General features: G+C 51.9%; 1 protein-coding gene across 1 annotated transcript; it reads left to right on the top strand.

Moving 5' to 3' along the window:
- The first annotated feature begins 19,859 nt into the window (after window positions 1–19,859).
- CD99 (CD99 molecule (Xg blood group)) lies at window positions 19,860–50,642 on the top strand. Its single transcript, XM_068962496.1, has 10 exons — window positions 19,860–19,982; window positions 31,440–31,469; window positions 33,325–33,366; window positions 35,089–35,136; window positions 35,989–36,057; window positions 37,737–37,784; window positions 38,762–38,830; window positions 43,881–43,994; window positions 49,408–49,461; window positions 49,656–50,642. The coding sequence occupies exons 1-10, from the start codon at window positions 19,916–19,918 to the stop codon at window positions 49,679–49,681; spliced, it is 567 nt and encodes a 188-aa protein (XP_068818597.1). The 5' UTR covers window positions 19,860–19,915; the 3' UTR covers window positions 49,682–50,642.
- The last annotated feature ends 1,475 nt before the right edge of the window (window positions 50,643–52,117 follow it).

The following is a 52,117-nucleotide window of genomic DNA, read 5'->3' as shown; positions in this document are numbered from 1 at the left end:
ATTCCCTTCTCCAGGGGATCTTCCCCACCCAGGGACTGAACCCAGGTCTCCTGCAGACTCTTTACCACTGAAGCACTCTTAATTTATCTCTGCTTCATTTTCCTCTTTTCCATGTCTGTGAGTCTATGTTAGATTTTGTTTATTCTTGAAATGCGCTGTGACCTTGTGGGACGCCCGCCTCCCCGGGTTTGACTGGGGCTTGCTTGTGACAACCCTGCTGGGTTGCCTCTGGGGACAGCAGGTGGTCCTGGTTGGGGAAAAGACTCTTGAGAGTCCCTTGGACTGCAAGGAGATCCAACCAGTCCGTCCTAAAGGAGATCAGGCCTGAAGATTCAGTTGAACGACTGATGCTGAAGCGCCAACACTTTGACCACTTGATGCAAACAACTTGACTACATTGGGAAACTCCTTGATGCTGGGAAAGATGGAAGGCAGGAGGAGAAGGGGACGACAGAGGATGAGCTGGTTGGATGGCATCACCGACTCGATGGACATGAGTTTGAGCAAGCTCTGGGAGTTAGTGATGGACAGGGAGGCCTGGCGTGCTGCGGTCCAGGAGGTCGCAGGCGTCGGGCACGACCTAGGGCTGAACCCCAACAGTGACACAGGGTTATGGCACCACGTAGGGGTCAGGTGCGGCATTGCACTGCCCTCCTGGTCAATTTCCACCCAGTTTCCCAAAGCCTGGTCCAGCCCTGGGTCCACAGGACGGCCTGGCCCGGGGATGCTGGGCACCTGCTTTCTTGGGAGCCCTGGGAACCTGAAGTACAGGGTGTGCCCATTCTGTTGGGGGTTTTGAGACTGCTTGTCTCATTTGGTGGTTGTTTAGTTGCTCAGCTGTGTCCGACTCTTTGCGACCTCATGGACTGGAGCCCTCTAGGCTCCTCTCTCCATGGGGATTCTCCAGGCAAGGATACTGGAGTGGGTAGCCGTTCCCTTCTCCAGGGGATCTTCCCGACCCAGGGATCGAACCTGCGTCGCTGATGTCTCCTGCACTGGGAAGCGTGTTCTTCACCGATAGCAACACCTGGGAAGACCCCTAGTACCCACGTCCCAGCATGGCTTCTGGGTTTCCCTGGTTCCCGGTCTTGGCTCAGATTCCCAGCATCCCACGCTCGTCACCAGGGATGCTGGCGGGATGTGGAGCATCTAGTGTGCATTTTCCAGAGCAAGCTCCCCCACCCTAAACAGAGGCTTCCCTGGTGGCTCAGTGGCAACAAATCCCCCTGCAATGCAGGAGGCCTGGGTTTGATCCCTGGGTCCGGAAGATCCCCTGGAGAAGGAAACAGCAACCCACTCCAGTATTCTTGCCTGGAGAATCCCATGGACAGAGGAGCCTGGTGGGCTACAGTCCCTGGGGTCACAAAGAGTCAGACACGACTGAGCGACTAACCCTTTCACTTTTCACCCCCAACCGCAGCGTCGTCCAAGTTGTGTGTGCCCATCAACTAGGAAAATCGGGCTCGCTGTCAATCACAGCAAAATGGTAGAAAGTCATCAAAACGGCTTCCCACACGTCCAAACTGGCTCTAGCCCAGCCTGGGTGAGGGGGGCGGGGAGCAGGAGGGGGCGAGAAAGGACATTCGATTCGAAGGGTGGCCGCTCTCTTGATGAGTTTCAAAGAACCGCTCATTTATTTTTCAAGAAGCGTTTTCACGGGAGAGAACAGACACAGTAAGTGGTGATGTTGCAAAGATCATGATTGTGGGTGAGACTTGGCGGTCAGGAATGAAAAGTGGCATTTAGTGTGTGGTCGTGGTAGATGAGACTAATTAATTGATACCAAAAGTTATGACTGTGGAGGCGGTGACTTTATGGGCGTTAGGGGCTCAAGTGGTAAAGAATCTGCCTGCAGTGCGGGAGACCCGGGTTCGATCCCTGGGTCCGGAAGATTCCCCTGGAGGAGGAAATGGCACCCCACTGCAGTATTCCTGCCTGGAGAATCCCATGGACAGAGGAGCCTGGCGGGCTACAGTTCACGGGGTTGCAGAGAGTTGGACAGGACCGAGCGACTAACTTTTCTCTAAGATGCTTTGAAGAGGTGGGCTTCGGAGAGCCACGTAAATCAGTGACTTGGCCCCCGGAAGAAGTTGGTGGACTTTCAAAACGTTTATGTTCGTGTGCTTTTAAATATGTACCTGTTCATTTCGCTGCACCAGGTGTGAGTTGCGGTCCATGCAAACGGGTTCCCTGACCGGAGACGGAACCCATGCATTTGGAGCTCAGAGTCTTAGCCCCTGGACCACCAGGAAAGTCCTTATTGTCTGAATACGTGCCCAGGAGCAGCCTTCCTCCTCCATTTATCCTTTAGCTTTTTCAAATTTTTTTTTTCCCCAGGAAGGTGAATCTCTCCATGACCAAGGCTTTAAATATTTTAATCAGTCAGTGCTGCACACAAACAGGAGAATCCCAAGGAAAATGGAAAGGAAACGTGAGTCTTTAATTTGCCCAGGTTCCTGCTAATTATGTTCCCAGGGGAGGCAGGGCAAAGCTCTCTTTTACATTAAATGTATAAAGAACCTCTTGACTTCTCATTCAGTTCAGTTCATTCAGTCGCTCAGTCGTGTCCAACTCTTTGCGACCCCGTGAATCGCAGCACGCCAGGCCTCCCTGTCCGTCACCAACTCCCGGAATTCACTCAGACTCACGTCCATCAAGTAGGTGATGCCATCCAACCATCTCATCTTCTGTCGTCCCCTTCTCCTCCTGCCCCCAATCCCTCCCAGCATCGGGCTCTTTTCCAATGAGTCAACTCTTCGCGTGAGGTGGCCAAAGTATTGGAGTTTCAGCCTCAGCATCAGTCCTTCCAATGAACACCCAGGACTGGTCTCCTTCAGAATGGACTGGTTGGATCTCCTTGCAGTCCAAGGGACTCTCAAGAGTCTTCTCCAACACCACAGTTCAAAAGCATCAATTCTTCGGCGCTCAGCTTTCTTCACAGGCCAACTCTCACATCCATATGTAATGTCATACATACATAAAGTTATACATAAGGACTTCTCATTAGCCCCTTGAAAATATCGCAGTGATTTCTGTGATATTAAAACTGCAAGCTTGGAAGACACACTGATTGTCGGGGAGCAGAGAGAGACGGAGAAGAAGGCTTAGCTTACCTGCAGTCAGGATGGCTGGCTATTGATCTCATGGTATTAATCCTCCACATCATACTTTTAACTAAGTGCTAAGGCTCAGATTCAGACGTGGCTTCAGGGGCTTGAAGTGTTTCAGAAAAGTTTTCTCTTATCAGTGAAATATGCGATTGAAACAGGACACGTCTCTACCAAGGGGTAGCTGAAAATTCAGAGAGACTTCAGAGAGCTTCCTTGTGCCCTTAACATAGAATTACATTTTGACCTGGACGCTTCAATGCTCTGTAATAACCTTATGGTCACCAGGGGGAAGGACGGGGGAAGGGATAGCTAGGAAGTTTTGGGAGGGACATGGACACACCGCTGTATTTCACATGGAGAACCAGCAAGGACCTGCTGCCCAGCACAGGAAACTCTGCTCAATCCTCTGTAATAACCTTATGGGGGAAGGATGGGGAAGGGATAGTCAGGGAGTTTGGGATGGACATGGACACACAGTCTGCAGTGATTGAATTGTCAGGGAGTTCCCACCGAAACCGGAAGGCCCTGAGTGGGACACCTGGGGAGTCTTCTGCTTTTGTAAAGGTCAAACAACACACGGGCACTTCTGGGAAGGGGCGGGGCGTGTTCGGAAGGCACAGCTGAGTGCTCCGCCCCCTTCCATTCATCTTGCAAATCTGAGAGTGATTTTTGAGGACTCACCCTGGCCGTGGTGGCTCCCAGCCCTGCCTGCGTGATCCAGGGATCTGAAAAAAAGAAACAAACAAACAAAAAAAACCCCACTGAAGTCAGAGGTCTCCTCCTGCCCTGAAATTCTGATGTATCAGGAGGTCTTGGACAAGCCTCACTGCTGGTCAGAATCTTCACTTTCTCTGCCCACTGAAGCCGAATGAAAAATACGGAGACAGAGGTTGCAGGAAATAGAAAGGGGCTTTTATTCTCAGCCGGTGGAGAGGGGAAGCCAGTAAACTCATGCCTCAGGGACTGTTCCCCGCCCCCTGATGGGGAGTCTTGTTCAGTCCCTGTCCTGGTCCAGCTCTCTGCGACCCCAAGGCCTGCAGCACACCAGGCCTCCCTGTCCTTCACCAACTCGCGGAGTTTACTCAGACTCATGTCCATCAAGTCAGTGATGCCATCCAGCCATCTCACCCTCTGTCGTCCCCTTCTCCTCCTGCCCTCAGTCTTTCCCAGCATCAGGGTCTTTGCCAGTGAGACAGTTCTTCCCATCAGGTGGCCAAAGCATTGCAGTTTCAGCTTCGGCATCAGTGCTTCCAGTGAATATTCAGATGAGGTGTCTGGATATTAGCACAGATGAGGTGTCTAGGGGCTTATACAAGATGAGGGCGTGCAGTCAGAAGTCCGTGATGAGGAACAAAGGTGATACGGTCTTCATTTCTTCCTCTTGCATTCTTGCCAAGACAGTCATAAACTGGCGTCAGTCACCCGCTAATTGCCTCTGGCAGTCCGCTGACGCCGCCACCTCTTTTGTGATGTGTTAACTACAAGGGGAACGGTGTTTTAAGGGTAAACACCAGATGCAGGAAGTATTTACCGCAGAGTGGAAGGAAAACTACATGTGAGGCGTAGCTGCTGCAGGCTCAGAGGGCATAAAAGGCAACTTAGTTTCAGACGTGCAGACTTAGGAGCAGCTAAGTAACAACAACGACAAAAAAAAAAACCCAAAAAACTCAAAATACTAAAAATGTCTAGGCCTGCTCACTATTTTAACTTCTTTGTTCTTAGGAAAGGGAAAGAAAAAAAAAAAAAAACTCATTCTTTTTTTTTTTTTTTCCTCCTTTTCACTGCAAACAGCCTCTCCATCGCAAGCTCAGGGCTGGGATGTGTGAAACTTGGAGATGAAACTCTTGGCTATACTCAGCGCCCTAAGCTGACTGGCCTCACAGGACTGGCTGTGTGCACAGTCGTGTCCGACTCTTTGTGACCCCACGGACTGTAGCCCACCAGGCTCCTCTGGGCATGGGATTCTCCAGGCAAGAATACTGGAGTGGGTTGCCTTTCGCTTCTCCTGGGGATCTTCCCGACCCAGGGATCAAACCCAGGTCTTCTGCATTTGCGGGCAGATTCTTTAGCATCTGAGCCGCCAGGGACACCCAAGGAAGAACAAACAATTTAGCAAGTCCACTCCAGCGAAGACATTCCACGCAAATCTGTTGATGACAACAGGGTCTTATCTAAGCAGTCTGCGTGTGTGCAGAAGCTTAGGCTCAAGAAGATGACTGCGAGGAATACCTCTGGTTCCCTTCAAGGCCAACTGTCTCTTTTTTTCCTTTCACTGTATTCTTTTACTTTTTCTGGTTATAATGTGCAGACTGCTTTTAAGATGGAGAAAAGACCTTTGGACTTCGATGCCTGCAGAAAGGCTGTTAGTAAGGTGACCCCAGTAGAAGCAGCTTAAGAGCAAAGCCTGGGACTTCCCGTGTGGTCCAGTGGAGAAGAAACCGCCTGCCACAGCCTGGCGGGGCTTCCCTCGTGGCTCAGGCGGAAAAGAACCTGCCCGCAGTGCAGGAGACCTGGGTTCGATCCCGGCATAGGGAAGATCCCCTGGAGAAGCAAATGGCAACCCACTCCAGTATTCTTGCCTGGAGAATCTCATGAACAGAGGAGTCTGGCGGGCCACACAGTGGGGTTGCAAAGAGTCGGACAGGACTGAGCAAGTGATTGCATTGCATTGCCACAGCCTAGAGGGGTGCGATCGGATTGGAGGTGGGAGCAAAGTTCAAGAGGGAGGGGACAGGTGCATACTTGTGCCCAATTCATGTGGCAGTTTGGTGGGAACCAACACAGTATTGTAAAGGAGTTTTCCTCTCATTAAAAATAAACACATTTATTTAAAAAAAAAAAACCAATATTGTTAAGGAACTATCTTCTGAATAAAAATAAACAGATTTATAAAAACAAAGATTATAAAGGACCTATCCTCTGATTACAAATAAACAGATTTATAACAAACAATATTGTAAAGGAACTATTCTCTGATAACAAATAAAGAGATTTATTAAAAAAAAAAAAAAAACATTGCAGAGGAACTATCCCCTGAATAAAAATAAACAAATTTATTACACAAAGCAAGAACCTGCCTGCCAGTGCAGGGGACCTGAGTTCGATCCCTGGTCCGGGGAGATCCCACTTGCGTGGAGTCAGTAAGCATGAGCATCATGACTGAGCTCCCGAGCCTCGCCTCCCGAGCCCACGTCCCTGGGGGTCTGTGCTCTGCTAGAGAAGCCCCCGCAAGGAGCATCCGCAGATCACGGCTGCAGAGCGGCCCCCGCCCGCCACACCGCGCCGCCGCCTGCTTGCAGCAGCCAAGACCCCGTCCAGCCGAAAATAACCTTTTTATAAAAGAGTGCACGCCCAGGGCGGTGACAGGCCCGGGGCAAGGAGGGGGATGCCTCGGGGAGCAGGCCTCTGAAAGGGCTGCCAGGAGACGGGAATGGGAGCGTGTCACCTGGGAACACTGCAGGGCTGTGTTTCGGACCGGAACCACCCATGAGCTCATTCTGCTCGCCGGGCCCCACCCAAGACCTCACTTCCTCTTTTTCGGCCCCCTGAGCTGGTCACAACACGCAGCGTCGCCCAGAGCATGCTCTTGAGGGCTTCCTTAGCAGCTCAGCTGGTAAAGAATCCGCATGCAGCGCAGGAGACCTGGCTTCCGTCTCTGGGTCGGGAAGACCCCCTGGAGGAGGGCATGGCAGTAGCCTGGCCTGGAGAATCCCATGAACAGAGGAGCCTGGTGGGCTACAGTCCATGGGGTCACATAGAGCCGGACATGACCCACCGACTAACACACGCGCATCCTGTTTGAGCTGTGAATCCTGCTTCCTCTTCAATGGTCCATGCAAACCCTCACTTCCCCTCTGGGGAACGGCTCGGATCACCACCTGGGCCTCTGCCCGAGAACCCAGGAAGCATACAAAGCCCCCAACAGCTCAACAAGTGTTCATCACATCAGTTCAGTTCAGCCACTCAGTCGTGGCCGACTCTTTGCGATCCCGTGGATGGCAGCACGCCAGGCCTCGCTGTCCATCACCAGCTCCTTAAAAGGTCCTTGGAAGAATTGGAGGTGGAACTGTTAGCCACTCAGTCATCTGTGACCCTCTGCGACCCCGTGGACTGCAGCCCGCCAGGCTCCTCTGTCCATGGGATTCTCCAGACAAGAATACAGGACTGGGTTGCCATTTCCTCCTCCAGGGGATCTTCCCAACCCAGGGATCGAACCCAGGTCTCCCACACTGCAAGCAGATTCTTTAGCAGCTGAGCCACCAGGGAAGCCCGAGAATACTGGAATGGGTAACCTTTCCCTTCTCCACCAGATCTTCCCGACCCAGGAATGGAACCCAGGTCTCCCGCATTGCAGACAGATTCTTAACCAGCTGAGCCACACCAAGGAAGCCGAACCACCACGCAAATGCCTCCCGGGTCACCGCGCATGGCATTCTCTTCTTCCTGCCAGTGAGTCACCCCTGCCGGCTGCAGCCACTTCCTGAGACAGGGATCCTCGTCTTGCTGACGAGGCGCTGTCTCCTGCGTGGGGATTCCCCGCCCCGCCCCGTGCCGGGCTCAGCCCACGGCATGACATTTTTGCACGAGTCACTCAAATTCCTGAGCTTTTACACTCCTGTGTGCAAACACACACTTGTACATTTGCTTCGCCACCCCAACCCAGCCACGGGGCACAGGACTTCTCACCCTTTGATTGCCAAACTGGGGTGGCTGTTGGGGGGAGCTGGCTGTCTATGCTGCCCACAGGGTGCTCACAGACATGCCCTGACTGTCCCTGAAAGAGGGATCAAACAGTCTGGTGTCTCCTAGAAGCCAGGCATTCAGAGCTATGTCCGGTGAGTTTGCCCGCTGGCTGGCAGGGCAGCTGAACGGGACACTGATGCCAGGAGGCTCTGGGAGAGTTGGAAAGGGGAGGGGCTGGGATGGCATTGCCCCTGCCCCGGGAAACTGCATTTTCATGCCCTAGTCCTACAGCGTCTCAGCTCTTTTTCTCCATCATCCAGAGGACACAGGGGTGTGTTGGCCTCTAGTCGGTTCCCAGGGTATCACCCCACCAGGAACTAAGAGAGACAGTCCACAGGCCAGGGGACCCACTTTATCAGACAAGCGTGTGTATGCCTTTTTTCCCCATGGTGCCCATTAACTTGAGACCCAAGCCACAGAACAGAGCTTGTAGATAGGTCAGCAGTTATCATCACAGATTGTTTGCTCCTTGGAAGGAAAGCTATGACCGAGCTAGACAGCGGATTCAAAAGCAGAGACATCACTTTGCCAAACAAGGTCTGTAGACTCAAAGATACCGTTTTTCCAGCGCTCACGTATGGATGTGAGAGCTGGACCATAAAGAAAGCTGAGCACCGAAGAAGTGATGCTTTTGGTGTTAGAGAAGACTCTTGAGAGCCCCTTGGACTGCAAGGAGATCCAATCAGTCCATCCTAAAGGAAATCAGTCCTGAATATTCACTGGGAGGACTGATGCTGAAGCTGAAACTCCAATCCTTTGGCCACCTGATGAGAAGAGCCGACTCATTGGAAAAGCCCCTGATGCTGGGAAAGATGGAAGGCAGGAGGAGAAGGGGACGACAGAGGATGAGATGGTTCGATGGCGTCACTGACTTGATGGACATGAGTTTGAGTAAACTCCGGGAGTTGGTGATGGACAGGAAGGCCCTGCGTGCTGCAGTCCACGGGGTCGCAAAGAGTCAGACACGACTGAGCTAGTGAACAACATCTCATTTATTCGGGAAACTGGTAGCTACAGATACATGTCTCTGCAGTGGGCAGAGGGATGCTGGAGAGAGAGAGAGCTGCCACACTGGGCAGAACACACACATTATTTTTCATCTCCGGGGTGTGTCTTGTGTTTATTCAAAATATCCATGGCAATGACAGGTAGCTTTTGCAACATGAATCTGCTACGCCATCTAAGCTGTTTGAGTGCCATCCCCTCACTTACAAAGCTTGCCACAGTGCAAGAAATCTTAGCTGATCTCCAAGACTTTGTTCTTTGCGGTTACAGAAAAGCCAGATTTCGGGCCGCAGGAAGTCTCCATGGAGAACTCGAAAACAAAACAACGGAAACCAGAGGAGTCAGCAGGCAGTCTCGCTGCTGAGCCACGCGGAGACGGGGTGTCCGCCAGGGTGGGGGCGGTGGGGAGGCCACTGGGCGGGTTTTTTTTTTTAATTTTTTTTTTGTTTGGTTTCTCTGCTGCTTTTGTAAAGCTGTTTTTCTTTCCACTTGGTTCTGAAGCAAACAAACAAAGCCCTGTACTGTAACCTTCGTCTGTCCCGAACCTAAGAGAAGGGTGTTCCTCTTAGAGCAATAAATGTGTTATTTTCACGCCAGGATCGGAGGGACGAAACTAGCATTTTCCCCTGAGACACGGTGACTTAATTTACAGTTTACAACCTCTCTTAAAAAAATATTTATGGTATACTGGAGGGTAGTTGATTGACAATGCTGGGTTAGACTCGGCTGTACCCCAAAGTGACTCAGTTATACAAACACATGAATCTATCTTTTTTTTTAAGATTCTTTTACCATGTAGCTTATTACAGATCATTCACTAGACGTGCCTACGATATACAGTAGGTCCTTGCGTGCGTGCGTGATCAGTCGCTTCAGTTGCGTCTGACTCTCTGCGACCCCCTGGACTGTATCCGCCCAGGCTCCTCTGTCCAGGGGATTCTCCAGGCAAGAATACTGGAGTCGGGTGCCATGCCCTTCTCCAGGGGATCTTCCCAACCCAGGGATCAAACCTGAAGTCTCTTACGTCTTCTCAATTGGCAGGCGGGTTCTTTATTGCTAGTACCCCCTGGAAAGCCCACAGTAGGTCCTTGTTGATTATTTTCTATATATAGTGAAGGACGGGCTTCCCTGGTGGCTCAGCTGGCAAAGAATCCGCCTGCAATGCAGGAGACCTGGGTTCTATCCTTGGGTTGGGAAGCGAGGAAGACGGGGGGGTGTGGGGTCAGACACCCCCCAGAAGCAAACACTGAGGCTCAGTCTCCAGGGGGGACTCCCTGTGGGGTCAGGACCTGCCGGCGGGGACCTCTGGGCGATGAGTCACTCCTGGGGAGGTCACCAGACACGCCCACGGCCGCCAAGGTGACGGCAGGTCACAGGGCGGCCAGGCCCGTCCAGCTGACTGCCCAAAAGGACACAGCATTCCCGCAATGCCAGCCTCTGGGAGCAGTCGCCAGGGTCTCCGAAGGGGCTCCCAGACACCGGGACGACAGAGCTGGAAAATGCAGAAGGGAGCCCAGGAGAGTGGCAGGAATCAAGCTGGTGGTCGGCCGGGTCCTGGAAGACAGTCCCCCTCACTCCTGATCTCAGTGCTAGCCCAGTGGACGCCGGAGCTTCCGACTGAGCAGTTGCCGCGTTTGAGGTTCCCAAGACCCTTCCTTGCTGTTCAGTTCAGTCACTCAGTCATGTCCGACTCTTTGTGACCCCGTGGGCTGTAGCCCTCTAGGCTCCTCTGTCCGGGGGATTCTCCAGGTGAGAACGCTGTTGCCACGTCCTTCTCCACCTCTGCCCTCACTGTGGATAAACTAAATCTCAAAGTCCCCCAGCCCCGTCCCCCCAAGTCCTTGACTTGGCTGGTGTTTTTTTCTTTTTTTTTTCCCCTCGGGGGTGTCACGGCCCAGGGACGTCCTGATCGGAGCAGACAGATTAGCTCCAGAGTAAGAAGGACTCGTGATTTTGACGTGACTGGTGACTCCAAATGTCTTCCAGATGCTGAACGATCCATGTTTGTTGGTTTTTTTTTTTTTTTTTAATCTAATCCATCCCTTGGAAGATGAAAAAGTGTACGGCTGTCATTCTCCTTTCTGTGGGGTTTGCTTTCTTAAGTCATCAGCTGGTTGCAACTTGGGGACCCTTCCAAGATGTGTGGGAGCCTCCCGATTGTTCTCGGGCCCGGGGGTGTTGAGCTGGGAAAGGGAATTTCAGGACAAATGAGGAGAGAGACCTCCACGTGTGACTATCAAGGAACGCTTCCCAGCCAGCTGTCTGCTGCAAACACTGACAGATCAGGTTCTCTTTGTCCTGGGAAGTAAGGAACCTATTTTATAGTCTTTATTCTTCTAATTTTGAATGTTTCTCTTCTATTAATGCTGTGTTTTATTCTCTTTTATTTAATTCTCTTCTATTCTGTTGTTCTACTAATGCTGTACTTTATTTCATTTTATTTCATTCTATTGGATTCTGCTGTTGTTTAGCCACTAAGTCGTGTCTGACTCTCTGGGACCCCATGGACTCCAGTCCACCAGGCTCCTCTATCCATGGGATTCTCCAGGCGACAGTACTGGAGTGGGTTGCCATTTCCTCCTCCAGGGGATCTTCCCGACCTATGGATGGAACCCAGGTCTCCTGCGTTTGCAGGCAGATTCTTTGCCTACTGAGCTATGAGGGAACCCCATAATATGTTTTCGTCCTGTTCAAAAATAATGCAGTGCAGAAACTTTAGCAAACAGATACCAAAACCTTCCTCAGCATATACGAACTAATCAAGGAAAGGTTTCGTGTGCCTTCTGCCACTGTCTCTCCATCCTCTCAGGAGAGTTTCTGTAGAATATGCATTGCTTAGGCTGTGCCTTTAGGATTTACGAGTATTTGCAAACCATTAAACGATCTTCGGAGAAGCTTTCAAACGGCTGCAGTTTCCAAGTATAGACTGATTTCCGGCAGTTCCGCTAGCTGCTTTGTATATGTGTGCGTGTGCGTGTACCTTTTTACTATTCTGCTGTTGTGAAGAATATTCTTGATAGATGGAGGTTGTCATGGAGTGAATGAGTGTGTGTCTTTCCCAGAATTCACATATGAAAGCCCCGATTCCAAAGGTGATCGTATTAGGAGGCGTGGTTAGATTAGGAGGCGGGGTTACACAAGGAGGCGGGGTTAGATTAGGAGGTGGGGTTAGACGAGAAGGCGGGGTTAGATGAGAAGGCGGGGTTAGATTAGGAGGCGGGGTTAGACAAGGCGGGGTTAGATTAGGAGGCGGGGTTAGACAAGAAGGTGGGGTTAGATTAGGAGGCGGGGTTAGATTAGAAGACGGGGTTAGACAAGAAGGTGGGGTTAGATTAGGAGGCGGGGTTAGATTAGGAGGCGGGGTTAGACAAGGAGGTGGGGTTAGATGAGAAGGCGGGGTTAGATTAGGAGCCAGGGTTAGACAAGGAGGCGGGGTTAGACAAGGAGGCGGGGTTAGATGAGAAGGCGGGGTTAGATTAGGAGCCGGGGTTAGACAAGGAGGCGGGGTTAGACGAGAAGGCGGGGTTAGATTAGGAGGCGGGGTTAGATTAGGAGGCGGGGTTAGACAAGGAGGCGGGGTTAGACAAGAAGGTGGGGTTAGATGAGAAGGCGGGGTTAGATTAGGAGGCGGGGCTGGACAAGGAGGCGGGGTTAGATGAGAAGGCGGGGTTAGATTAGGAGGCGGGGTTAGATGAGAAGGCGGGGTTAGATTAGGAGCCGGGGTTAGACAAGGAGGCGGGGTTAGACAAGAAGGTGGGGTTAGATTAGGAGGCGGGGTTAGATTAGGAGGCGGGGTTAGACAAGAAGGTGGGGTTAGATTAGGAGGCGGGGTTAGACAAGGAGGCAGGGTTAGGCAAGAAGGTGGGGTTAGATTAGGAGGCGGGGTTAGACAAGGAGGCGGGGTTAGACGAGAAGGCGGGGTTAGATTAGGAGGCGGGTTAGACTGGTAGGCGGGGTTAGACGAGGAGGCAGGGTTTTAGGGCATTATAGACCAGTAGCGGGATAGTATTAATGTCTTTATATAGAAACAGTGGCCTTTGACTGTGTGGATCACAATAAACTGTGGAAAATTCTCAAAGAGATGGGAATACCAGACCACCTGACCTGCCTCTTGAGAAACCTGTATGCAGGTCAGGAAGCAACCGTTAGAACTGGACATGGAACAACAGACTGGTTCCAAATAGGAAAAGGAGTACGTCAGGGCTGTATATTGTCACGCTGTTTATTTAACTTATATGCAGATTACATCATGAGAAATGCTGGGCTGGAGGAAGCACAAGCTGGAATCAAGATTGCCGGAAGAAATACCAATAACCTCAGATATGCAGATGACACCACCCTTACGGCAGAAAGTGAAGAAGAACTAAAGAGCCTCTTGATGAAAGTGAAAGAGGAGTGAAAAAGTTGGGTTAAAGCTCAACATTCAGAAAACGAAGATCACGGCATCCCCATCACTTCATGGGAAGTAGATGGGGAAACAGTGGAGACAGTGGCAAAGAGATGAAGAAACAGTGGCTGACTTCATTTTCTCAGGCTCCAAAATCACTGCAGATGGTGACTGCAGCCATGAAATTAAGAGACGTTTACTCCTTGGGAGAGAAGTTATGACCAACCTAGACAGCATATTAAAAAGCAGAGACGGTAATTTGCCAACAAAGGTCTGCCCAGTCAAAGCTATGGTTTTTCCAGTAGCCATGTATGGATGTGAGAGTTGGATTGTGAAGAAAGCTGAGCGCCGAAGAATTGATGCTTTGGAACTGTGGTGTTGGAGAAGACTCTTGAGAGTCCCTTGGACTGCAAGGAGATCCGACCAGTCTATCCTAAAGGAGACCAGTCCTGGGTGTTCATTGGAAGAACTGATGTTGAAGCTGAAACTCCAGTACTTTGGCCACCTGATGTGAAGAGCTGACTTATTTGAAAAAGACCCTGATGCTGGGGAAGATTGAAGGTGGGAGGAGATGGGGACGACAGAGGATGAGATGGCTGGATGGCATCGCCGACTCAATGGACATGAGTTTGAGTACACTCTGGGAGTTGGTGATGGGCAGGGAGGCCTGGTGTGCTGCAGTCCCTGGGGTCGCAGAGAGTCGGGCATGACTGAGTGACTGAACTGAAGAGGAAGAGGCACCAGAGTCGTCCTTCCAACAGGCGGGGACACAGAGGAAAGGTGGTCACCCGCCAGCCAGGAAGCTGGCCCCACCAGACACAGAACCCGCCTACTGCAGGATCTCAGACTTCCAGCCTCCAGGACTGTGGGAATAAGTGTCTGTTGTTTAACCTGTGTGCACACGTCTGTTTTACAGTTTATATATATATATGAGCTTCCCAGGTGGCACTAGTGGTAAAGAACCCGCCTGCCAAGGGACGAGACAAAAGAGACTCAGGTTTCATCCCTGGGTTGCAAAGATCCCGTGGAGGAGGGCGTGGCAACCCACTCCAGTGCTCTTGCCTTGCCGGGGTCCAACCCCGGTGGATCCAGGGTAATTCGAAGGGGAGACGGAATCGGCGTCCTAGGAAAAAACTTATTTAATTACAGATATATAGAGAGACTGGAAACGGATAGTGTAGTAGGAAATATTAGTGGAGAAAAAGAGGCTGAATAACTTGGTTTACGTGGGATACCAATAAAATTCCAAGACAAGGAATTTGCACCATCTACATTGGGCCACCGGCGCCACTTGAATGTCAGAAGGTGTCCCTCCTAGGGCTCCTTCTCACGCGGAACTTAAAAGCCGGGGCAAGTAAGTAGACGTGGCGGGCACCCATGCTCCAGATGAGAATTCAGCCAGAAAAACAGGGAGCAAGAAAGAAACGACACGGGGGAATCAGTCTTTCCAGAAACTAATCCGATTTCTTTATTTTTTAGGTTTGCTTATATACCTTTTGTTACACATAGAGATAACTGGAAATTTTAAAGTCACGTGGGGGTCAGCAGTCCTGACCTTTATCAAAATCAGGTGCTTCACATAAAAGTATACATAAAGGTCTTAGGGGTTTTACATCATCTTCTGGCCATGAGGCCTGCTGACATTTTACGACCCTTTCTTTCTGATAACCAAAAAACTTATTTTTTTCCGAGGGTGTTTTTTCTTAAACCAGGCACCACCCTCTGAAGGTGGCAGATCAAGTTGCATTCCTATAGGGTGAGGGTGTAGTGGCTTACAACTAAGAAAAGGACTTATTTAACCTAAGGTTAACATGATTAATCTTAAAGGTTAATACTTATTTCTCCTATATGCTAGTTATATTTATTATAAGGGCAGGGAATATGGAGATTTAGCAGCAAACATCAGCCCAACAAATGAAAAGCCTTCACCAATGTTCCCCTTAAAATCTATTTAGTCTTAAGATAGTGATAAAGTTACATTTTTGCATAGCAAGTACACAGTGATTTATAACAAAGTACGCTGATCTATAACAGAAGAGAAAATTCATTAACTCAAAAAGTCTAGTATTGCTAACATCAAAAACTATATTTCCTTTTCTATATTCCAAATACATTAATATATTCCCAGGTGCTTAAGGATATGGAGGCCTGGCGGCAATCATTGACTCAACAATGAGAAAAGCCCTATGCTAATTAACATTTTCAAAATACTCCAAACTCTCTGTGCTGTTTATGGTTGAGAGGTGGTAAACAATCATGTGCATAGTGGCAGGAGTGTGGATAATCCTGTCACACAAGCTAGTCTGCCGGCAGAGAGGTTTGACCTGAGACACCCTTGTTACACCCAGGGCAGGGAATTAGCAGCAAATATTGGCACAACAAAGGAAAAACCCTTCACCAATATAATTTCTAACCAACCCACTATACCAATAATTTCTAACTTCCCAAAAGAATCTGCCTTTAGTAAGTTTAAAACATCTTGTGCCTCTCACGGTTGGGAGGCTGTAAACAATCACACGTGGCTGGACGAGCCTGTACAAGCGGGCTAGATAACCTTCAGAGGAGTTCGTAAGTTGAAACACTCTTGTCACACCCAGGAATTTTTATTGACTTGGAGCTGTAAGCTAACTGCTTCTCCGAGAGAGGTAATGGGGGTCAGCCCCCCGGAAAGTCAGAGGTGTAGGTGAGAGCACAGAACAGTAAAGTAGGCAGACCCTGGTTTTGGGGGTAGATGCTCGGGAACAGGGGGTTTCCTGAGGCTCGATCCGCCTTTGCGTATGCCAAGCCTCCTTCCTCATGACCTTTGCCATGGGCGGAGTTCCTCACACCCACCTGGACCCCGGAAAGTGGCGCCCAAACAGGAGCCACTTTATTCCCGGACTGTGGGAATAAGCGTCTGTTGTTTAACCTGTGTGCACACGTCTGTTTTACAGTTTATATATATATATGTGGGCTTCCCAGGTGGCGCTAGTGGTAAAGAACCCGCTTGCCAAGGGACGAGACAAAAGAGACTCAGGTTTCATCCCTGGGTTGCAAAGATCCCGTGGAGGAGGGCGTGGCAACCCACTCCAGTGCTCTTGCCTGGAGAATCCCATGGACAGAGGAGCCTGGCAGGTTACAGTCCATGGGGTTGCAAAGAGTCGGACACGACTGAAGTCACTTAAGACGCATACATATACACAAAGGTCTGGCTGGGACGGCAGATTAGAAACGGACCAGTCAGATGAACTAGCCGTTAAAACCTGAAGAAATAGATTACGTCCCAGAAGAAGACTGGGAGACACCAAGAGTAACAGTAACATGTAGAATTGCCTTTTGCATCTGTCAGAAATGGTCCAACCTTGGTCACGTCCTGTGGTTCAACCGGTATGTATACATCGAAGCTGTTACCGGAGTAGCTTCATTTGCTTGACACCCAGCAAACAGTCAATCCTACAGGAAATCAACCCTGAATACTCACCGGAAGCACTGAAGCCGAAGGGCCAATACTTTGGGCACCTGATGCAAAGAGCTGACTCATTGGGAAAAAAAAAAAAAAAAAAACACAGATGCTGGGAAAGACTGAAGGCGGGAGAAGGGGATGACAGAGGATGAGATGGTTGGCTGGCATCACTGACTCAGCGGACAGGAGTCGGAAGCAAACTCCGGGAGAAAGTGAAGGACAGATGGCCCTCACAGGCTATAGTCCATGAGGTGGCTAAGAACTGAACACGACTGAGATCCTGAACACGATCAGCCAAAGCCAACTGCCGTGCTGAGATCTCCAGCAGACGAAGAGCTTATTCACAAGAGCTGGATGAGCGCCCAAGAATGGATGCTTTTGAACTGTGGTGTTGGAGAAGCCTCTTGAGAGTCCCTTGGACTGCAAGAAGATCCAACCAGTCCGTCCTAAAGGAGATCAGTCCTGAATATTCATTGGAAGGACTGTTGCTGAAGCTGAAGCTTCAAGCAACACACGTACAAAAACTTAGCAACTGAACAGCAACGTTAGTTGAATGCATTGACCTGATGAGCCCTGTTGCTTGCCTGTCCCCAAATGCGCTTGGTCCCACTCCTGGTCTGGCTAATGAACTTCACTCCAGTTCCGTGGTGTTTGGATACAAGGCAGGAAGGTTTTTCAACTAACTTAATTTCATTCTGGAAGTTAGAGCCTCTTGGAAGCCAAAGCATCTGAATGATGTTATGGAAATTTTTTTTGTTTGTTTGGAACCAAGGAAAGCAGCACTGAAAGGAAAAAAAAAATATGCAAAGTCATCATAAAGAATCAGAGAAGTCTTCAAAATGCGTCTCTGGAGAGACAGAAAGAAAAAAAACTCCAAGCCTGCCATTCAGAGCGCAGTGGTGCCAAAGATGATGGCTGATAGTGGGGACTCAAGTCTCTCACTGATCAAATATGCCCAGCTTCCAGAAGCTTCTGAAAAGAGAAACGTGTCAACCATGGTGCAGTGCAGTTGTCAGAGGTTGGAGATTTGCCAGGTAGGCTCTTTCTTTTGAAGGTACTTGGGATGAAGTGGAAAGCTCCCAGGCAAGGGTCTTTGGAATCTGCCAGGAAGCACATGGTTCCTTCACTGAGAGGCTGACTTACCTCAAGGTGGCAACATAGCTGCAGCAGCTCCAGAGTCCCTTTCCTCCCTAAGAAGGGTCCCAGAAGTCCTCTTGTTTACAACCGCCCAAGGTCCACACCCTCTACTGGCCCCAAGACCACGATAATTGGCAGAGCGAAAAGCCTGGAAAGTGAGAGGCGGAAAAAGATGCAGAGAGAAGTTTGCAAGGAGGTGTGGGTCTCTCTGGGCTTCCCAGGTCGCTCAGTGGTAAAGAACTCGCCTGCCAACGCAGGAGATTCGGGTTCAATCCCTGGGTCGGGAAGATGCCCTGGAGAAGGGCATGGCAACCCACTCCAGTATTCTTGCCTGGAGAATCCCATGAACAGAGAAGTCTGGCGGGCTACAGTTCCTGGAGTTGCAAAGAGTCAGACACGACTGAAGGGACTTAGCACGCACGCATTGCAGGGGAGGGGAGGCGGGGGTGGGGGTGGGGGCTCCCTGACTGAGCAGTCAATCCATGTTAACTATAAAAAAGTAACACCTCAACAGGCCGTTTTTCTGTTTTCCTGTCCCCTGCCCCGACCCCTACATGATTACATTATGTAACTGCAATCTTGTGTGTGTTGGGGTTTCCATTGGCCAAGAAAAAAGAACCACCGTCCTCCGTGCCTCCAAAGTGTTTGTTCAGCTGTCAAGGAGTCCTGGGGTGTGTGCGGGTCATTGCATCTCTCGAGCCAGGTGTGTGTCCCTCACAGGGGAACACGTGTCCGCTGTGTGTACCGGCAGAAGGTATCGGCAGGACAGCGGTGTGCATGTGTGTGTGTGTGTGTGTGTGTGTGTGTGTGTGTGTGTGTGTGTAGGGGGTGGGGTGGAATGGGAGGAGGGTTCTGAGTCATCCTGAGTGGAAAGGTGTGTGATGGGGAGGGTCTGAGCCAGGGGGCAGGGTGGAATGACCAAACGGTGACTCAGGGCTATTCTAGGTCTAACCCGCTGTTCCAAGGCCCTGAAGGCAAGCAGAGAGCATTTTAAGAGCTTCACTTCCCCAGGTGGCGCCAGCGGTAAACAACCTGCCAGTGCAGGAGACATGTGTTCGATCCCTGGGTCGGGAAGATTCCCTTGGAGGAGGGCATGGCCACCCACTCCAGTATCCTTGCCAGGAGCATCCCATGGACAGGGGAGCCTGGCGGGCCACAGCCCATGGGGTGGCAGAGAGTCGGACACGACTGAAGCTTCTTAGCACCCACCTAAGCCTGGGACAGGGCCAAAGGGCCACGCTGCAGCTGTGGCTGGCGACTGTCCCCAGAAAGGTCGCTCCCCACCCCCAACCTGGGCGCCAGCTGCCTGGAATAGGTATGAAGGCCCAGTGGCCTGCACCTCCCCATTCCTGCCTTTGGGGGGCAGACGCTTAGGGAGTGCAAAGAACCTGCAAAGGAGGTTCTTGGCCAGTCTGGGAAGTAAGGATCAAGTCGTGTCCGACTCTGTGTGACCCCATGGGCTGGAGCCCCACCAGGCTCCTCTGTCCATGGGATTTTCCAGGCAAAAACACTGGAGTGAGTTGCCATGCCCTCCTCCCCCAGAGAATCTTCCCCACCCAGGGATTGAACCCACGTCTCCTGCAGAGGCAGGCAGGTTCTTTACCGCTAAGGCCACATCGGAAGCCCCAGGGGCGTCCGCCCTGCGCCCTTAAAAGCCTCACCCACGCTCTGCGGTGTGCTGGTCCAGGCTGGACTCGGGCCCGCGGGCTGCGGCGTGCAAGGCAGAGGGGGGCACACTTAACAGAGAAGGGGAGGGGGAGGGAGTCTGTCTAGGGGTTCCCAAGAAGACAGGAGTGGAAGCGGGGCGGAGAGACGCGGCCGGAGCCAGCCGGAGAGGGTTGGATTCCAGCCCGCGCGCCCCTCCCCGGCGGCTTGCTCCCCGGGGGCCCAGGGTTTGGGGCGGCGGCCGCGGGCGGGGCGAGTTCAGGCCGGGGCGGGGCGATGGCGCCGCTCCCGACCCGGGCTCCGCCCGCCTGCCCGCCCCGCCCCGGGCGGGCCGGGTGGGGTTGTCCTGCCCACCCACCGCAGCCCGTGCGGCAGCCCGCGCGCGCGCCACTCCCGGGACGCTCCCTGCGCTGCGAGGGGCGCACCATGGCGCGTCGGGCCGCCCTAACGCTGCTCCTGTTCGGCCTGCTCGGAAGCCTGGTGTCCACCCAGGGTGAGTGAGCGCCGGCCGGTGGGCACCCCCCCGCCCCCGCCCCCGACCACGACCAGGGGCGCGCGGATCGGACTTGGCGACCCGCGTTGGGACCCCAGGAAAGGGGGGGCGGCGAACCTTCAGAGGCGATCCGTGGCGGGTGGACACCGTTTGGCACGCAGTTTGGGGGGCGCACTTGGGGAGGGTTCCCTGGGGGCGGGCGGTGTCGGGGCTCACCTGCCTGGTGGGGGCGCACGATGCCGGGAGACCCGCCTCGGTGGGAGACTTACTTTGTGTGGCTGGAGCCGGGGCGCGCGGGGCAGATCGGCGCCGGGGACCCCTAGGGCTCTCCTCCCCACGACAGGGACCCGCTATGCCAGCCGGTGGCCGACGCCGCAAGGAGGCGGGCTCCCTCTTTCCGCTCGCTTTCTCCCCGTGCGCCTTTGGAGGCGGACCCTCTCAAAGTGTTTTTTTTTTTTTGGCTGTAGTTTGTTTGCTTTCAAATCCACAAAGTCTTCAAGTTGGAGGCACCCAATGGGCACTGGCGGCGGCCTCAGACCGCCCCCGCCCCGAGACCGCACCTCCCGCTCCGTCCGGGTTCCCGTTTCGTTGCGGGGCGCACCCGTGCGCCCCTGCAGGGGCCCCGGTCCCAGCTGCGCGCGGGCCGGGCCTGGTGACGGCTGCCTTCCCGGAGCCACGCCCTGCGGCCCCGGCCTAAATTTGGACTCGGCCCGGGAGCCTGAAACCCGGGAGAGGGGGAGGGAGGCAGGAAACACTCGGAGGCCTGGAGACCATCAAGCGTTGTGTGTGTGTGTGTATGTATGTGTGTGTGTCTTAGGGCCGCGGGGACTTGATGAGCGCGCCGCTCGGGTGTACGGCTCCGCATCCAAGAGACGCGTTAATGATCAGCTATGTGGCCCAGGAGATAATTGGGAAAAACCCTGGAAAAAAATAAAGGACGCCCAGGCCGGACACCCTCCACACCCAGCGTGCCTGTCTGTTGGGGGGCATTTTTCTTTCTCCTTTAAAAATGGAAGTTGAGATCCTGGTTTCCAGCCTTCTCTGCCCTTTCAAAAGGAAAGTTGCTGGGTGTGGCTTAAAAAAAAAAAAAAACCGGTTTCTCCAATTAACGGTTGCTGTCTCTCCTTTATATATGCTTATTTTTTAAGGAAACAGCAACAGGAAAGGTGTCCAGTCTTCAGGACTGGATAGATCAGTGGTAGGCATGATTTAGGAACCAGACTGCAGGACCCCAAAGGCCTAAAAAAAATGTTGATCTGGAAATTTCCAGCTCAGCGCTATGAAGGTTGCATTTTTTATGCCGTGGCTCCCGCCTGCTGTTTGTCTTAGGGAGGGTTTGCTAATTAATGTGTGAACTTTTAAACTGTGCCGCTTCCCTGGTGGCTCAGCTGCGAAAGAATCCGCCTGCCGTGCAGGAGACCCCGTTTGGATCCCTGGGTCGGGAAGATTCCCCTGGAGGAGGGCATGGCAGCCCACTCCGGTATTCTGGCCTGGAGAACCCCATGGACAGAGGAGCCTGGTGGGCTGCAGTCCGGGGTGGGGGGGGGGTGCGGTCACAAAAGCGGCTTTCAGTTGAAAACACGTTCAAGAACTTGTGCGTTTGGGGGGAGGCTTTAAAAGACATTCAGCCTGATCCACAGGGACTTGCTGGAATACTTTCATAGCTTGGTGGGGAGGGCCCGGATTGGGTTTCCTGTTTCTCTCTTTCCTGCCTTAAAACCTGCCTGGTTTGCTCCGCCGTAAAGCTCTCCGTGAGAGCGCTTTGTTGTTTGTCTGTGCGTGAGTCACACCTGCTGGCGAGTGTTTCTAGCCCCCATGAGGCTGCAGTGTGCCCACCAGCTCGCTCTCCTGCGTGCGGTAGCATACGCAAGTCCGAGCTGCCGTTCATCCCGCCTTCTCCTTCCCCCGTTCTGTCCGCCCGATCCGTCCTCCGCATCTGCCGCTCTCTTCCTGCCCTGCAGAGACAGAGGTGCGTCTCTACCATCTTTTCCTCGATTCCGCATACACGGAAGCCTAGAGTCTTAACCCCCCGGATGGCCAGGCAAGTCTTTTCCTGCACCAGTTCTTAGGATTAATAAGGCATAGTGTGTTTATGGCTCTCCAGAAGTCCTTTTGTGGGTATGTAACGGGCTTCCCTCAGAGAAGGCAATGGCACCCCACTCCAGTACTCTTGCCTGGAAAATCCCATGGGCGGAGGAGCCTGGTGGGCTGCCGTCTGTGGGGTCGCACAGAGTCGGACACGACTGAGGTGACTTAGCAGTTAGCATGGGGGCTCAGATGGTAAAGAATCCATCCGCCTGCCAATGCAGGAGACCTGGGTTCGATTCCTGGGCCAGATAGAGCCCCTGGAGGAGGGCATGGCAACCCACTCCACTGTTTTTGCCTGGAGAATCCCATGGACAGAGGAGCCTGGAGGGCCACAGTTTCTGGGGTCACAGAATAGTCAGACACAACTGAGCAACTAACCCTTCATGGACTTCCCTGGTGACCCAGTGGCTAAGACTTTGAGATGCCAGTACAGTGGGCACGGTTTAGATTCCTAGTCAGGGAATTATTTCCACATGCTGCAAAGAAGACCCAGGAATCAAACCCCGGTCTCCTGAACTGCAGGCAAAGTCTCTACTGTCTGAGTCGCCGGGGAAGCCCCAGCTAGCACCTGGTGTCGTCAAAAAAAAAAAAAAAAAAAAAAAATATATATATATATATATATATATAAGTTAAAGCAGCTAAGTAAATGTCACCCCTTCAGTACAGGTTGTCAAAACAGGTTCCTTTAGCCATGCAAAATATTTACCCACCTTTGAAAAAGGGCAGAGAAAGGACTTTGGCCTTGACTAGACAGACCTGTGTTGGCAAAGTCACGTCTCTGCTTTTCAATACGCTGTCTAGGTTGGTCACAGCTTTTCTTCCAGGGAGCAAGTGTCTTTTAATTTCATGGCTGCAGTCACCGTCTGCTGTGATTTTGGAGCCCGAGAAAATGAAGTCTGTCACTGTTTCCATTTTTCCCCATCTCTTTGCTATGAAGGGTTGGGACCAGATGATGTGACTGTATGTATAATCATAAAGAAAACAGTGAGGGAAGAGAAGTCTGTACCTGTTTCCAACAGAGCTTTTGTGGATTTTTTTTTTTTTTTTTTTTGGCTGCACTGGGGACTCAGATGATAAAGAATCCATCCGCCTACCAATGCCGGAGATCCAGGTTCTCTTCCTGGGCACTGGGTCTTTGTTAGACTTCCTGGATGGCTCAGCGGTAAAGAATCCGCCTTCCAATCCAAGAGACCTGGGTTTGAACCCTGGGTCAGGAAGATCCCCTGGAGAAGAGAACAGCAACCCACTCCAGTCTTCTTGCCTGGAGAATCTCATGGACAGAGGAGCCTGGTGGGCTGCAGTCCACAGGGTTGCAAAAGAGTCAGACAGGTCTGAGCACACTCGCAAAGGGTCAGTCTCTTGTTGTGGCGAGTGTGGGTTACCGTCCAGTTGCAGAGCAGCGGGTCTGGGCATGGGGCGTCAGTCCCTGCGGCTCCCGGACTCGGGAGTCCAGGCTCGGTAGCTGCACTGCCTGGACTTGGTTGCTCTGATGCATTTGGGATCGTCCCGGACCGGGGATCGAACCTCTGTTCTCCTGCATTGGTGGGTGGATTCTTAACCAATGGACCACCGAGGAAGGCCCAGTCCTAATTAATAATCACCCTTACAACCATATGGGAGAAGGACACACACACACACACACACTTCTACCACACTGAGCAGTTGTGAGTATTTTTTTATGCCCATGTCCTCCTGGGAGAACGGCCTGGTTGTATGGGACACGCAAATGGTGTGTTGTGTTTGACTCTTTACGACCCCATGGACCGTAGCACCCCAGGCCTCCGTGTCCATTGCCAACTCCCGGAGCTTGCTCAAACTCATGTCCGTGGAGTCAGTGATGCCATTCAACCATCTCATCCTCTGTCGCCCCCTTCTCCTCCCGCCTTCAATCTTTCCCAACATCAGGGTCTTTTCCAATGAGTCAGGTCTTCCCATTAGGTGAGCAAAGTCTTGGAGTTTCAGCTTCAGCATCAGTCCTTCCAAGGAATGTTCAGGAGTGAGTTCCTTTAGGATGGACTGGTTGGATCTCCTTGCAGTCCAAGGGACTCTCAGGAGTCTTCTCTGACACCACAGTTCAAAAGCATCAGTTCTTTGGCACTCAGCCTTCTTTATGGTCCAACTCTCCCATCCATACATGACCACTGGAAAAACCATAGCTTTGACTAGACGGACCTTTGTTGACAAAGTAGTGTCTCTGCTTTTTAATATGCTGTCTAGGTGGGTCATAGCTTTTCTTCCAATAAGCAAGCGTCTCAATTTCATGGCTGCAGTCACCATCTGCTGTGATTTTGAAGCCACCCTCCCCCCCAAGATAAAGTCTCTCAGTCTTTCCATTGTTTCCCCATCTATTTTCTATGAACGGTTGGACCAGGTGACATGACTGCACGTACGATCATAATGAAAAAGTTTGAAAGGTCACAGGAATCTCCAAAATGTGACACACAGACAGGAAGTGAGCCCAAGTTACAGTGAAAATAGAGCCTGTAAATTTGGTGGCGTTGGAGCCGGATTGCCCCAAACCCTTGATTTGTTAAAATAAATAAATAGCTGTAAAGGAAAACACAAGAAAACCAGGTCTGCCCGTGCCTGTCACAGCTGCAGCTGTATCTCTTCGTGTAGGGAAACAGAAGTCCCTTTTGGTTTTGTTTTTTAATTTCCTGTTCGTATTGTTTATCGAGTTCTTAGAGCAGTTTTGGGAGTTGGCGTATGGGTGTGTTACTTTCAGCTTTGTCTTAGAATGACTCGGTGCACCCACCGTTTGGCTAACTCAGATTATTATTTTTGTTTTAAGTCCAGTAAACAGGAGACCAAAAAGTTCCTTTTTTTTTTTTTTAAATTCCCCAGTGTTTCTCCACGGGGTGATGGGGTGGGGAGTTCGAGACCTCCGACGTGCTATGAGTTGAGTGCATTCAAAGAAGAAGATCATCAAACAGGTCAGAGGAGCAAACACCAGCTTGCTTCTGCCCACACTTTGCTAAGCAACCCCTGGTATGGTTTCAGACCGGTTCGGGTCTCTGGGTGGACCTGGCTTCACAGTGAAACCTCTTTGTTCCTGAGGGTCACAGGCTGGGTGGGCACTTTGACATGCGTTTGCAAGTCTGAAACCTCTTTCTTTTTGCTCTGCGTTCTGCCCGTGAAAGTGTTTGATAGAATCTCTTTATTGTCCAGAAGAGCCAGTCAGGACATCAGCGACTTTTCAAAGAGCCGAGTAATGATTCCTTAGGGTGCTTTTGAGAGAGAGAGAGAAAAAAAAAAAGATTACTTTAAAAAAAGTATATTTTTAATTGATTGATGATTGCTTTACAATATTGGCTTGATTTCTGTCATGCAGCAACATGAATTAACCATCACTTCAGTTCAGTCACTCATGCGTGTCCAACTCTTTGCGACCCCACGGACTGCAGCACGCCAGGCCTCCCTGTCCATCACCAACTCCCGGAGTTCACCCAAACTTATGTCCATTGAGTCAGTGATGCTATCCAACCATCTCATCCTCTGTCATCCCCATAAGCGTACATATGTCTGGGATTCCCCAGCTGATACTAGTGGTAAAAAAAAAAAAAACCACCTGCCAAATGTTAGGAGACCTTGGTTCAGTACCTGGGTGGGGAAGATCCCCTGGAGGAGGGCATGGCAACCCACTCCAGTATCCTAGCCTGCAGAATCCCATGGACAGAGGAGCCCGGCAGGCTACAGTCCAGTGGGGTCGCAAAGAGTTGGACACGACTTAGCACGCACACACATACATGTCCTCTGACTCTTGAATCCCACCTCCGAGTTTGCCTAACAGCTAATCTATCAGCAGAAACCCTACAGGCCAGAAGGGAATGGAAGGCTACCTTTAAAGTACTGAAAGAAAAAGAAAAAGTAATCTACAACCAAGATTACCTGCAAGGATCTCATTCAACATTGATGGGGAAATCAGAAGGTTTACAGATAAGCAGTCATTATAGAGAGTTTAACACCAGCAAACCAGCTTTCCAGCAAATACTAAAGGCACTTCTGTAGGGCAGTACCCACAGGAGGAAGGAAAGACCTACAAAAAGAAACCTGACCCAGAACGATGAAGAATCCGCCAGGAGGAACATAGATACGTCAATCATTGATTTTCCAGTGTCTGCAGAGAGTTAGGGTGAATTCCCGCTTGTTCACCGCCCTTCCTTGAGCACGCGGCTAAAGTCAGAAGGGTTGCATTCCAGAGTTTGGAAGGGATTAGTCATCCCCAGACCGTGTAGCCAAAACATTGTGACCACTTCTTTTTCTCAGTGTCCCTCCCCTTCTCCCACCGCCCCCCCCCACACACACACCCCCAGCCTTGTCTGATTGCACTCTGCCCGTTTGCAAACCGACCAGAAGCGTCGTGGTGGTGTGACCGCAAGGGTGCGGTGGACGGCGTTAGGGGTAGACAGACAGCAAGCAGATGATGCTGCCTCTGGGGCGGGCGAGGAGGCATGCAGATTTCTCTTTGCAGGGCGAGAATTCAAGTGTGGCCCGTCACCATCTGCTGTGATGGTCTTAGAGGTCAGTGATCCATGGAGGATCCAGATGCCCTCATCTTGGGCACAGAATGAAGCCTTGCTGGACGAAGGGAGCCAGGCAGGTGAATTCTTCAGTGCTTGAACAAGGGGTCACACGGTGTAGGATGAAGACAGAGGGCCTGGGTGGGTCTTAGAGCGGCTTGGCGGTGGTGGTGGGGGGGCGTCATGGGGGGTGAGGTCACGGGGATGGGGTGCTTGCCTGACCCATGAGGGCAGCCCCCACCCCGGCCACTGTGCTGAGGACTGAGTTCAGGACCACTGGCCTGACTGGGGCTTCCCTGGTGGCGCAGCTGGTAAAGAAGCTGCCTGCAGTGTGGGAGCCCCGGGTTCGATCCCTGGGTCAGGAAGATCCCCTGGAGGAGGGCATGGCAAACCACTCTTGCCTGGAACATGCCCGTTGACAGAGGAGTCTGGCGGGCTACAGTCCACGGGGTCGCAAAAAGTCAGACATGTCTAAAGCGACTTGGCACAGCACGCAGGGCCTGGCTGGACTGAGGCAGCCCTTGGTAGATGGGATTGATGACTGATGGATGGATGACGGGGTATAGATTTATAGGTGACGGACAGGATGCATGCCTCGATAGATGGATAAGGCCAATAGATGCGATGATTGTGCAGTTAGATGGGTGCATGTAACGACTGGACAGTTGGATGGACGGATGAATCTAGGCAGATAGATCTTGACGTTTCCCAGTGGTCATGTATGGCTGTGAGTTGGACTGTGAAGAAGGCTGAGCGCTGAAGAATTGATGCCTTTGAACTGTGGTGTTGGAGAAGACTCTTGAGAGTCCCTTGGACTGCAAGGAGATCCAACCAGTCCATCCTAAACGAAATCAGTCCTGAATATTCCTTGGAAGGACTGATGCTAAAGCTGAAACTCCAATACTTTGGCTACCTCATGCGAAGAGTTGACTCACTGGAAAAGAGTCTGATGCTGGGAGGGATTGGGGGCAGGAGGAGAAGGGGACGACAGAGGATGAGATGGCTGGATGGCATCACCGACACGATGGGCATGAGTTTGAGTGAACTCCGAGAGTTGGTGATGGACCAGGGAGGCCTGGCGTGCTGCAATTCATGGGGTCACAAAGAGTCAGACACGACTGAGCGACTGAACTGAACTGAGATCTTGAAAGTGAAAGTCGCTCAGTCGTGTCCGCCTCTTTGCGACCCCCATGGACTGTACAGCCCAAGGAACTCTCCAGGCCAGCATCCTGGGAGTGGGTAGCCTTTCCCTTCTGCAGGGGATAGCTCTTAGATGAATGATCACACATAAATGATACATAAATTGTAGATAAGGTGAATAGACCAGCTAGACTCCTTATAAGCTTCTCACCAGGCTGTGGCTTGTCCTCTCTGCATTCCTGCAAGATAAGGGCACTCAGGGCTGGGGAAGAAGGTGAGTGTCGCCTGGGGTGTGGAGTACACACTCTGTCCGGCTGCAGGAAGCAAGCTTCCCTGTCCGCCTCTGCGAAGGCGGATGCTGGCTTCCCCCGAGATCCCACCTGACCCCCCAAAACTTCTCTCCAGCTTACGCTTCACCTCTGTAACCGCTGATGGATCTAATCCATTGTAATCACGCCCGCGGCGTCTACACTGTGCGGGAAGAGGGCTGAGCGCCGGAGAAGGGCTGCTTGCCCCCTGTGGTGCTGCACAAGGGCTCTCTGAGAGGGCTCCCTCAGACAGCCGGGAGATGCCGCCGTGGAGGTGGTTCGGTGTCCCGCGCCCACGGGGTGACTGATCTTTGCTGTGACTCGGTGTTCATGGTCTGCCCATCCTCCCGTTGGAGTGTGCCCACGTGTCACCCTGGTGGGACTCCAGAGAAGCTGGACCGTGGCCTCGAGCTCGGTACTGGGCACCCGGAGGCTCGGTGGTTATTAGGGGCACAGACTCGTGGTTTCTGCGGCAGGTGAAGCCCCAGACGGTGCCCCCCACGAGGAGCCCAGTGCGCAGGCCTTGGGGACGCCCAGGGTCTCGAGAGGATGGGATGACGGAAGGAAGGAGACCAGCTGGCCGAGCGTGATGGGGAGAATGCTGGGTGATGATTCACGGCCTGGTGTCCTTTCTGGGGCCCGCCTCACCCCATCTGAGTCACGGGGTGCCCCCTCCCTGTCCCCTCCTCCAGCACATCTGGAGGGTTGAGGGGGAACCGCCTGCAAACCACAGACGCACTGCAGGCTTCCGGCCCGCGGGCTGGGGTCCTGCCACGCTCTGCAGCGAGCGAACTGCCTTGAAAGTTTCTGCCTCTGAGGTCTGCACCAGGCACTCAGCCTCTGGCCGTGTGGACAGTCCACCCCGCCTCCATGATCGCTGGGGTGGGCCTTGGGTTGGGGGGGTCTGTATGGGCCTCCCCGCCGAGGTGGGAGGCACTCAGGGGAGCCGTCAGCTTCTTGAAGTCGGGGTGGGGAGCCAGGAGGCAGCCTCTGGGGAGAGCGGGGGCCTGGTCAATGTGGAGACACCGCCCAGGTGACGGGTAGAGAACCATCCCGGCTGGGCGTCTACCAGCGTCTGCAGTGAGCGCCGCTAAGCAGGGAGGCAGTGTGTGCACACCCCCTCAGACAGAAGGCGCGTGCACTGGTTCAATATGTATTCACGCGCGCGTGCACACACACAGCACTTGTTCAGTACGTATTCACGCGCATGCGCACACACACGTATATGCACTTGTGAGCGCGTACCTGCGGCGTGCACACATACGCACCAGGGTGAACGTCTCCATCGCTTAGTCATGTCTGACTCTCTGCAACCCCATGGACGGAGGAGCCTGGCGGGCCGGCCATGGGATGCTCCAGGCAGGACCACTGGAGTGGGTCGCCATGCCCTCCTCCAGGGGGTCTTCCCGACCCAGGGACCGAGCCTGCATCGCCTACGTGGGGAGGCGGGTGCCTTACCTTCCGAGCCGCCTGGGAAGCCCAGATGTAGGAGTGTGTGCGTCTGAGTCTTAAACCCCTTACTCACCGCCCCACCGCCACTTCTGCCTTTTGGGAACCACAAGTTTGTCCTCTGTGTCTGTGAACCTGTTTTGGTTTTATAAATAGCCTCACTGGTCTAATGTTTTTTTTACATTGTTCACGTCAGCGATACATGATATCTGGCTTTCTGTGTCTGACTGACTTCACTGAGTATAATCGTCTCCAGGTCCACCCATGTGGCCGCAAATGGCATGATTGCATTCTTTTTTTTAAAATAATACCTGTCTGCCTGTTCTTAATACACACATGGGGAAAAAAAATCACACACAGAGACACACTGCCCCAAACTCTACACACCCAAACTGCACACATCGGCATAGGAATCCCCGCCTGTACACACACCGCAAATCCACACATCCACACTGCACAGACAAAGCAAGCACACGTACCTGTACGGATACACTCATGCAAACACCCCATACCACACACCTACACACCAACCCCCGTGGGTCCCAAGTGAGTGAGAGTCGCTCAGTCATGTCTGACACTTTGCGACCCCACAGACTGTAGCCCCGCCAGGCTCCTCTGTCCATGGGATTCTCCAGGCAAGAATATTGGAGAGGGTTGCCATGCCCTCCTCCAGGGGGTCTTCTCGACCCAGGGATCGAACCCGGGTCTCCCGCATTGCAGGCAGATTCTTTACCATCTGAGCCGCCAGGGAATCCCAAGCCACTCTGTAAATGGGCACAGATACATACACTCACACAGTCAGTCACTCAGCACACACAGCTGCCCGTCCGCCAGCATCCACACAAAAGAGGAAGGGAGAGGGAGGCGGTTCTAGTCTTTCTGTGTGACATTCTGCAGGACGGAACATGTCGTGACCGTCTGGAGCTTCCCGGTGATGAAAGCGGCCTGTTAGATGCCCGGCACTTCCTGAGGTTGGGGGGAGGGGTGGTGCGTGTCATCTTTGATTTGTGCACATTTGCAAAGACCCTGATTCTGGGGAAGATTGAGGGCGGGAGGAGAAGGGGGCGACAGAGGATGAGATGGTTGGAAGGCATCCCCGACTCACTGGACATGAGTTTGGGTGAACTCCGGCAGGTGGTGATGGACAGGGAAGCCTGGCGTGCTGCAGTCCATGGGGTCGCAGAGTCGGACACGATGGAGCGACTGGACTGAACGGAACAGAGATCCTTCAACCGGCCACCATTCTCCTTCCTGCTGACCGGACACTCAGCAGAATTAGCTTGGCTTTTCTTCATTTCATCGTTAATTGGAAATAGAAATAGTGTTGACATCGTTTCAATAAAGCAGTCAGCAACCGGATAGAACAGCAGCGGAATAAAGGCAGTTTCCCCCCTTCTCGGCAGCAGTTAAGAAAGGAAAGGAAAAGTTACCCTTTTCCGGATCGTCTGGTGTTTCTACAGGAAGTGCGTTTTGGTTGTTTAGTTATAGACAGGTTGCTATGCCAAGGGTTTTCCTCTCCACGTTTTTCTCCGTCGTGTGTTGGAAATTGGGCTTTTCCGGTAACTCAGACGGTGAAGAATCCTGGCAGTGCAGGAGACGCGGGCTGGATCCCTGGGGCGTGAAGAACCCCCTGGAGAAGGGAATGGCTACCCACCCTAGTGCTGGAAGCTGTTCCTTGCCGATTTCGAAAGACCTGCTTTTCTTTATAGAATAACTCACGTGCAGAGTTATCCTGGTTTCCCGCTAGTTTAATTGACGTTAAACCCGGAGATCGTCGACAGTCTAAAAACATCAGCTGACATGTTCTTACTTTTAGGCTTCAGGGTGAATATTCCAAGAGAGAACTCAACACGTGATCCAGCTTCCAAAACCACGCCCCCTTTTTATTGTTTTCTTACCTTCCGAATTTAATTTTTCGTAACTAACTGAACTGTTTTTTTTTTTTTTTCCAGATGATTTTGATTTATCGCTCGCCCTTGATGGTAAGTGAGATTGCAAGCATTTTATAGACTTGGAGTATATTCTATGCATTCTATAGTATACTATTTTCTATTCCATATTACTACAGTAAATCTTTTGAAACACGTCTTAACGGCGATCACCAGACTCACATTTGTTGAGGAAAATCGAGATGCTCTCACCGGGATACGTTAATCCTTTTTTTTTTGGATTGAATAACTTCCGTACTCTGTGGCGGTCAGGAGGCCACACGGGATTGCCAGGCGCTTGGAGAAGTGGGTGGTCCCCCGTGAGTGGTCCTCGGTGAGCTGATTTCCTGTGGACTGATCTCTCATGGGCTGATTCCCCGTGGGCTGGTTTTCCATGGGCTGGTCCCCTGTGGGCTGGTCTCCTGTGGGCTGGTTTTCCATGGACTGGTCCCCTGTGGGCTGATTTCCTGTGGGCTTGTCCCTCGTGGGCTGGTTTTCTGTGGACTGGTCCCCCGTGGGCTGATTTCCTGTGGGCTTGTCCCCCGTGGGCTGGTCTCCTGTGGGCTGGACTTTTGTGAGCTGGTTTCTTGTGGGCTGATTTCCTGTGGGCTTGTCCCTTGTGGACTGGTTATCTATGGACTGGTCTCCTGTGGGCTGGTCCCCCATGGGCTGATTTCCTGTGGGCTTGTCCCTCGTGGGCTGATTTCCTGTGGGCTGGTCCCTTGTGGGCTGGTGTTCCATGGACTGGTCACTCTGTGGACTGGTCCCCCGTGGGCCGGCCCCCCGGGTCACCCTGACTCCATCCCTCATCCTGAGGCCGCATCTCCCCAATCTCCGCATCTCCTTTCACGCAGCCACTTGGCGTCAGCGCCTTGCCATCTCCCAGCCTCCGTCTCGTAAGGGCCCTCGTCTGTAAGGGTCTGTGCTAACCCACCGTGAACCCCCACCTTCACCAACGTTACTTGCAAAGACCCTCTTTGTAAAGAAGGTCGGATGCTGAGGCTCCCGTGGAATCTGGGGGCCCAGGATCCATCCCAGGACATCTCTTTTTAACTCCTGGGGTCCGATGCGGAGGCGTCAGTGAAACCACAAGAGCAGCAGCGTTCCCAAAAGCCATCGGTTGGGAGTGTTGGGGAGGGGGATAGTCTTATTCTTGACGGTGGGAGCCTTCTTCTGCTTGGCTGCTGGGAAGAGGTGCCCTGGAGGTGTCCGTGGTCCACATGATCTCAGCCCCACTCTGCCTTGCTGCCCAGAGGGTCAGCCTCGGTGGGAGTCCCAGTTGGCCAAAAGGGTGCTCCGCCTAAGAAACCAGAACAGCCTTTTAGTTTCAGCCAGGGGTCCGCCGTCCCCCAGCTCCCCAGCTCCTGCAAAGGCCCCGAGCTCTGCCCCGTGTCCTGGTGCTAAACAGCTGTTCTCCGGGCTTCCTCTTCCGCTCCTTGGCTGCTGGCTGAGCTGTCTGGAAAACATGATGCTTCAGACATTCTCTGACTCTTTTTTTTGTCCTCTGAAGTGTATTTATTTGGCTCTGCTGGGCCTTTGTGGCAGACCGTGGACTTTCACTAGTTTTGGCGAGCGGGGGTTACTCTCTAATTGGGGTACACGGGCTTCTCATTTTGGGGGCTCCGCTTGTTGCAGAGCAGGGGTCCTAGGCCACGCAGGATTCAAGAGTTGGATCTTGAAGTGATTCAAGAGTTGTGGGAGCGTGGGCTTACGTGCCTTGTGGGATCTTCCCAGATCAGGGCTTGAATCCCTGTCCCCTGCCTTAGCAGGGGGATCCTTAACTCCTGGACCCACCCAGGGAAGACCACCCCTCTCTGACTCTTTTTAAGGAAAACAGGAGAGCGTGGAGGGTTGACTGTGTTTCCCAGCCACCAGATTTCCTGGCTGAGATGTCTTTTCTCTTTCACAGATGACAAGAAACCCACTCCTCCTCCACAAAAACCAGCGCCCGGTAAGAAGCAGAGATGCTCAGCGTCCAAAAACACAGCGCAGAAGCTGTCACGCACCCCGCTTTCACCAGGAGCTGGGGGAGATGCACACGGCTAGATGCCCGCAATGGGTACAGCCTGGTTCATATTTGAACGATGCTGTGATGTCTCACGTCCAGCAGCGGCCGTAAAAGAGCAGACGCTGACACTTCGGCGAGGCGCTCTGGGGGTCCCGTGGGAAGCGTCTCTTTATGCCGAGTATCTGTTACTGGATTTCAATACTCATCTCTCGGGAGGAGCAATTTTAGAAGCTGGGACCCTCTTATAACCCGTGAGCAGACTCAGATCTCAGTGTCCACGAGGACCACACCTGATGTCACTCACCCTTTCTGGAAAAATCTCAAGGTTCAGAAACCAGTGACAGAATTGCCTAAGGATCAGATTCACTGGGGTGTGGGGGCGGCTTCCCAGGTGGGGCTAGTGGGAAAGAACCCGCCTGCCAGTGCAGGAGAGGTAAGAGACACAGGTTCGACCCCTGGGTCGGGAAGATCCCCTGGTGGAGGGCGTGGAAACCCACTCCAGTCCAGTACTCTTGCCTGGAGAATCCCACGGACAGAGGAGCATGGTAGGGTACAGTCCATGGGGTTGCAGGGAGTTGGACACGACTGAAGTGATTCAGCTCACACACACACACGCACGCACACACGCACGCACACACACACACACAGATTCACTGGGGGTTAGCCACCCAGCATTCAATCAATGCCCAAAGTTAACCGAGCTCTTATCACTTATTTATATATATATATGTATATATAACAGCTCCGTTTAATTATTGGATTTCTCATGAAAAAAGGTGAAAGTGTTAGTTAGTCATGTCTGACTCTCTGCAAGTCCGTGAACGGTGTAGCCCGCCAGGCTCTTCCGTCTGTGGGACTGTCCAGGCAAGAATGCTGGAGCGGGGTTGCCATTGCCCTCTCCAGGGGATCTCCCTGACCCGGGGATCGAACCTGGGTCTTTTGCATTGCAGGCCATGTCTTTACTGTCTGAGCTACCAGGGAAGTGTCATGAGTAAAGGATAGCGTTGCTCATGTGACTCTGTGTTTGACCCACCCACGCGTGCAGAACATGCTGGCTGAGTCACTGTTGAACTACGGAAATGTGTACCATCACGAGCTCCCTGGAACGCTGATGGTGTTTCCTACGTATGACTCACGATGGCTCAGAACCTTGTGCTGGGTGGGCACAGAACCTCTCCTGGGTGTCTCTGGGACTTGTGTCCTTAAGACAAAGAAGGCCACCTCTAAAATCTCCAACCCTCTGAAACATCACATCAGTTTATCGAGCACGCCTGGGCCAGCCGAATCACTTTTTCACCGGGTGTGAACCCGAATCAGGCCACGGGTTTCCGTTGTTGTATTATAACATCTACGTTGCCAAAGTCACGGGCGACTTGGGAGAGTTGGTTTCAGGGTGGACAGTCAACGGGGAAAGAATTGTCTGCAGACAGAAGTCGGAATTCCAGCTTGGTCCAGGGGGGCCATAACTGATCGATAGATACCTTTCAGGATTTTGATTTTTCCCTTTGGTTCTTTTCCTGGAAGAGAAGAAGGGTGTGAACACAGTCAGGAGTTCCATATTGTGGTTGATACAGACTGATAAGCTATACTGTCTGCGTCGGAAGCCATTTCTGCAGAACTTCAGTTCACGCAGAACTTCAGTGTTCACTGTTTTTTCTCCTTTAGGGAATGATGACTTCGATTTGACCGATGCCATTGGTGGTGGAGGAGACGGTAAGTAGTCTTGTCGGAAATCTCCTGTGGGTCTGACCTGGTTATTGGATCGTTTCAAAGAGGCTTTTTTCTCTTTTAATTAAATCAAATGAGTTTGCCCCCCGGAAAAGCCTAAGGAACGGGTGTTATTGTTTGTTGGTTTTGAGCTTTTGGCTTTTGTCTGTCTTCTTTGGATTTAGAACTTACGGTGTCTTCGGGGATGTGAGACAGAGTGAAAACACCCTGGGCAGGGCTGGCCTCGTGGGGTCGTGGGGTCGCGCTCAGTAGGTCTTCCATCCTTGGTGGAACGAAGGCTGTGTGGCCGCTGTATTCAAAATGGTAGCACAGTTTGAGCAAGGATATGCAAAATGCATTCTCAGTTTGCACCGGACCCCACAAATTCTGTGGCGGGCCCAGCCACCTGCTTTATTTGCTATCGGAAGTGAAGTGTTACAGCTGGATGCTGACGGACAGAAACCCGCAGGTGGCTGCGCGTACGTATCCCGACCGTGACAAGGTGTCCCCGGCCGTGACAAAGGGAACACTTCCGTTTCCCACAGTCCGGTTAGCCAGCTGTATGCAAAGGCTTCCCAGATGGCGCTTAGTGGTAAAGAACCCGCCTGCCGCTGCGGCGGACGTAAGAGACGTGGGTTTGATCCCTGGGTCGGGATGATTCCGTGGAGGAGGGCATGGCACCCCACTCCAGTATTCTTGCCTGGAGAATCCCATGGACAGAGGAGCCTGGCGGGCCACAGTCCATGGGGTCGCAGAGAGTTGGACACGCCTGGAGCGACTTAGCACCCACACGTGCAAACGCATGTTCTGTTTTCTTGACCTCAGAGTGCTCATAACTGCAACTGTCCTCTTTCACAGATGACCGAGTGTCACCCAAGCCGCCGAAGCCAAAACCTCAGCCAAACCCCAAGCAGCCTGGCACTTCTGGTGAGACCCTGGGGCTCCTGGGGCTCCTTGTGTGTGTTTCAGAGTTCAGTGACCTCTATGTCAGCTGAAAGGAGGTCATTCCAGACTTAGCGTGATCCGACAGTGAATTATGGCAACCCAGTCCAGTGTTCTTGCCTGGAGAATCCCAGGGATGGGGGAACCTGGTGGGCTGCTGTCTATGGGGTCGTACAGAGTCGGACACGACTGAAGTGACTTAGCAGCAGCAGCATTAGTGAATTGGAGAAGGAAATGGTGACCCACCCCGATATTCTTGCCTGGAGAATCCCATGGACGGAGGAGCTTGGTGGGCTGTAGTCCATGGGGTTGCACAGAGTTGGACACGACTGAGCGACTTCACTTACGGTGAATGCTCTGTACAAGGGAATTCCAATTTTCCAGTCTTGGAAAGCAGTATTCAGAAAGATTTCTTTCTTTTTTTTTTTTTTGATATGATGTTTAGTTTGCTGATTTTACTTCCAAGATTGCAATGGAAATTAAATAAAAAAGAAAAACAGTGTAAGATTTTAAATATAGAGAATCGACATGGGAAAGCATGGGCTTCCCTGGAAGCTCAGCTGGTAAAGAATCTGCAACGCAAGAGACCCCAGTTTGATGACTGGATCTTGAAGACCCCCTGGAGAAGGGATAGGCCGCCCACTCCAGGATTCTTGGGCTTCCCTGGTGGCTCAGCTGGTGAAGAATCTGCCTGTAATGCGGGAGACCTGGGTCCCGTCCCAGGATCGGGACGATCCCCTGGAGGAGGGCATGGCAGTCCACTCTAGTATTCTTGCGTGGAGAACCCCACGGACAGAGGAGCCACTCATCCATACGCACACGCACACACACACGCACACACACACACGCGCGCGCACGTGCACATGCACACACATAGATGGAAAAACCTGCGTTTCATGATCGAGTCTGTTGCTGTTGGTGGCAGCATTCCAGAGAGCCTTCTCCACGAGTTCTTTCTCTATTCCCCGTTGCCCACCGAAACTCTGCATAGTCCGCTCCTGGAAACCACCCTCTGTTTCGGGGAGCTTGCCCAGAGGATGGTGGATAATTTTGAACAGTGGAATTTGTCTCATCACGGGCTCCCTGGGGCAGGAATACTTTCCCAGGAGCATCTCACGATAACTCAGTAAGTCCGCGTTGGGTGGATACATAAGCTCTCCCAGTTGTCTCTGGGACTCGAAAAAGAGTCTTTAAGAAGGCAGCATCTGAAACCATCAGGAGTCTTTCATTTTGTGGACAGAAAGCATCCTTTTATGGAGCACAGCTGGGTCAGTTGAATCCCTCTTTCAGTGGGCACTAGCCTAGATTTGGCCACAGATATCTGTTCTTACATTGAAACATCTGTATTGCGAAAGTCATTGGCAACTTGGGAGGGCTGGTTATAGGGTGGACAGTCAATGGGAAAGAATTCTGTGCAGGCAGAATTTGGAATTCCCGCTCGGCCCATGGGGCGTAATTATAAGTTGTTTTCATTATCTTGATTTCGTTTTTCCTTGTATTTTTCTTCTTGACCTTACATTCTTCTAAGACTGTGAAAATGGTCGGAGTTTGGTTTTCCTGTTGAGGTTTTGGTCAGCCTGATAACGCGATACTGTCTGTATAGAAAGCCATTTCTGGTCTTCGTTTCACGCACAACTTCAGTCTTCACTATCTTTCTCCTTCAGGGAGTGATAACTGGGATTTAAACGATGCCCTTGATGGTGGACGAAAGGGTAAGTAGGCTGCCTTAAATCTCCTACGTGTCTGACTTGATTATTTATCATTTCAAAGGAGTGTGTCTCTCTTAAAGATGTCAAATTCGTTTTCACCGGGAAACCCTGAGGAATAGGTGTATGGTTTGTGTGACTGAGTTTTTGGCTTTTTTCTGTACACCGATAAGAAAGGTACATCACGAGCCCACGCGATAGGGGAGGATCAACCAGGCTGGGGAGGTACCTGGACACGGGTACCTTATCTTTTGTTTTAGAACTCTTAGAGTCTCGGGGGTGTGTAAGGCACTTTGAATACCATTGGTCGGGCTGAGCCTCACAGGCACGTGGGAACACGCAGGAACCCCACACTCACAAGGGGCACCATTTTCGGTTGGACAAACAGAGGCCACACTTTCGTCGCTCACGGTTCAGTGTGGCCGCCGTATTGAAATTCCTGGTACGGTTTGGAGCAAGGACATGCAAAGTGCATTTTTCACTCTGCACTGGACCCCACATGTTCTGCAGCTGGCCCAGCCATCTGCTTTATCTTCTGTGGGAGAGACAGGAAGTGAAGGATTATAGTTGGATGCCGACAGACACAAATGCGCAGGTGGCTGTGTGTACGTTCATCCCCAGCACGACAAGGTGTCCCCGGCCGTGACAAAGGGCACACTTCCATTTCCCACTTAACTGTCTGTACGCAAGCACTTCCCAGGTGGTACCAGTGATTAAAAAAAAAAACCTGCCGGCCCAAGGCAGCAGACATAAGAGATATGGGTTTGATCTCTGGGTCTGGAAGACCCCCTGGAGGAGGGCATGGCAACCCACTCCAGTCTTCTTGCCTGGAGAATCCCTTGGACAGAGGAGCCTGGTGGGCTACAGTCCACAGGGCTGCAGAAGAGTCGGACTCAACTGAGCGACTTAGCACACACGTGCAAACGCATGTCTTGCTTTCTTGACCTCAGAGTGCTCACAAGTGCAACTGTCCTCTTTCACAGGTGGCGAAGCGTCACCCGACTCACCGAACTCAAAACCTCAGCCAGACCCCAAGCAGCCTGACTCTAACGGTGAGACCCTGGGGCTCCTGGGGTTCCTTGTGTGCGTTTCAGGCTTCCGTGATCCCTGTGTCAGCTGAAAGGCGGTCATTCCAGGGTTAGCGTGATCGTACAGTGAACGCTCTGTGCAAGGGAATGCCGATTTTCCAGTCCTGGAGAGCAGTATTCAAAAAGATATTTTTCTGTTGTTTTGGATTCGGTGTTTAGTTTGCTGACTTTACTTACCAGGTTTTAATGAAAGCTCAGAAGTATTCAATGTGATTTTTAATATAGAGAATCAATCTGGAGAAACATATGAGCTTGAGCAACAGCTCTTTGTTTTTTCTTGATGCTTTTTGCTTTTTCTCACCCAACTTCGCGTTCTCAGAGTCATTTGACTGCTATCAGTTTTCTGAGTTGAAGAGCTGTCGAAACTTCCCATTTTGAGTGGACTTTTTTTGTTCATTGAAATACATTATTTGTTTGTATATTTTGCACATTTATGTATTTGTTTGATGGCATCACCAACTCAATGGACGTTGAGTTGGAGCAAACTCTGGGAGATGGTGATGGACAGGGAGGCCTGGCGTGCTGCACTCCGTGGGGTCGCAAAGAGTCGGTCAAGACTGAGTGACTGGCTGAACTGATTTATTTGTTTAATTTTTAACCTGGAAAAATAGGAATAGTGTCCATCTTCTAACACAGTGAAGGGGATTATTCTCTCTAGTATTTTATATCCGTTTAAATGCAAGCAATGGTAAGTGAAACTGTCAGCGTTTAACTCATACTGTGTTATATCGCTGTTGTTCACTTGCCAAGTTACGTCCGACTCTCCACGACCCCATGGACTGCAGCACGCCAGGCCTCCCTGTCCATCACCAACTCCCAGAGCTTGCTCAGACTCATGTCCATCCAGTCGGTGATGCCATCCACCCACCTCATCCTCTGTCGTCCCCTTCTCCTCCTGCCTTCAGTCTTTCCCAGCATCAGGGTCTTTTCCAGTGAGTCGGGTTTTCGCATCAGGTGGCCAGAGTATTGGAGCTTCAGCCTTAGTGTCAGTCCTTCCACTGAAGATTCAGGCCCGATTTCCTTCAGAATGTACTGGTTGGATCTCCTTGCAGTCCAAGGGACTCTCAGGAGTCTTCTCCAGCACCGCAGTTACAAAGCATCAGCGGCGCTCAGCCTTCTCGATGGTCTGACTCTCACATCCGTACACGACCGCTGGGATAACCATGGCTTTCAATGTACAGACCTTTGTCAGCAATGATCTGTATCTGTGTTTGCTTTTTAATATGCTGTTTAGGTTTCTCACCGCCTTCCATCCGTAATGTCAAACTTTTCGCTAACCAGTATTCCAGAAGCATTTTCTGAAGTTATTTGCAAGTTCTAATCGTATGAGTTTTCTTGGCAGTTAGGTGCGACCACACCTGATGGCTAATTCCGAAGATGGTGTGTGTCTTCTGATCGTTCAGAATGACGGGTCTTAGTTTATCATAGTTTAGAACGTGGGTGTCCCAGGGGGTCAGCATGGGCGTAGGAGGCGGCCTCTTAGGAGGGTGGGGGGTGGTGGAGGGTGGTCAGCACTGCCGAAGAGCCCGCGTGATGGGGGAGAATCAACCAGGCTGGGGAGGTACCTGGACACAGAGCTGCAAAGCAGACAGACAGTGCGCACACACACTCAGGCTCAGATACAAGGCACACGTGCCCACGTACATGCGCAGCACTCGTTCAGTACATGCTCGTGCACGCAGACACACACATGTGCACTCACGTCCCTCTGGGCGCTGGTGCAGTGGGCCCCTATGCAGTGTGCACGCTCTGGGAAGCACACGCACGCATACAGGCACACGAACACACACACAAACATGAGATGCATATCCATACACACACATGCGCGTGCACACGCCTGTTAGTTGGAAAAACCTGCATGTGATAATCAAGTTTGTTGCTGTCGGTGGGAGCCTTCCAGAGAGCCTTCTCCACGTGTTCTTTCCGTATTCCCCGCTTTCCCACCCAAACTGGCCGTCTCCCAGTCCTGGAATCCCTCTGCTTTGGGCAGCTTGCCCAGAGGACGTCCTGGATAAATCGAGCTGTGGAATTTGTACCATCACGGGATCCCTGGGGGCAGCAACGATGTTTCTCACTAGGGACTCCGGCGATCCCTGTTGGGTGGATACATTGCAAGCTCTGCCAGCTGTCTTCCTTAAAACGAAGAAGGCAGCCTCTGAAACCATCAGCAGTGGTCACATCATTTCTGTCCAGCACAACGGGGTTTGGAACATCCACGTCGCGGAAGCTGTCTGCAGCTTGGTAGAGGATGGTGGTTATCCATTGGACGGTCAGAGGCAGAGAATGCCCCGTAGGCCGAAGCTGACGCTGTGGCTCAGTTCTCGAGGCCTAATTGATTTATAAATTACCGTCATTAGTTTGGTTTGGCTTTATTCTTCTCCTTGAGGAGGAGAGTGAGATGAAAGCAGTCAGGAATTTGGTATTTCTCTGGAGTCTTTGTGCTTCCCTGGTGGCTCAGCTGGTAAAGAATCCGCCTGCAATGCAGGAGACCTGGGTTCCATCCCTGGGTCAGGAAGATCCCCTGGAGAAGGGAACAGCTACCCACTCCAGTTCTCCGGCTTGGAGAATTCCTCGGACTGTATGGCCCATGGGGTCGCCAAGACTCGGACACGACTGAGCGACTTGCACTTTCTTCTCTCTGGTCAGTCTGGCATTCTGTAGCATCCGTGCCGAAAGCCATTCCTGCCGTTCATTTCAGCTAGAATTTCAGTGTTGAGCGTTTTTCTCCTTTAGGGAATGACGAGTCCGCTTTAAAAGATGCTGTTGGTGATGGAGGAAACAGTTAGTAATTAGCCTTAAGTCTCCCATGTGTCTGACTTGCTCATTCATCATTTCAGAGAGGCTTGTCTCTTTGAAGGAAGTCGATTGAGGTTTCACTCGGAAAGCCTAAGGAACAGGTGTATTGCTTGTCCTTGTTGAGGTTTTGTCTTTTATCCCTATGCTTACTTTCATTTTGGGCTTTCTGGGTGGCTGCTGCTGCTGCTACTGCTGCTAAGTCGCTTCCGTCGTGTCCGACGCTGTGCGACCCCATAGACGGCAGCCCACCAGGCTCCCCCGTCCCTGGGATTCTCCAGGCAAGAACACTGGAGTGGGTTGCCACTAGTGGTATAAAGAACCAACCTGCCAGTTCAGGAGACTAAGAGACGTGTATTTGATGCCTGGGTTGGGAATATCCCCTGGAGGAGGGCGTGGCAACCCACTCCAGTGTTCTTGCCTGGAGAATCCCTCAGACAGAGGAGCCTGGGGGCTACAGTCCACGGGATCTCAAAAAGTTGGACACGACTGAGGTGACTTAGCACACATTGAGTCTGCGGTAGCATTTAGGTCTGTAAAAACCACGTTCAGACCTGAATTTATAAAATTTGTGTTGCTAAAAAATGCTCACCATTATGTGAGCCTTCAACAAATAACTTGAAAGATCAGAGGTCAGACTTGCTGTTGACTAGCTCAGTCGTGTCCGACTCTCTGCGACTCCATGAATCGCAGCACCCCAGGCCTCCCTGTCCATCACCAACTCCCAGAGCTTGCTCAAACTCATGTCCATCGAGTTGGTGATGCCATCCAACCATCTCATCCTCTGTTGCCCCCTTCTTCTCCTGCCTTCAATCCCTCCCACCATCAGGGTCTTTTCTAAGGAGTCAGCTCCTCACATCAGGTGGCCAAAGGATTGGAGCTTCAGCTTCAGCATCAGTCCTTCCAATGAATATTCAGGATTCGTTTTCCTTTAGGATGAACTGGTTTAATCTCCTTGCAGTTCAAACACCGACACAGTCCAACAAATAAGAGGTCGGTGGCTTTGGATTTTTTTTAGACAGGAGATGAAGATCAGGGCTTAAAGGTCAACATTCAGAAAACTAAGATCATGGCATCCAGTCCCATCACTTCATGGCAAATAGATAGGAAAACAGTGGAAACAGCGTCAGACTTTATTTTGGATGGACAGGGAGTCCTGGCATGCTGCGATTCATGGGGTCGCAAAGAGTTGGACACGACTGAGCGACTGAACTGAACTGAACTGAAAATCACTGCAGATGGTGATTGCAACCATGAAATTAAAAGACGCTTAGTCCTTGGAAGGAAAGTTATGACCAACCTAGATAGCATATTGAAAAGCAGAGACATTACTGTGTTTACAAAGGTCTGTCCAGTCAAAGTTATGGTTTTTCCAGTGGTCATGTATGGATGTGAGAGTTGGACTATAAAGAAAGCTGAGTGCTGAAGAATTGATGCTTTTGAACTGTGGTGTTGGAGAAGACTCTTGAGAGTCCCTTGGACTGCAAGGAGATCCAGCCAGTCCATCCTAAAGGAGATCAGTCCTGGATGTTCATTGGAAGGACTGATGTTGAAGCTGAAACTCCAATCCTTTGGCCACCTGATGTGAAGAGCTGACTCATTGGAAAAGACCCTGATGCTGGAAGGATTAAGGGCAGGAAGAGAAGGGGACGACAGAGGATGAGATGGTTGGATGGCATCACCGACTCGGTGGACATGAGTTTGAGTGCACTCCGGGAGTTGGTGATGGACAGGGAGGCCTGGCGTGCTGCAGTCCATGGGGTTGCAAAGAGTCGGACACGACTGAGCGGTGGAACTGAACTGAAGACCCGGGAGTTTGGTTGGGTGAGGTCGCACAGCCTCTGAGTGGTCCCTGCCGGGTCCCCTCTGCTGTGTATTTGTCTCCTCACCCAGGAGCCTCCTCACTAAGCTGGGAGGTCCCCTGCGCTGGTCCTGGGGACGGGACGAGGTGGCGTTTGGCATCCCTCTGGGGAGCCACTTGACCGGATTGGCAGTGGTGTGCATGGCGAGGTGAATTCCGGTTCCAGGGGTGAATTCCAGGCAGAGGCTCTGCAGTGGGGGTTCCCTCTGTGGCTCCCCTGTGGTCCCCGCATCTCAGGCCTCAGCCCTGCTATCTTTCTCCGGGCGGGGCCACCAGCCCGCCCCCATACCCCCGACTCCGTGGTCTCCCCCGCGAGCGTTCCCTCCTGCCCATCACGGCGCTCTGTGCTTCTCTCCGCAGAGGAATCGCCAGGCGTGATCCCGGGGATCGTGGGTGCCGTCGTGGTGGCCTTGGGAGGAGCCATCTCCAGCTTCATCGCCTACCAGAAGAAGAAGCTGTGCTTCAAAGAGAACGGTGAGGCCGCTCACCGCCACCTCCTTTCCGGGGGGTCTGGGTACCGAATATTAAAAAAAGCTAAAACAGAAGCAGAGCTCTGGTTGGCACAAACCGCGGGGACGGTGGCCGAGGGTCCCTAACACGGCTAGAAAACCGGGATCTGACTTTGCCGCTTCGATTTGGGCGCTTCCTGCTTCTAGCCGTGTGTGCTTGTGCAAGTTACTAACCATACCACTTTGGAAGGTTTTTATGTAACGAGGACAGGAGAGGTGATGGTCTGTGCTTTAGACTTCTGGTGATGCTCAGTGAGGTTGTGTGTGAGAGTCTGGACGGGTTGCCTGGCAGAGAGTGCGGAAGGAACGTTATCTCTTGTGATGCATTCATTGTTACTGACACTTGCAGCCACTCTCATCCACTTGCTAGCCCCCACCTGGTGGCTCAGCTGGTAAAGAATCCCCCTGCAACAATGCTAGAGACCTGGGTTCAATCCCTGGGTGGGGACGATCCCCGGGAGACGGGAATGGCAACCCACTCCAGTATTCTTGCCTGGAGAATCCCCATGGACAGAGGAGACTGGCAGGCTCCAGTCCATGGGGTTGCAGAGAATCAGACACCACCAAGCGATTCACACACCTCGTCGTCTTTAGGATAACAGCCATAGCCGTGGGGCTGCCATATTATTGTCTCAACCCACGGGAATTACAGCGGAAACACCAGGCAAGTGGTTCCCTTTTTGCTGGAACCTGGGACCAGGGGATACTCTAAATAGTTGGACGGCCCAGACAGTTCGTAGGGGGAATGTGGAGAATGCCGCAGTCAGCAATGTGGTGATGGGACCTCCGTCAATGGGCATTTGGGCCCTTGTCCTCAAGTCCTGTTAACTTGGGATTTGTGTTGACGTCAGCAGACTCTACTACTTTGAACACAACTGCCCTTTGTGCGTCTCTGGAAGGTTCTTGTCTAGGTCTTGCTTTCAGAATCACTAGAGGAGCGGGTTGTGATATGGTTTGTGGGAGGCCGCGTGGGCCCTCTTCCTGGGAGGAGACTAGAGGTATTTGAGCTTCTCATCCTATGTAAGATCCTGAGTCCTTACTGGGCCGTCTGCCAGCTGATGTTGTCTGCCTAAGGGCCTGCTTCCTGAGGGATCTTGGGAAATTCCCAAGGAGACTTGAGTTGATGCTGATGGAGAGGGAAAGTCAGCCCCGAGGGGTGGAGTCTGACCCTCCGTCTTCCAGCATTTCAGGCCCACAGACACGGTTTGCAGCCCGAAGTTGACAGTCCGACGCGGGCGTTTGGATGCAGGAATCTAAACTAAGCGGCTCTTTTTATAGCCCTCTGTTTGCCAGAGGAGGGTAAGGGTTGCCTGATGGCATCTTATTTCCCATGTGGGTGTGGGTGCCTTCCATCTGGCCGCTCGCAGGAAGGTGTGCTAGACTGGCAGAAGGGTGGGCATCCAGCAATGCCCAAATGGACAGATGACTGAATTCCAGGAGATACTCGTAAAACATCTGCAATTAGAATCCAGGCGAGGCTAGAGGGAACACAAGCCAAGTATATAGATATATATTTTTTTCTTTTGTTTATCCTAGAACAAGTAAAAAGAGCTTCAAAGAGGAAGCCTTCGATGGAAGGAAATCAGTGTTTCCTTTTCCTTTTTATTTTATTTGGCTGTTCAAGGTCTTAGTTTGGCACGTGGGATCTAATTCCCTGGTCAGGGATTGAACCCAGGCGCCCTGCGTGGGGAGGGCAGGGTCTTGGCCACAGGACCACCAGGAAAGTCCCAGTGTCTCTCTTTCAAGTACATTTTCCCCTTGTCTGAAAGATGCTTAAACTCAGAGCTTGGCACTCAAGCCCGGAGACGAGGAAGGCGCTCGACAGGGAAAGTGAGTGCCGGGGTACCAGCCCCAGGATTTTCTGAGAAAACCGGAATGTGTGTGGGCGATCGGCGCACACACGTTCTCATGTGAACGGCAGAATCAGATGCAGAGCGGTGAGGGGTCTTTCTGGCTCGGTGGGGAGGACGCTCCGCGTGGAACACAGGCCTTCCAAAACGAGTTTAGTGCCTGTCATCAAGTTACGTGTTTTGATGAACGGAGATGGTACAGAAACGTCGAAACCTGGTCCATCAGGCGCGGGAAGACCCCAGGGGACCCTTTTTCAGCGTGCTCTGCACACGGGGCCGTTCTGTGAGAGTTGTCTTTTCTGGGCTGTTTCTTGTGAGACGTGCGGAACCCACGTGGAGCTGTGAGTGTGTGGAGTTTCCGTTTCGGAAGGACGTGGCTACCACGGCGGGCCCCGGCGTGTGGCTGTGTTGTCGCTGGACGTGGTGGGTGGCTGACGGCTCGTTTGCTCACGGTGCATCTCCTGGCTGCTCCCTTAGTGTCCCTGGGGGAAGGGGATTCTGGAGGCTTGGGTGACAATGAGCCATGGGCACGCACCCTCCCATTCTCCCCTCTTTTCCTGGCCTCCTCCTTCCAGCCTTCCTCTGTCTGCCTCCCGATCCGTCCTTTCTTCTTTCTCTTCCTTGCTTCCTTTCTGTCTCTCCCTTTCTCCCTTCCTCTTGGTCTTTCTTCCTTTTTCTTTCTTTCTTTTCCTGCCCCCCCCACCGTCCCCCTCCCCCTTAACCCCAGCATCCACTCCAGTGATGCTCTTGCCGTATCAGCCCGTCTCCTTAACTTCTGAGCCCAGCAGACGGACGTATCTCTTAACAGCTTGCTGCTGCCTGCACCCGTGGGCTCTTGCACCCGAAGCCAGGCTCTCAGATATTAATTTCTGATTGATTTTGGTTTTCTTTTTATTTATTTTTTCATTCTCCTTTCCCGCTCTTCCTTTGCAGATGAGTCGAAAATCTAGGGGACGCGTGGAGAACCCCAGGCAGGGCCGTGGAGATGATCCTTTCTGATCCGCCTCTGTCTTGAAAAGCAAACCTTGTCTGCCCCGTTTTTTTCCCCCCTCCTTGCTACTAAGACGTTTCCCCAGGGACGTTTCTCCGTGACCCCTCAGGCCGTACTGTGACGTCTCTATGTCTTCTGCCTTGTCGAAGCACAGAAGCTTGGGATGCTGTATTCGGAGGCGCACTTTGCCTTCAGAGAAGTGAAAACAAATGGAGACGTGGTCCCTTCTAAAGTGGGAACCGACACACACAAACGGGGCTGGGGGGCTTCCGGGAACAAAAACAGCTTTGCCGTCACCTTCCATCCTTGCCCGTTGGGTGGACCATCCTGTCTGCAGAGACCCCCCTCCCCTCCCCGGGGCAAAGCCAGCCCTAAGCCATAGGATATGGCCTTTCACACTAATGATGGAATTTGTAACTTTCTGACTCCATAGCCCCTGGATTTTTACAGCCCATTACCGTGAAGTGTTTTTTTTTTTTTTCCTAACTCTTTCTCTAATTGGTTTTTGCCAATTACGTGAATTTCGCAGTTCTCAGCGAAAAAAGGAGAACCCACATGCTTACGAACAACCTGAAAATCTCACCATCTTCAATTGCTTTTTTGTTTTAATTCTTTTTAATTGGAAGATAATTGCTTTACACGGTGATGTTGGTGTCTGCTGTACAGCAGCGTGACTCAGCCGTATGTATACTTATATTGCCTCCCTCTTGAGCCTCCGTCACACCCTCCGCTTAACCTCCTTCCCAACCCCGACTTAAAATTTCTGAGAATGTCAGTGCAGAAGTCAACGATGGACAGGGTCTATGACCGCCTAGAATTCGTGCATGCTTGCACCCCTCCATAAACACGGAAGTCAACACCGGATCTTTCTTTCCCTTTTTCGCATCAGACCATCTCCTTCTTGCGTGTAAATACGAGTTTTCTTTTTCCAGCCTCGTGCTGAGGGTCAGGGTCGTGTCCTTTCCCAGGGTGGTACAGCCGGTACTGGTCTGGAAGCTGAGTTGCATGATTTGGGATTAGGAACGGGAGGTGGCTTGAGAAGCCCGAAACTGGGTGTCTCTCAACGCTCTTCTCGTGGGCCCATCACCCTCCACCAGTCACCGTGATGGCCTTGACCCTGGTCACTTCCGAGGCCGTCTGTGTCTTTGAAGGGAGTATTCTCGGTTTTGAGGAAATGAAGCCTGCATCTTGGTTAGCGTGCATACATGCTCTGTTGTTCAGTTATATCCAGCTCTTTGTAACCTCATCAACTGTAACCCACCAGGCTCTTCTGTCCATGGGATTCTCCAGGCGAGAATACTGGAGTGGGTTGCCATTTCCTCCTCCAGGGGATCTTCCTGACCCAGGGATCGAACCCTGTATTGTGAGTAGACTCTAACATCTGAGCCACCAGGGAAGCCCTATCCAGCCCCTAAATATCCCTGCATTTCATTCGACTGAAACAAGCTTTATTGTTATTTTCATTCACTTTCTTCCACTTTAACTTTTTAAAATAGTTTATTTTTAGTTGGAGGATAATTGCCTTACAATACTGTGTTGCTCTCTGCCGTACATCAACAAGGAGTTCCCTGGGGGCTCAGAGGTTAAAGCATCTTGCCTCTAATGTGGGAGACCTGAGTTCGATCCCTGGGTGGGGAAGATCCCCCTGGAGGAGGGAAATGGCACCCCACTCCAGTATTCTGGCCTGGAGAATCCCATGGACGGAGGAGCCTGGCGGGCTACAGTCCATGGGGTCGCAGTGAGTCGGTCTCGACTGAGTGACTAACACTATACGCGTTAATATACGAGAGTTACCTTTCTCTTTCTGCCTTAGTTCACTCTGTATAGCAGAGCTCATCCGCCTTGTTTGAACCGACTCCGATGCAAATAAATGCGTTTTGACTGGGAACATCGTGTGGTTTTTTTTTTTTTTTTGGTTCGCTTTGCATTTTATGGAAGCGTCGTTGATTTGACAGCGTGGTGTTGGTTTCTGCTGTACAGCAGAGCGCGTCAGCCATCTGTGCGTTCCTCTGTGATATTTTATTTTTCGGCGCTGCTTTACCCCACGATATTCAGTAGGCGCTCCCTGGGCTCTGTAGTAAGACCCTGCTCTTCATTCATGCTGTATAGAAGAGTTGGCATCGGCTGATGCCTCAGACTCCCAGGCTGGCTGTGCCTGCTCCGTCCCCTCTCCCTGCTGTATTTTGAATTCTGTCTCACACTTGAATTCTGAGCAAAGGATCCTATGCTCACAGTTCCTTTCTGGGGACGGTTGGGGGACCCGCGGGAAGCGTGTTGATCTTCTTGGCGCCGAGGTGTGTTTGAGAAATCGAGGAATGGAAATTTGGAAATAAAAAGAGCAAAGAGGCGGGAACCCCAACGAGGGGGCCCTTCACACCCTGATGGCCGGGGCGGTTCCTCTGCTTTCCGGGAGGGGCTGGGTTCGCAGCTGAGTGGGTCGATGCCGATTCAGCCTGGGAATGATGACGGGGTGCGCTGTCTCTGTATTCACTGCCGCCCCCTGCCCCGACTCGGGCGCGTTTTCTTCTTGCTTTCAGCCGAAGAAGGCGAGGTGAATATGGAGAACCATCGCACCAAGGCTGAGCCAGCAGGTGAGACAGGGTGGGAGCGTTATCCCTCATCATCACCGACTGTCATCCCCAGCTGCATCCCTCCGTGGCCATCTCCCCTCTTCCAACCGCTGCCCTGCCCGCCCACTCAGAGGGTGTTGGCAGTGGAGAGGCCTGGAGAGGCCTTGAAAAGAAAAAAAAAAAATCACATGTTCTTGTGTCTTTGTCCTCTGCAGTTCAACAGACTCTTCTGGAGAAATAAAGACGTTTGGCAGCCAAGTAACCGCAGCGGATCGCGAGCTTGCCTGCCGAGCCGCTCCAGAGATGGGCCGGAGGAGCAGAGATGACCCCCTGGGACCTCGCCTCGGCTTGTCCGTGCCTTCTCCAGCTGGATTCCTCGTTTCACCGCTCGGATGCTTTATCCCGCACTCCCCTCTCCACCACGTCCCCCTCCGCCGGGCTGGGCGGGTGAAACTTGACTTGTGGTGAGTTTTCCATCCACCAGGGGGGAAAATCACACTCGCCTTCTCCACGACCCCGAGGGGGCTTTCCCGTGAGTGCAGGGAACGTCCGACCGACTGATCGCCAAGGCCCATCCAAGTTGCCAAATTCCCAGCCATCATTGTTCAAACGCCACCGAAGTTCCCCGAGCGGAAACTCTGGACCGTTTACAAACTGCCTGTAAATGGAATGCTTCTGAAACCATTGACTCTTTAACGAAGTGGGCGTTAAGCCTCAAGCAAGTTTCCTCAAAAGTTCTTTCATTTCTCGTGAATTTTTTTTTTTTTCCCACACCAGACTAATAAAAAGAAATTTAGAAATCAAGTCCTATTTACCTAAATGTCTTGCCGGGAGGTGCCTTTTAAAGAAGGCTGTTGGAAATTTAGTGAAACTAGTGACGCGGCTTCCCAATTCCCTTTTCTGTAAGACAGACATCACCCTAAGCACTAGCTCGTATTTCTGGCATTTGCTTTTGTCTGTTCCTTCCCTTCTTTGCTCACATTGGTGGTGGCGCTTTTCTTGCTAAGTCTTGTCTGACTCTTTGCGGCCCCATGGACTGTAGCCCGCCAGGCTCCTCTGTCCATGGGATTTCGCAGGGAAGAGTACCGGAGTGGGTTGCCATTTCCTCCTCCAGTTGATGACATTGTGGGGAAAATATTTGTTAGCAGCCCTTCTGCCCTGCATCAGATTCTTTCCTGTATCTTCCATGTAGGTAAATGCCAGGAATTTGTTTTTTATGATGTTTATAACACATTTATCAGCCTCCACGGGAGAGCTTGGTTTAACTGGGGCGGGGGGGGGGGGGGCACACTGTTTTGTGAGAGACAGTCGCCTGTATTTTCTAACATCTTAGAGTGTGGGCTGAGTGCTTTGCTCTTCTCTTGGCTATTAGCAATGACTTCTCCGCCTTTGAAAGCAGTTCCTCCACTCACAGCAACGCACACGCCACACGGCTTCCAAAATGCAGGCTTTCCTGTGTTGGCCAAAACGTTCGTTTGGCTTTCGATAAAAATTAAAGACACGTTGTTCGTTTTCGTCCACAGCTCTAGCGAGCAGCGTGTTCATTGAACGAACCTTTTGGCCAACCCCATACAAGGGCTTCGCTTGGGGTTTTGTGTTTATCTCGGAAAGCGTGCAAGCCTTGATGTTGCAGACGGGCTGGGCCCCATCCATAGACTTCCCTCTCCAGAAATAGGAGGTTGTTTCCCTGATTTTCTCCAAGCGCAGGCTTGCTTGCGTAAAGCGCTTAGGGTAGTTATCCAGGGTAGCAGCATTTACCTGAGTGAAGACGTAATCTCATTACTGATGATGGTGTGAAGAACCGTTGAGTGCCTCACGTCAGTCACCGTGGATTCAAAGGTATGATGTCAGCACCCCTGTGTGGGCGGCCCTCACAAACCACCCAACCTGGGGAACGGCTGCTGTCAAGGTATGGCCTGGTCACTCTGTCGCCCCACGCACTGCAGCCCCACCAGGCTCCTCAGTCCATGGGATTCTCCAGGCAAGAATCCTGGAGTGGGTTTTGCCGTTTCCTTCTCCGTCCAAAAGTTCCTTTGGGTTTTTCTGAAACATCTCACGAAAAGCTCAGAATTGACTTTTTGGCCAACCCCATCTCGGTCATGAATTCTGGGTCTTTCCTGCTTGGAAGCTCAGAGAGACTTCTATCAGTTGTTTTGTGGGGTGGTTTGCAACTGAGCCATCTCCTTATTGAAGGCTCAACACCACTCTCTCCACGAGCCCTCCTCCCGTTGTTGAAAAGCATTGGGAGTTTCCTTCTCAAGCTATTACCGGAGACCGCCACCTGTCTATTGAACTTGCTCTGTCTTGGACGCTATGATAATTTTTGCATATATGAAAAGATTTTTTAAAATGAAGATCTGAGTATTTCTCATATCCATTCATCGCTTCATAACGACAAATACCTGTGGCCTCGGGTGTGTACAGGGGTGCTCGTGACATCTGGGTTCTACAGGACAGAACAGACATAAATGTCTTCACTCAGTGGAAGGGGTCGACCAGTTGTCAAGAGCTGAGAGCTGGCTGAGTCAGTGTGCTCAGGTCCTCTTGCTAACGCGTTCAGGTCACCCGGTTAACAGAGGGAGCAGAGAGTGTCCACATTCACCCTCAATGAGTCATCAGAGCCCGAGCTCTGACTTGCTTTATGAAAAGAAAAAATGTGCAAAGTCTCTTTGTAACT

This window comes from Capricornis sumatraensis, chromosome X (genome assembly GCF_032405125.1).
Source record: "Capricornis sumatraensis isolate serow.1 chromosome X, serow.2, whole genome shotgun sequence".
Lineage (NCBI taxonomy): Eukaryota > Metazoa > Chordata > Mammalia > Artiodactyla > Bovidae > Capricornis > Capricornis sumatraensis.
This window is presented reverse-complemented; position numbering and strand designations above follow the sequence as displayed.

What these genes read in the sequence shown, in the direction of transcription:
- CD99 (XM_068962496.1), top strand. Translation starts at nt 19,916, where the DNA reads ATGGCGCGTCGGGCCGCCCTAACGCTGCTCCTGTTCGGCCTGCTCGGA. An exon ending in CCTTGATGGTGGACGAAAGG is followed by an intron (nt 37,785 to 38,761) that starts GTAAGTAGGCTG and finishes CCTCTTTCACAG; the next exon opens with GTGGCGAAGCGTCACCCGAC. An exon ending in CAAGCAGCCTGACTCTAACG is followed by an intron (nt 38,831 to 43,880) that starts GTGAGACCCTGG and finishes TTCTCTCCGCAG; the next exon opens with AGGAATCGCCAGGCGTGATC.